The sequence below is a fragment of the Aotus nancymaae genome, unplaced genomic scaffold (genome assembly GCF_030222135.1).
Source record: "Aotus nancymaae isolate 86718 unplaced genomic scaffold, 86718_ANA_hifiasm-v0.15.2.pri h1tg000131l, whole genome shotgun sequence".
Taxonomy (NCBI): domain Eukaryota; kingdom Metazoa; phylum Chordata; class Mammalia; order Primates; family Aotidae; genus Aotus; species Aotus nancymaae.
Window position 1 is genome coordinate 5,822,328 of NW_026988546.1, and position 72,089 is coordinate 5,894,416.

Genomic DNA, 72,089 nt, shown 5'->3' on the forward strand with positions numbered 1-72,089 from the left:
GAGCGAGACTCCATCTCAAAAACAAACAAACAAACAAAAACGGCTAGCAATCAGAGGTCACTTTGTATAGGGCAAATACTTCTCTATGCCTCATTGGCTCTTGCTTTTTTTTTTTTTTTTTTTTTGAGCTAGGGTCTTCCTCTCTAGCCCAGGCTGGAGTGCAGAGGTGCAAATTAGGGCTCACTGCAGCCTCAACCTCCTAGACTCAAGAGCTCCTCCTGCTTCAGCTTCCTGAGTAGCTGGGACCACAGATGCACACCACCATGCCCAGCTAATTATTTTTTGTAGAAAGAGGGTCTCCTTACATTGCCCAGGCTGATTTCAAATACTTAGCCTGGAACCATCCTCCCACCTTGGCCTCCCAAGCACTGGGATTATAGGTGTAAGCCACTATGCCCAGCCTGCTCTTGCTATTTCTATTGTATTAGAGCATAATATAGTTATAATAACAAAATTAAATTCTTCTATACACTTGGTCTAAACGGAACAAAATTAAATTGCTCTATACACTCGGTCTAAACACTCAAATGTGATCCATTTGAGAAACAATTGCCGTGGGATGTTTTGATTATGTGGTATACTCAGTGACCAGGATGAGCTGATTCTCCAGCAGTTTCCAAGAGGCCACCATGCTCCTCTGAGCATTATCAGGGCAGGACCTGATTTCTTTAGTTCACTGACTTTCAGCAAAAACAAATTCTGTTTTGCGAACCTATTTTGTGCCATAGGTGCTCAAAACAGAATCTGTTTTTGTTTTTTGTTGTTGTTGTTTTGAGATGGAGTCTTGCTCTGTCGCCCAGGCTGGAGTGCAGTGGCACAATCTCGGCTCACCGCAATCTCCACCTCCCAGGTTCAAGCAATTCTCCTGCCTCAGGCTCCCGAGTAGCTGGGATTACAGGCATGTGCCACCACACCCAGCTAATTTTTGTATTTTTAGTACAGGCTGGTCTCGAACTCTGACCTCAAGTGATCCACCTGCCTTGGCCTCGCATATTTTTTTTTTCAGATAAAATATACTTTTCAAATATTTTTGAAACATCTTAGAAAAAACCCACACAGTATTAGTACATTAATCCTGGCAACTGGTATTATTACATTAATACTACATTAATAACTGGCAATTGGTATAATTAGTACTATTAAACAGTATTAGCGCTGCAGGAAAATTACTATAACAAATAGACCCATAGACCACCCAATGTAAAATGGCTTGCACAAAATGAAGTTTATTATAATAAAAAATATAATTTTTTTTTTTTTGCAATAGTCTCCCTCTGTTGCCCAGGCTGAGGTACAGAGGTGTGATCTCGGCTCACTGCAACCTCCGCCTCCCAGGTTCAAGCCATTCTTCTGCCTCATCCTCCCAAGTAGCTACCATGCCCAACTAAGTTTTCTATTTTTAGTAGAGATGGGCTTTCACCATGGCCAGGCTGGTCTTGAACGCCTAGCCTCAAAAGCCTGCCTGCCTCAGCCTCCCAAAGTGCTGGGATTACGGGTGTGAGCCACCGTGCCCAGCTCCTATAATAACAAATTAATGAGATTATTTTCGAGCTAATTTGAATCAGTTTCCCAAGTTACCACATTATATCTGCTGCTGTTAGGAACGTTAATTGGCAGGATCTTTCTAAAAGTTCAATTTAGCAGTAAATTGAAGAAGTCTTTATTTATTTATTTTAATTAATTAATTAATTTTTTTGAGACAGAGTCTTGCTCTGTCACCAGTCTGGAGTGCAGTGGTGCGATCTCGGCTCACTGCAACCTCCACCTCCCCGGTTCAAGCGATTCTCTTGCCTCAGCCTCCCGAGTAGCCGGGACTACAGGTGCACACCACCACGCCCAGCTAATTTTTGTATTTTTAGTAGAGATGGGGTTTCACTCTGTTGGCTAGGATGGTCTTGATCTCTTGACCTCATGACACTCTCACCTCGGCCTCCAGAAGTGCCGGGATTACAGGCGTGAGCCGCTGCGCGTAGCCATAGAGGCCTTTAAAATTCAGTAGACATCACATCTGTTGACCTGGCAATTTCTCTTTTTTAAATTTTTCTTGAGAATTCAGGTGGCAAACCAAATATTACACTTCTCACCTATAAGTGGGAGCTAAGTTATGAGGATACAAAGACTACAAAGACATAAGAATGTTATAATGGACTTTGAGGACACAGGGGCAGGAGCAGGGGAAATGTGGGGGCAGGGGTGAGGGATAAAAGACTACAATTGGGTACAAAGTACACTGCTCTAGTAATGGGCGCACCAAACTCAGAAGTTACCACTAAGAACTTATCCATGTAGGCTGCTCTGCCTATGGAGTAGTCATTTATTTATCCTTTATCTTCTTAATTAAAAACAAACAAAAACTTATCCATGTAAACAAAAACCACCTGTACCCCCCAAACTATTGAAATGTTTTAAAAAGATGCAAAAATTTTTAAAAAATATATATTTCTCCCCCAAAATAAATAAAATAAAAATACCTTTTAAAAAAGAATTGAGGTGGCACTTAACTAGATAATTCTTGAGTGCTGACATGGTTCAGCGCGGACTGGAATCGATGGTGGTAATCACTGGCGAAATACATGCACATTTCTGTTGGTTTAGGGACCGGGCATGTCTGGGAAATGCCACCTGATGGTTCTCAGCCCAGACTGCACATGAGACTCACCTGAAGAGGTGGGGTTTATTAATATCTTAATTATCATCTCTGGGGGTGGGACCAGGAATTTGTAACCTCTACCCGTGGGTTTCTAATGCACAGCTAGTGCCCAGGATAAGCGCCCTAGGGCAGTCTAAGTAAGACGTGGCACAGAAAACGATTTTGTAAATGAATATTAATTGGAGACATGTTCTCGAAATCGTGTTAAGAGAAAAAACCAAATACAAAAAAGCTCATAGTGCAGTATGATTCCATTTCTGCAAAAAAAAAGAGCATAAGACTAGAAATTAACTGTGGTTATGAGAAATGTGTGTCATTTACTATATTAAAAAAAAAAATGTTTCTGAGACAAGAGTCTCGCCTGTCGCCCGAGCTGGAGTACAGTGGTGATCACAGCTCACTGCAACCTCGGACTCTCCGAGGCTCTACCAACCCTCCCACCTCGGACTCTGAAGAGTGCTGGGATTACAGGCACGCGCCACCGCGCCGGACCTAGATTTACATATTTTTACGACGAATAGTTACGGATATTATATTAAGAAAATATTAGCATCTTAGGTGCATTTTTCCAAATAATAACGTAGAGAGCATTTACTGGGACCGTGTGGCACCAGTTCCTGCCCTGGGGACCGCCAAACGGCGGCTTTCCCTCGCAGCTGCGCAGAAGCCCGCGGGCCTCGGGCAGTCCCTCCGCGGGACCTCAGCCAGGTCAGCCCTGAACACTGCCCGCCGGACCTCGCCCCGCCCCTCCACTCCTCTCCACGCCTCTCCACTCCCAGGCCCCGCCCCCGCCCCCACTCCCGCCCCCGCTTCCGGCCAATTCGCCCCGCCTACCCCGCGTCTCCACAAGCTGTCCCTGGCTTCGCTCCATCAGCCTCGCTTTAGCAGGGCGCTGGCCCTCTCCGCGGCGGTCTGGTTTCCCCGACGTGTTTTGTTTGCGACGCTGTCGTGTAACAGCGCGCTTTACGGCCGCGGGGACGGAGCCAACCGGCGCCAGGGCCCCTCGGGCCGGGAAGCGGGGAAGGAGAGCAAGGTTGATGCCCGGCGGAGGGGCGAGCACGGCGTCTGGCCGGCTTCTCACCGCCGCCGAGCAGAGAGGGTCCCAGGAAGCGGCAGGGTCGGCGTCCAGGAGCAGCTTCGGGGGCTCCAGCGGCGGCAGAGGCGGAGCAAGCGGCCCCGGGTCCGGGAGGGGAAGCCCTGGGGGCCCCGCGGGCAGGATGAGCTTGACCCCGAAGGAGCTCTCGAGTCTGCTGAGCATCATCTCGGAGGAGGCGGGCGGCGGCAGCACCTTTGAGGGCCTGTCCACCGCCTTCCACCACTACTTCAGCAAGGCCGACCACTTCCGCCTGGGCTCGGTGCTCGTCATGCTGCTCCAGCAGCCCGACCTGCTGCCCAGCGCGGCGCAGCGCCTCACGGCGCTCTACCTGCTCTGGGAGATGTACCGCACCGAGCCGCTGGCCGCCAACCCCTTCGCCGCCAGCTTCGCGCACCTTCTCAACCCCTCGCCGCCAGCTCGCGGCGGCCAGGAGCCGGACCGCCCTCCGCTCTCAGGTACCTCCTGAAGCCAGCTGTGCCGTGTGGATAGCGTTAGATTCCGCAGCTTTCCACCTGCGTTGCTGGGAACTCACCTGCAAGAGAAATTAACTCTCCCCTTTTTCCGTCTCCCTCAGCGTCCCCACGCTCCTCATTCCCTCCGGCCACACCGGCCTTAACTCTAAAGAATGGAGAGGTGGTAGCTTAATTGCAGGTTCGTGACACCGAAAATGATTTCTTTGTACTCGCCATCACATCATACAGCTCAGTGTAGGTCTTGACATGTTTAGTGTCCCAAATACGATTCGTTCTTGAAAGCCCATCTGTGGTGTGTGAAGTTAAAACCCAATGATAAGACTGCATCTATCCCCGGTTTTCAGTCTCAAAGGAGAACGTAGAAGTCAGTATTAAGAAGCTGAAGAAGTTGTTGGGCGGAAATGTACATGAAACCCCATAAAAGACTTAGCAGCCGCCGTCCTTAGCCTGTTAGTGTTGGGGGCAGAGGATAGAAAGCCTCAAATTGATGGTCTTGCGGTTAAAAAGCACATGATTTACTGGACATTATGTAAAGTGCATACATGGTGTACATTACATAAAATGTATTTACCATTGTGTGGCGTTGGTGAGACCAAACTAGTAGGTTAGCTACAAGGCTGCATTTTGTTGTTGTTTTTAAGCTCAAGCTGGGGATCCTTTATGTGGATTTGCTTTGGGAGAAGACTTGCAGTCAGAAAACAAGAAAAATGGCTTGGTGACAAGGGGACCTGAAGGATTTAGGGACCAGTGTAGTGGAGGAAACGGATAGAGATTAGGAAACAGCTTGATCTTACATTCCATAACCAGTATTAGGTAGGGCCTGCTATTCAGCGAGTCAAGGTTAAGGCAGCAGATTTTGAGGTAATACCAGGAGTTTGTTTTTATAGTACAGAAGGCTTCTGCATTTCTAGTTAGTGTTCCTGCCTGGCACCACATCACAATCTTCTGATTAGTGTCCAGTAGTGCCCATATCTAAGAAGGGCAACCCTTTGTATTGGCCTGAGATGCCCTTAGGGTACAGGTACTTAACCTGCTTTTAAGAAGCTTGTGACTGCCCAGAAAAGTGAATGTGACACAAGTTTGTGGCCAAAACTCGCCACCCAGGCCTGGCAAGGTGGCTCACGCCTGTAATCCCAACACTTTTGGAGTCCGAGGTGGTGAGGGATGAGGGTGGGAATTGCTTGAGGCCAGGAGTTTGAAACCATCTTGGGCAACATAGCAAGATCATGTCTTTACAAAAAATTAAAAAAAAATTTGCTGGGCATGGGGTGGCTCACACTTGTAGTCTCAGCTGCTCAGGAGGTTGAAGCAGGAAGATCACTTGAGCCTAGTAGTTTAAGACTGCAGTGAGTTAGGATCACACCACTGGGTAACAGCGAGACCCTGCCTCTAAACATGCACACAGAGACAACCACCACCCTGGGGTGCTTGTATTAGAGGATTGGGGCACTGTGGGATTTAGGTCAGAGGGTCCTTTGAATTCTGAAGAACAGGTGAGGCAAACGAGCCGTGACTTACATAATGTCATTCTCATATGCAGTGAATCTAAACCCACACCTAGTTCATAGACTGCATTGTAGATACAGATTTGCCATGGGTGGGATGGCAGTTGCCAGAGAAAGAATCCATGGATGGACTATATTTAACTCTTTTGTGCCGCAGATTCCTCATCTGTAAAACGCAAATAGTAACAATTCTCAGCTGGTAGAGTTATTACAAAGAATACAGTTACATGTGAGTGTTACCCACTATGATCACTGCCATTATTAAAGTAGATAGGGATGCTGTATAGATAACACAGAAGAGAAAATATCAGTGTCAACACTCCACTCCCAGAGCTGCTGCTGCTGATGTATGTTTAGGGTAAGACATTTAGTGGGTATGTCTTCAGAATGCTTTTCCGATGATTCTGAACAGAGGCAGGGCTGCGACTGTGTAATGTACAGAGGAAGGAATGACCACCTATGGAGCCAGATAAATTCTCAAAAGGAGTGACATTTTTGCTGGATATTGATTAGGGATGTGGGTGGGAGGGCAGGAGTGGCTCTGCCACGTATTACTAAAGAATTGGGTGTAAGGCCTGGTGCGGTGGCTCATGCCTGCAATCCCAGCACTTGTACTTTGGGAGGCCGAGGTGGGCAAATCATTTGAGGCCAGGAGTTTGAGACCAGCCTGGCCAACATGACGAAACTCCGTCTCTACCAGAAATACAAAAATTAGCCCAGTGTGATGGTGCACTCCTGTAATCCCAGCTACTCAGAAGTCTGAGGCAGGAGAATTGCTTGAACTTGGAGGGCGGAGACTGCAGTGAGCTGAGATCTCACCACTGCACTTCAGCCTGGGGAACAGAGTGAGACTCTGCCTCAGAAACAACAACAACAACAACAAAATACTGAATGTAGAAGTTGAGGAATTTTGTGCAACTAGGGTGTAGGGTACGTGGATGGGAGAGATGGTCAAGAAGTGAGATTAGGAAGGTGCGTTGGGACCAGATTATGAAGGGTCTTCTAATGATACAGAAATTTGGGTTTAATTCTATGTGAAAAGGTTAAGTAATGTGATCAGATTTGTACTCTAGAGATATAACTAAATGGTGAGAGGTAGTGTGGCCTGTGGGTGGTGGGTGGGCAGGGGTCACAACTGGGAGCTGGGGAAGTCAGTAGAGGGGGCAAAAGTAGTCCAGACAAGAGAGGCGTGGGGACTGGAGCTGAGGGAATGCAGCCTGGTGACACTGCTGCAGTGGGAGAGATGAGGCTTGATGAGCAATTGAATATGGACTAAAGGGAAGGAACATTCAGCTTTGCAGGAATGTGTAGCTGCACTGTGTGTTGAATCAGGTATGTGAAGTGTATTTGCATTGCTGCTGGTTGCTCTTCTATTTATTCAACTTCTGCACAGTGGAAACAGAGAAGAAAGGAAAGCATTTCCAAGCACTATAGTGTTATCTATTTTTGCTTGCATATATAAGCTTTAGCCTTTACAGGAATTGAGCCACTTTAGAAAATGAAGTTATTAATGTAAGAATTAAAGAGGAAAGAAACACGAAACAGAGGCAGATTTTCTTGAATTAAAACATTAACCAAGAGCCCCTCTCAGGTTTTAACTAAAGAAAACCTATCTTTGTCTGCCAAGCTGCATTTTATGTTTCTTTTCTCTTTCTTTAACTCTTACAATTAACAGGTACAAAAACCTTAAGTTTCGGCCAGGTGCAGCGGCTCATGCCTGTAATCCCAGCACTTTGGGAGGCTGAGGCAGATGGATCATGAGGTCAGGAAATTGAGACCATCCTGGCTAACACAGTGAAATCCTGTCTCTATTAAAAACACAAAAAATGAGCTGGGCGTGGTGGTGTGCACCTGTAGTTCCAGCTACTTGGGAGGCTCAAGCAAGAGAATAGCTTGAACCTAGGTGAGCCAAGATTTTGCCACTGCACTCTAGTCTGGGTGACAGAAGGAGACTCTGTCTCAAAAAAAAAACAACAAAAACACACAAAACCAAAACAAAAAACCCTTTAAGTTTCATTGGTAGGGACACAGATCATAGAATTTCAAATGACATATTTAATTACATAGTTCATAAATGTATATATTTGGTTAACTGAAACCTAATTATAATTTAGCTCTTAAAAATATATGGCTTAAAGTGGCAAGTAGCAAGTACTGATTTTACCAGATTCAAGTTGATTTTTAAAAGTAACCATTGGAGAAACTGTTATACATTTTTGTTTGCAGGATTTTTACCTCCTATAACTCCACCAGAAAAGTTTTTTCTTTCCCAGCTGATGCTGGCACCCCCACGGGAACTCTTCAAAAAGACACCTCGCCAGATTGCGCTGATGGATGTTGGAAACATGGGCCAGTCTGTGGACATTAGTGGGCTTCAGTTAGCCTTGGCCGGTAAGGAGGAATCAGTGGTTTGGGCATTCCTGTGTGACAATATTTAGGCCTCTTTTGTTTAGGACTCTACTTAAAATTATGGTTTTTATAACTGCTAAAAGGTTAGTATTGTCCATTTCAAAAAGTAGTTTTAATACTGGATTTTTTTTTTTTATTGCATTTTAGGTTTTGGGGTACATGTGAAGAACATGCAAGATTGTTGCATAGCTGCATACGTGGCAGTGTGATTTGCTACCTTCCTCCCCTTCACCTATATGTGATATTTCTCCCCATGCTATCTTTCCCCAACTCCCCTAATACTGGATCTTAAATGGAAGTCTTGGCTGGGCACTGTGCCTCACACCTGTACTCCCAGAACTTTGGGAGGCCAAGGCAGGGAGATTGTTTGAGGTCAGGAGTTCGAGACTAGCCTGGCCAGCATGGTGAAACCCTGTCTCTACTAAAAATACAAAAATTAGCCGGGCATGGGTGGTGCACACCTGTAATCCCAGCTACTCGGGATGCTGAGGTAGGAGAATCGCTTGAACTTGGGAGGCGAAGGTTGCAGTGAGCTGAGAATACACCACTGTACTCCAGCCTGGGCTACAGTGAGACTCCATTTCAAAAATAAATAAGTGGAAGTTTTATTTTTGGGTGCTAATAGCATGTAAATTCATTTGGGGTTTTCACTTGAATTGATTGCTCTTCCTGTTTTAGAAGAAAGCTGGATAAAATTTAGTGTTTTTTTTTAAAGTTCTCATTGGAAGACTTAATATTTTTTAATAGGTCAATACTACCCAAAACAATAAACAGATTTGCTGCAATTCCTGTCAAAATTCCAAGTGTTTTTTGCAGAAATAGAAAAATCCTGCTGGTCACAGTGGCTCATATCTGTAATTGGGAGGCTGAGGCACGAGAATCACTTGATCCGGGAGGCAGAGGTTGCAATGAGCCGAGATTGCGCCACTGCACTTCAGCCTGGGCGACAGAGCGAGGCTTTGTCTTAAACAACAGAAAAATCCATCTTTAAATTGAAGAAAGGTTGACATAGTAGCTCATACCTGCAATCTTTGGGAGAGGCCAAAGTGGAAAGATTGTTTGAGGGCAGGAGTTCAAGACTAGCCTGGGCAACACAGGGAGACTTTGTCTCCACATATAATTAAAAACTTAGCTGGGCGTGGTGGTGCATGCTTGTGGTCTCAACTACTTGTGAGGCCTAAGTGGGAGGATCACTTGATCTTGGGAGATGCAGGCTGCAATGAGCTGTGATTGTGCCACTGCACTCCAGCCTGCACGATAGCTTGAGACCTGTCTCAAGGGACCCTGAATAGCCAAAACAATGTTCTCTTGGCATCTTTGTTGAAAATCATTTGCCCATATATGCAAGGGTTTATTTCTGGGCTTTCTATTCCATTCGTCTGTGTCTGTCTTTCGGCTAGTACCACACTGTTTTAATTACTGTAGCTTTGTACCAAGTTTTGAAATCGGGGGGTATGAGACTTTCAGGTTTCTTCTTGTTCAGGATTGTTCTGGTACATTCTGTGTTAAACATGTAAGCAAATTAATGAGTGCTCTTGAAGTAAACAGTGTGTTCTGACAGAAAGTAATAGAAGGAGAACTGGTGGTCAGAGAGAGGCTCTCTGAGTTCCGAAGGAGTAGAGGAGGCACTTTGGGCTTGCCTGCTATAAGCATTCATCTTCTCACTTGAGAGCAACTCAGTAGGGAAACTAATGTGTAGCTGGGTTTGTGAACCCTTAACTTTGTAATTAAGTAAGCTCAAGTATTAATTTTGACAGTGCCCCATCCTTCTTAGATGTCATACAACTGTGACATTTGGCTTTGCTATAAGTTGACATGATGCGATAAACAGCTTTTCCTAAACAAAACAAAAACAGAAAAAAGAAACCACAGCTTTTCCTTTGGAACATTGTGAACCTTTAAAGTATTGTGTATTAACAGTATAACCATGGGGCCAGGCACCATGGCACATTCTTGTAATCCCAGCAGTCTGGGAGGCCGAGGCATGAGAATCACTTGGGCCCGGGAGTTTACAGCCAGCCTGGGCAACATAGGGAGACCCTGTCTCTACAAAAGTAACTTAAAAAAATTAGTTTGGTGTGAGCAGGTGTGGTCCCAGCTACTCAGGAGGCTGACATAAGAGGATCGCTTGATCTTGGGAGGTCAAGGCCACAATGAGCCGTGATTGCACCACTGCACTCTAGCCTGGGCAACAGAGTAAGACCCTGTCACAAAAGCAGAACAAGAGCAATGTAACAGTGGTTATTTTCTGAAACTAAAAGAAATCTTTTTAAGACTTTTAAGGTTGTACTAATAAGAACAAAAGTACTTATTGCCCAAGAGTGCCAGATATAATTTAATAGAAATGAAATGATTACTTTTATTTATTCCTGACAAACACCAAAGATACTTTGAAAACTGGATACAGAAGTGATGTATTCTGATGGTTCTAGCTTAGTATTTATAATATTTATTTATAGTATTTAAATAGTATTTATTTATAATAATGAAGTAAGAATCACGTCTGACCCTCCTTTCAACTTGGTATGCCTTGAGTCAGCTGTGAGAAAGTTGTGAAATATATTAACGTGCAGGAAGGATCACATGCCTAGAGTAAGGGCTGAGAAATGTGGCCAAATGGCTAAGCTTGCTGCTTGCTGTCCTCTACCCAGATTGCAGATGTCCGAATCCATTCCTCTTCACAAGTGTAAAGAAAAAGCAAGCACGCCTCTCCACTCTGGAGCTAGCCACCCAGATCTCTCTGGAGGCCTAAAATTCAAATGTCTTACAGTGGCATCTGTGGACCAAAGGTGTATTTTTGGATGATGCAGTTGGTGTTTTCTTAACTTGAAAAGAACAAGCAGACAAGTTAAACACAGATAGATGACAAGGGGTGGAGTTTTACCTTAACAGTGACAGTGTTCATTTCAGAGGTTTTGTTTTCCTTTATGATTTATTCCTGACAAACACCTACCACTTACTAGTTTACTAGTAAGGCAACTGGCCAATTTAACTCTTTTTTTTTCTTTCTACATTTTGGTTGATTGTATGTTATCTAACTCTTTGTACTTCAACAATCTGAGATTTTTAAAAATGGCATTATAGGATAATTTTAGTGAGCATTTCTGTTAAGTGAATGAGAAAAGATGCTGTGTGTCTAAGGCATCTGTCTCTGGCCATTTTTCCATTGGATTGATTGTCTTTTATTGATTTGTATAGTTCTTTAGTCAGGAATTTAGTCCCCTGTGTTTTTAAAATTACACAATCTGAAAGAAAACATGCATTCACTTTTTAAAGGAATTATAATTAAGGGAACCTGGAGCAACTTGCCATCCAAGTTAAGAAAAAGAATCTTTTCATGGCCTAGAGGCTACCTATGTGTTTCTCCCAATAGCTGCCTCATCACTAACCAGATTTTTGTGCCAATGATCCTAATTGCTTCCCTCCTGTGCCTGCCTATAGTTTCACTTTGCATGCCCTTGAACTTTATGTGGAATTGTGCTGCATTCTTTTGTGCTTTCCTTCTATTGGGGGTTATTTGAGAGATGAGTCCATGCTGATGGCATGTAACTGTGGTGGCCGCCCTTCATTGCTGCTGTGGTACCTTCACACTGTGGAGTACCAAGTCCTGTATCCATTCTGCCATTGATGGACATAATACTGCTGTGAACATTCTTGCACATTATTCTGGGGCACGTGTGAAAAGTGTGCCTCCTAGATGGAAAGAAAGGCACATATAAAACTTGATAAGGAAACGTCAAATTGTTTGCCAAACTTGCTGTGCCAGTTTTCATTCCTATAGCAGTGTGCAAGTTACTTTACATCCTCTTCAGCATTTGATAATGTCAAGTTTATACATTTTTGCCAGTCTAGTGGGTATGTTACAGTATCTTGTGTTTTTTTTTTTTTTTGAGACGGAGTTTCGCTCTTGTTACCCAGGCTGGAGTGCAGTGGCGCGATCTTGGCTCACCACAACCTCTGCCTCCTGGGTTCAAGCAATTCTCCTGCCTCAGCCTCCCGAGTAGCTGGGACTACAGGCGTGCGCCACCATGCCCAGCTAATTTTTGTATTTTTAGTAGAGACGGGGTTTCACCATGTTGACCAGGATGGTCTCGATCTCTTGACCTCGTGATCCACCCGTCTTGGCCTCCCAAAGTGCTGGGATTATAGGCGTGAGCCACCGCGCCCGGCCTTGTATCTTGTGTTTTAACTCGATTTACCCTAGTTCCTAATGGGATTAATCATCTTTTCAGATTTTTTTGGCCATTCAAGATTTTTAAATAAAATCCTTATTAAAGTTATTAGTCCATTTTTTTGTGTTGGGTTCTTTATTTTTTTTTAATTGATTTAAAAATATATGTACAGTAAGTCCTCACTTAACATCACTGATAGGTTTTTGGAAACTGCAGATTTAAGTGAAGTGATGTATAGCAGGTCCTCAAATAACACTTTCATTAATATTGTTTTATTATAACATTGATGAAAAAAATTGTTTTGTTATATGTCGTTTAATTTAGTGGCAGTTTTCAAGAACCTTTCAATGACATTAAGTGAGGACCTGCTGTACGTACAGACACACACACATTTTCTGTCTCTGTGAATCTGGCCCTTTGTTTTTCTGCGTTACAGATAGCTTATCTCAGTTGGTAGCTTGTCTTTTCACTCTCCTCATGGTGTCAATAATTTTAAAATGTCTCCTATTTTAACCTTTTCCAGAACGCCAGTCCGAATTGCCAACACAAAGCAAAGCGAGCTTCCCCAGCATTCTCAGTGACCCAGACCCAGATTCTTCTAATTCTGGATTTGACAGCTCAGTTGCCTCTCAGATCACAGAAGCTTTAGTCAGCGGACCAAAGCCACCTATTGAAAGTAGGTTAATTTATACTCTTGGTTTTAGTCTGTCAGCATCCTCTAGGACTTTTCGGTTTTTTGAGACATCATCTTATTTTTGTTATGACTTAAATTGTAATTTAGTGTGAACCTTTCTAGTGTAGTGAGTGTCTAGAACATAGTAGAGATGTTCAGTGGCAATTAGTTTCTTCTTTAAGAAAAGTGCACACCAAGTTGTTTGTTGTATGTCCATCTTACGCATACCTTAAGATACAGGCGGGGCGCAGTGGCTCACACCTGTAATCCCAGCATTTTGGGAGGCCAAGGCAGGTGGATCACTTGAGGTCAGGAGTTTGAGACTAGCCTGGCCAACATGGTGAAACCCCGTCTCTACTAAAAAAACAAAAATTAGCTGGGTGTAGTGGCACACGCCTGTAGTCCCAGCTGCTCGGGAGGCTGAGGCAGGAGAATTGCTGGAAACTGGGAGGCAGAGGTTGCAATGAGCTGAGATCGCGCCACTGCACTCCAGCCTGGGTGGAGTGAAATTCTGTCTCAAAAAGGAAAATAAAAAAAGATTCAGATTCTGATTTTACTGAAATGAGTCTGTTTTTGTAGCAGCTCATTATCTTTTTGTTTTATACCTCTTAAGGAATCTTATCGCTATCATTGCCTTTTCCATTTTAAAGATTTTCTTGTAGCGCCTAATTTACTTTATTTCAAAGAAAATGCTTGTAGAATTTGAAATAATATTGCTGCATTTCTGGGGGATTTCTTTGTTTAAGGGATGGAGTCTTGCTATGATACCCAGGCTGGACTCAAACCCCTGAGGCTTAGGGGATTCTTCCACCTCAGACTCCTGCATAGTTGAAATTACAGGCATGTAGCACTCTGCCTGGCATCTATTTTATGGGCTTCTGTATGCTTTGAATTATGTAGGGAAGTTTTCTGCTTTGGGATAAGAACATGTTTACCAGATTATAGTATATATAGTATCACCATGAATTTGAAATTCACACAGTGACTTTTGTACCATTTGGTTTACAGTAGATCTTTGGCATACATAGGTTTAATATTTGAAGTTTCCGCTAGTCACAGGTGTGACTGAAACGTTCATGCCATGTAATAGCTTCTATTTAATATTTGCTCGGGCACAACTCTAAATTGCATAGGTCACCAGGAAGAGATGTGAAAAGCAGATCACTTATAAGTGGGTTTAGCCAAACACCAGGTGTCCCCACCTCGCTGGAACTCACTCTTTATCACATAAGTAGTATTTCTCATGAAGTCTTAAAAACTTTATTTTTGGGCCGGTAGCTCACACCTGTAATACAAGCACTTTGGAGGCCAAGGCGGGCGGATCACCTGAGGTCGGGAGTTCAAGACCAGCCTGACCAACATGGTGAAACCCTGCCTTTAAAAAAAAGAAAAAACAAAACAAAAAAAACTTTATTTTTATAAGTGGTTGAAGGGAGATTCAGATGCTAGTCCTGGTGATATGTAAGTGAAGAGACTGGAGATGTTTAAAATAAAGTGATGATTTTTAACCAGAAAATAGATGTTTTCTATAAAGTCAACAGTAGACTCTCAAATTTGTTAGGGGCTAGGATCCATGATAGGAATAAGCCGCTCCTGCCCTATGTGGAAACCTTGTGAGATGCAAAATTGGTTCAGCAGAAGTCCTAGCCAGCATTTACTTCAGTGGGTTTATACCTAAGGGATGAATCTTGTTTTATAAAATAATTGAGTTGAGCCACTTCATTTTCCTTTTGTACTTGTATTGTTTTATGAATGTGAATATGGTATTTGTGAATTTCAGGATTCGTGATGGTCTCCAGATTCATGTTGAAATATTAAAAGGCAACCATACTTTTCCTTCTGCTGTTTCATCGCCATGTAATTTGTTACTCTAGTTATTAAGATGCAAAGATAAAACTAGTACAAATCATAGTGGCAGCTGAACAAATAGTGGTAACTAAGAATAGGATGTGTGAGCACACAGTATTTCATTTTTTCATCAAAAGGCTGAGCCCTTTTAGCAGTCGTGCCCTTTTGCTGTTGAGTGCTCATGCTCAAGTGCAGTGTGGGTGGATCACGGCTAGGCTTTCCTCACTGCTCCAAAAATGGCATAATGCTGATACAGTGTTCTTTCATTGTCTTGTTTGCATTCTGACTGAAACCCTGACTTCCTGTGTCACTCCTGCTTCTGATTTTGAAGTATGAGAGTTTTGTCACATCATCTTTATTAAGAGATTACTTTGCATACTTTATTAAGTGAAATGTGTGACATGTGTAGAGATGTTAGCTTCCTGATAGGAGCCACCATCACTGCTCTCATTACAGGCCATTTTCGACCAGAGTTTATTCGTCCACCGCCTCCACTCCACATTTGTGAGGATGAACTGGCTTGGCTAAACCCCACAGAGCCTGACCATGCAATCCAGTGGGATAAATCGATGTGTGTTAAGAATAGCACTGGTGTGGAGATCAAGCGAATAATGGCCAAAGCCTTCAAAAGCCCTTTATCCTCTCCCCAACAAACACAGGTGTGTATTGATTGTAAGGATTTTCTTTTTTAAAATTTATTTTTAATTTAAAAAAATTTTTTTTTTTTTTGGAGATGGAGTTTCGCTCTTGTTACCCAGGCTGGATAGCACGATCTCGGCTCACCACAACCTCCACCTCCTGGGTTCAGGCAATTCTCCTGCATCAGCCTCCTGAGTAGCTGGGATTACAGGCACGTGCCACCATGCCCAGCTAATTTTTTGTATTTTTAGTAGAGACGGGGTTTCACCATGTTGACCAGGATGGTCTTGATCTCTTGACCTCATGATCCACCCGCCTCGGCCTCCCAAAGTGCTGGGATTACAGGCGTGAGCCACCATGCCCAGCCTAAAAAAATTTGTTTTTAAGACAGAGTCTCACTAGGTTGCCCAGGGTGGAGTCTGATGGTGCGATCTCAGCTCATTACAACCTCTGCCTCCTGGGTTTAAGTGATTCTCGTGACTCAGTCTCCCCAGCAGCTGGGACTACAGGCGTGTGCCACCATGCCTAGCTAATTTTTGTATTTTTAGTAGAGATGGGGTTTTGCTATTTTGGCCAGGCTGGTCTGGCCTCAAGTGATCTGCAGGCCTCCCAAAGTGCTGGGATTACAGGCGTGAGCCACCACGCCTGGCCATTGTGAGCATTTTCTTATCTTTAATCTAACAAGAGTTTATTTTTGCTTTTTGGAAAGTGATAAACAAGCAGTAAACTAATCCTGTCACCATGAGGCAGCAGTAGGAAGTTGCAGAGGTTTTTAGGTCTCTGAAGCTTTGTTCTGCTCTTTGGTAATTTTACTGTGGTGGGCAAGAAGTCTGCTGACTAAAAGTGTTCTAACTTTGTGATCAGTTTGTCTCTGGGAGAGGTGGGGAAGGAGCGGTGTCACTGCTGTGTATACAGTGGGACACTTTACACAATGGTTATGTCTGAGCTGATGGTTATGCTTCTGAGGAAAAGTGGAGTTACTGACAGGCTGTAGGGAGGAAACCAAGGCTCAGGGAAGGGGAACCAGCCCCCATTGCACAGGTGATCTTGGTGGATTTGAGATTAATATAGCCCCCACTGCCCAAGTGCAAGACTGGATGACTCCCCTCAGGAAAGGCAAGGCCTTCTGCTGGTTGGTGAATTTTATCCAGTTTGCACACTTTTGAGTTAGAACTTTTCAGGAGATAATTGACCTCTCCAATGAAGTTTGCCACCAAAAGTATCATTTTCAAAGTGAAATAATGAATAGGAATGTTTATAGTTCACTTTCCTCACGAGACCATCCCACTGTGGAACATACAAGTAGACAGGGAAAAAAAAGCATAGGACATTTAAAAGAGGAAGTGCCTATTTGGTGGAAAAAATGTTTTGAGGATACCTGTTTAAATTACAAAGTATGGGTGTGATGAACTGTAAAGTTCTGTAGACTGATGCCTTGCAGCAGGTCAGCTGTCCCCCTTCCCACCCCACCCTTCCCACCCCACCCCCTTCTCAGGTATTTCTGGTCTCCACCTAGGTGGGGTGAGGCAGGACTGTTGCTTGGGAGAACTAGATGGTCATTAAGATTATTTTTTATTTCAACAGATGACAGGAAAAAAAAATCTGCAAATGACTTGTCATTGTTACAACCAGACAGTACTGTATCTGACCACAGTATGGAGTCTGGTTTGATGTCCAGGAAGAGGAATCACTAGCATATTTATAAACTGTCTTGGATGTGTTTGCACTTTAGTATCTTCAAAATTAAAATGTAAATTTAGAAACGTCAAGACCTGGGTTTGAGGGAAGAAATTTATGAAGATGGTTCAATGCAGATAGTTTTGTAGGTTTTTTAAATAAAATGCTGATTTCATATACATGAAAAAAAAAATGGACTCAAGACCTTCTTTCTCTCTCCCTCTCTCTTTAAAAATCTGGTGTATTTAGCTCCTTGGTGAGTTGGAAAAAGACCCCAAACTTGTCTACCATATTGGCCTCACTCCAGCCAAACTTCCTGACCTTGTGGAAAACAACCCTTTAGTCGCTATAGAAATGTTGCTGAAATTAATGCAGTCAAGCCAGATCACTGAGTATTTCTCCGTCCTGGTCAATATGGACATGTCTTTACATTCAATGGAAGTTGTAAATCGGTAAGTTTCTAGATTTGATCAAATATGTGGGGATAGATATAGATGGCCAGGAAAGAAAACTAACAGATTTTTGTCTTGATATTATTGGCGTAAGATTTACCCATTAAAGAAATAATCTGAGCCTTAGCATTCACTACGTGTGAATTTAGCATGTGTTAGTAAGAACTGAGGGTAGGATTTCAAACCTATTTAGTGTTAGTAGAATTGTACATAAAACTTAATTGCTGAAATTTATTTTTTTGAGAGGGAGTCTCGCGCTGTCGCCCAGGTTAGAGTGCAGTGACGATCTTGGCTCACTGCAACCTCCGCCCCCTGGGTTCAAGCAGTTCTCCTGCCTCGGCCTCACTAGTAGCTGGGATTACAGGTGTGTGCTGCCACACTTGGCTAATTTTGTATTTTTAGTAGAGACGAGGTTTCGCCATATTGGTCAGGCTGGTCTCGAGCTCCTAACCTCAAGTGATCCGTTGGCCTCAGCCTCCCAAAGTGCAGAGATTACAGATGTGAGCCACCGTGCCAGCCAATTGCTGAAATTTATTTCCCTATACATAGTCCTATCTTCTTTATTATCCCTATACAGATATATTTTTTCTTAGTCACTAACAGCTGTAAGTGTATAAAAATATGGGCCTAAAGAGTTGAGAATCCTAGGAATGCTGTCCTAACTTTCTAGTGCTCTTTCCCCAGCCTTTCTGACCCCTGATCTCCTGAGCCTGCCATCCTTGACTGTCAGGAAAGCAGGACGTCTTCCCTTCTTGATGTGTTCTGTACAGTGTTTGCATTTTATAATATTTTCCTTACAAATATCTTTTAGGTAAACTGTGGATTAGGTGGGCTGGAGGGGTTAAGGTGTTTATGTGCACAGGTGGCCAGAAGTCCAGGTGTGCCTGAGAGTCCTAGTGGAGGCTTTGCATTCTCAGCTGCCTTTCACGTGGTGTCCTGTTTTGGATGATAAATTATATGGTCCTCCTATATGAGGAAATCCATTCTGAGTGCCAGGTGACTAAACTTCAGTGAGAGCACAGTTTTTGAACACTCATTTGTAAGTTGGAGATTTTTGAAAAATCCATGTGAAATTGAACTACAGGATGTGTCCTTTTTTCATCAACTATTGGGGGGTGGGGGGAAGCCCAGCTGGAAGCCTAGGGAGTGCAAGTATGTGCATAGGAGGAGAGAGGGTTCTTTTAGGGTTAGGAGAGGGAGGAAGTGTGAGGTTTCCAAATTAATTTTTAACAACTGGCTAGCTGCTTGTTGAAAACATGCTGCTGCATCTCTCCCTCCTTGTTCCAGTCTTTCCCCTACTGAGTGAAGACTCTTGTTTAAGTAACCCAGTTCTGTGCAAGTCCTTTGGATTGACCACGCTGAGTGTTCACTTCCCCTTCACCATATTCTTGTAGCAGTTCTTGTCTCTACAGACATTTGGCCCTGAGTCCAAGATGTAGAATAACTACATACTTTTATCAATGTGATTCTGTCTGCTCAGAATCTTGGAATTCAGGGACAAAGTCCTGCGTGTTTTTCCCCAACACCTATCAATAGTGCATCATCCTGAGGCATGAAACACGTTTGTTGGCAACACACAGATCTCAAGTGACTGCAGGAGCTCATGGCAGTGTCCTTGGAGCACTCCCTCCTCATACCTTATTGAAAATACTTTTGAGGTCTGATAAGTTTAGAAAAGGCAGCATATTTTGGAAATTCATACTTTGAGCATGGAATTCCTGTTGCCACCCCACTCATTTCTCTTTCCTTAAAACATTCCATGTAAGCCTTTGGAAAATACTGGCTTTAGCTTTTACTATGACTTGAAATTCCAATTCTGGGCCACCACACATGCGTTTGGTTTTCTCCCAGCCAGGTCTTTCCCACTGCTCCTGAATATGCCATGCTGATGCCGGATTCCACACCTTTATGCACATTACTCAGTTATCGGGAATCCTTCTTTTCTCAGGTTTAGGTGACTTGCCCTTTTAAGGCTTTTCCCGGATCATCTCATGTTAGTATTTGGTTATATATTGTACTGTTTACATAGCAAACATACACCTTCCTGTCAGAAACACTGCCCTCTCATAGCACTTACCTGTAACATCTTGGAGCTTGGCAGATAACAGACCCTGACTTATGATTTAACTAAGAATACTCAGGGGCAGGGTTCAAAAAAATAATTGCGATATGTAATGGTAAGTAGAGACATTTAAAAAAGTGTTATTTATGAATAAGTAGGTGTGGCTCTTAGATTTACTTGCCCAAGTGTATTTAAAACTAGGGAATTGGACATGTCAGAGAATTCTACCACTTGACCAAAGCAACTTCTGTATTTTATGGTTAACAGTGTTTTTCAATGTTAGCAAATTAAATTAATGGCCCAAATTTTCTTTTATGAAACAGACTAACTACAGCTGTTGATCTACCTCCTGAGTTTATTCACCTTTACATATCAAATTGCATCTCTACTTGTGAACAAATTAAGGATAAATATATGCAGGTAATAGAAATGTTTGTAAATTTTATAAATACCTGCCAGGTAAATGAGAACACTAACATATTCTTTTTCCTTTTTCAGAATCGGTTGGTGCGTCTTGTGTGTGTGTTTCTCCAATCCTTGATCCGTAACAAAATTATTAACGTACAGGATTTGTTTATAGAAGTGCAGGCATTCTGTATTGAATTCAGTAGGATACGAGAAGCTGCTGGTCTTTTCCGGTTGTTGAAGACACTGGATACCGGGGAAACACCTTCTGAGACCAAAATGTCAAAATAACACATCAGAACCATCCCATTTGTTCACTGTTCAGCTGTACTGTGATTTAGTTTTTACACCGTTAAAACCCTGAATGAATTGCTTGGTCTAATGCATAGAAACAATACTTTATCTACTTAAAGTTTTGCTTTTTTGGATGACTTTTTCTGGGAGATTAATTTTTGATAAGCCTGGAGAAAACGTGTCTTTTAGGTTCTTGCTGATAACAATCCATAGGAGGAATGTCTATCCCAAAAAAAGTTGCTGCAAAAAAGTAGTTTTTTTTAAGCACTAAAGAACAAAATGCATTTTTCATTAATACAGGCTTCTCATGAACCAGGAATCCAGTTTTCGTAAAGTTCCAATGTTGAAAATACTTGAGAGTAAATTCTTAAGCATTTGTGATACTGTCCTTGAGGTGAAAGCAGCTGAATGTTCCTGAACCATCAAGAGGCAAACAGCAGTTTGGTTCTTGAACCTGCTTATGGACACAGCTCTTAACTCCTCATGAGGCACAGTATGAACGAAGGATTTACTTAAAACTTTCTCTTTGTCATGGAGGCTTAATACACAACAGAATAAATGCATTTCTTGGGCCTCTTATAAACTTGGGAGCTCGTAGAAAGCTGCTTCTGTTAATAGGCTGTAATAGCTGGTATGGTTTTTTTTTTTTTTTCTCTTAGGATGTTCTTAGTTTGAGATGACCTTTTTTTTTTTTAAGGAAAAACATCAGTCAGTGTTCTGGGAGGTAATTTCCTGTGGGGTCTGCACCCTTCTGTCTGGGTGGTAGATGTGGGTTTGAGAAGTACAGCAGGGTGGTACAGTGTGGGATCTTACCCCTTACATAATTTTGGACAACAGTGCCTTCCATTAAAGTTCTTTTTATCAATTCTGTTATCTGATATATTTTTTTACTTTAAGAAATCATGAGAGCCGGGCATGGTGGCTCAAGCCTGTAATCCCAGCACTTTGGGAGGCTGAGGTGGGTGGATCACGAGGTCAAGAGATCGAGACCATCCTCGTCAACATGGTGAAACCCTGTCTCTACTAAAAATACAAAAATTAGCTGGGCATAGTGGCGCGTGCCTGTAATCCCAGCTACTCAGGAGGCTGAGGCAGGAGAATTGCCTGAACCCAGGAGGCAGAGGTTGCGGTGAGCCGAGATCGCGCCATTGCACTCCAGCCTGGGTAACGAGCAAAACTCCGTCTCAAAAAAAAAAAAAAAAAAAGAAATCATGAGAAATTCCTTTTTCTGAGACACTTCCAAAGCATATTTACAGGGAGATAACCTGTTCAACAGGAATTACTAACACTTTGAAACAGTTAAAGGAAACCAAGCCTAGTGATTTTAAGATGTAAAGTAAAAGCTCTAATCTTAAAACACTGAAGAGCAGTACTAAAGATTTGTAACAAATTCTTAGTTTTTCTTAGAAATATTTAAGAATGTTTGCTTAGAGAAAATAATAAGCCCATCTATCAGAAGAATGCCTTCAGACAAAATGATGGCAACAAATGATTTCTTTCTATGCTTAAAGGCAAGCATCTGCATTTTATATGTTAGCATTGGGAAAAAGAATAGCTTATTGAAGTACTTTTAGAGTGGCAGTTTCAACAACCCAGCCTTAGGTTCCAGGACCTCCTGATTCTCTGGCATCATAAAACATTGAACTAACAGCCAACAGCACCATCACTGAATGAAGTTGATGTAACAACCAGACACTTAGTCCATGAGGCATATCAGAACCTTGCCCTTAAAACAACAGGCAATACTTTGCTACACCTGGGGGCCATTTTAAATAGTGAAATCGCCAACAAAAGGTGCAAAAATGCAAAGAATTCGGTACTTAAGAGATTAAGAAAGGATGCTTGTAGTAGGAGAGGAAACAAGGCAGAGCATCCCCTCTCATCCTCGGTAAGGAACATGCGTGTCAGGCAACTTGGCTCATTCACTGCTCTGTGCATGTCTGAAAATGACTGCATGTGATTATTTTGTTTGTTTGGAGTTACAAATTTTAGTGAGTAGGCAAGTTCTCAAATATGGACTTCGTAAGTGACGATCAAAATCACAATACTGGTGTTTATTTGAAAGACTTTAAATAGCTTACAAAGAATAGTGGTTATATTTATAGAACATTTTATAAAACAGTCGAGATTTACACTTGTAACACCAACAAAAGCTTCTTCAAATAAAAGTTTACCTAAAGTAAAAAAAAATTGGTGGCTGGGTTTAGTGAATCACACCTGTAATCCCCAGCACTTTGGGAGGCCAAGGTGGGAGGATTACTTGAGTTCAAGACCAGCCTGCAGGACATAGTGAGACCTCGTTTATATTGAAAACAAAACAAAAAAATTAACGGCGTGGCATGCACCTATAATCCCAGCTACTCTGGAGGCTGAGGTGGGAGGATTTCTTGAGCCTGGGAGATTGAGGCTGCAGTGAGTTACAATGGCACCACTGCACTCAAAAAAAAAAAATTGAGATTCAATAACTGCAATAAACTTTTAAGTGTAATCAAATGAGTTCAACTGTCACGTTAAGACACCTTGAATTCTTGGGATTTTCTAGTTCCAATTTCTGGCTTCAAAATCTTCAAATCACCTGTTAAAAAGAAGACAGCAATAAGTAACAGGGTAGAAAGCAGTTATTTCAAAAATAGTTTGGGATTCTAAAATGTAACTATTATAATTAAGTGTTTCTTCATTTAGAAAGCTTTAAAGAAATACCAGTTTTTATTCTTCTAATGTACATATACATTTACACCTAATTTTAAGTAGCACTCTAAATGAGTCACATTTTCTTGATGATGGTCACGTCTCTTAAACAGTATTTTGAATGATATTCCTTAAACATTTTAAGGGTATCTGGAAAATTAATGTATAGGAAGAACTTTTTACACATTTGTTAAAATTCCAGCACCCTCTGTCTACTAAGATATTTTACTGATTTCACTTTACATCTTGTCTGTTGTTTTTATGCAATCGCTACTGTTCTTATCAGGAAAATCCCCAAGACACTTCCAAGAATACCTGTATAATCCTGGATCTGATATCTGCAATCAGTCCACACAAAATCCTGGTGTTCCCAGGCTTCTCACTAGCCTATAATACAACCCTACAACTCAGCAAAAAAAAGCATGAGTTGGCTTTTTTCCCTAATATTTAAATGAATGTAGTGCAAACACTTTTCTTTACAACTTCGCTGTAGAAAGAGGGCAAGTGTTCAGCTGCATGGCTGATTATAACACCGTAGAAATTTCACTTTTATAACTAGTAATCCAAATATTAGTATTTTTGAAAATATGGTGACAAGTGTTCGTGTTTTTTTTTGAGACGGAGTCTCACTGTATTGCCAGGCTGGAGTGCAGTGGTGTGATCCCGGCTCACTGCAACTTCCGTTTTCCAGTTTCAAGCAATTCTCCTGTCTCAGCCTCCCAAGTAGCTGGGAGTACAGGCATGCATCACCACATCCAGTTAATTTTTTTGTGTTTTTAGTAGAGACAGGGTCTCACACCATGCTGGCCAGGATGGTCTCGATCTCTTGACCTCGTGATCCACCTGCCTCGGCCTTCCGAAGTGCTGGGATTACAGGCGTGAGCACTGCCCCGGCCGACAAGTGTTTTTAAAAAAAACTTTAAAAACTAAATTAGCTGGGAATGTCGTAGGTGGCTTTTCTAATTGACTATTAAGTCACAGAAGCATAACATATATTAATTTGAAAACTAGTTTTGGTTTGAGTCAACATCCTGTGCTTTAGTAAATCACAAAGTAGGATTTATACCAAGCCCACAAAAACTGCTTTTGACTAACATATAATTACCTCAAGTTCTAGTTAGTAATACATATATACTGACTTATAATTTCAGCCTTCATTGAGCAAATAAACTTTAACATGCTCAAAGGAAGAGACTATTGCCAAATTAAGCTATCTTACTGGGGAATTTGGTTACATTGGGTATTTCATCCCCGCTATATGGGGACAATCACCTATTCCTGAAGGTCTATTATGATTTTTAAATTGCTCAGTTCTCTTTGGGATGCCTTTCTTGACCACTCCCATGGCACAAAGCTTCCAGTCCTGTTACTGAGGTCAGACTATTGGTTCGCTTCAGGATATTTTGTCATTGTGTGCCCAGAGAGCAAACTGCTGATAGAGACACTGCAATTCGGCCTTTTCTTGTCATCATTCCTCAGGAGCTGGAGGGAGCAGTCTTTTAGGAAAGGCTGTGTGTTCAAGATCCCTAAAAAGACAGCATGTGCGGAAATTATTACCTGCCGAGAGGTGTGTTAGAGACACTGCAATTCGGCCTTTTCTTGTCATCATTCCTCAGCAGCTGGAGGGAGCAGTCTTTTGGGAAAGGCTGTGTGTTCAAATCCCTAAAAAGACAGCAGGTGGGGAAATTATTACCTGCCGAGTGGTGTGTGTTTTTAGACCTCTCTGGCCCTTTGGTTTTCTGCTGGGAAACCCAGAATGCCAGTCCGGACACCGAGGAGTGGAAGAAGCAGGACAGCAGGCAGGGGGCTGCGGAGAGTGGCACAGTCACGGACACTGCCTCCTTTGCCACGCCACCCATGGTTTCCACAGTGAAATACTGGTCTACAGTACATGTGAACAAATGGCTCTTATGACAACTGTTAGGAGGAAAGTGATTCGTGTGGTAAATAATATAACTAAATGAAATCTGATTTACTATACTCTACATTCCCCCAATTCTGTGCATCTTATCAACTTAAAAGTTTTAGTAGAAACTCTCGTAATAGTTGGCCCTTCCTTTTTTTTTTTTTTTAACAGGGTCTCACTCTTGCCCAGGCTGGAGTATAGCAGTGTGATCACAGCTCACTGCAGCCTCGACCTCTTGGGCTCAAGCGATCCTCCCACCTCAGCTTCCTAAGTAGCTGTGACTATAGGTGGGTGCTACCATGTCCAGCTAAATTTTTAAATTTTTAGTAGCGATGGAGTTTTGCCGTGTTGTTCAGGCTAGTCTTGAATTCCTGGGCTCAAGGGATCCTTCCATCTTGGCCTCCCACTGTTGGTGTTAAAAGCATGCACCACCACATCTGGCCTGTCACTTCTTTATCATGTTAATTTCCATCTAAGAAAACTTCTATCAATGAAAACTATTTCCTTCCAAAGTTCTGAAGAGTTTTCTTCTCTTGCAAATTTCTTTTTTGCTACTAAAGACTTGTTTCACTTTGGGAGGCCGAGGCGGGTGGATCACGAGGTCGAGAGATCGAGACCATCCTGGTCAACATTGTGAAACCCCGTCTCTATTAATACAAAAAAATTAGCTGGGCACGGTGGCGTGTGCCTGTAATCCCAGCTACTCAGGAGGCTGAGGCAGGAGAATTGCCTGAACCCAGGAGGCGGAGGTTGCGGTGAGCCGAGATCGCGCCATTGCACTCCAGCCTGGGTAACAAGAGCGAGACTCCGTCTCAAAAAAAAAAAAAAAAAAAAGACTTGTTTCTAGAGATATGACTGTAATTATTCCAACTGCTTCAATTTATAATTTAGTGTTCAAGCTTTTAAATTAAGGAACACTGTTGACAGCTGCTGATTATGAAATCACACTTCTGTAATTATCAAAAACAATTTACCTTGGTCTGTCACAGTATTTTTTTTTTTTAAGATAAACACAAGTCAAATTAATTAGTTGTTCATAATCAGCAATGTGATGATCTCGCTGATTGCTGATCTTGCCATTCCTGGACCTAAAGTGCTCCATGGCCTCCACAATATTCATGCTATCTTTCACCTTGCCAAAGACCACATGCTTGCCATCCAACCACTCAGTCTTGGAGTCTTGGCAGTACAGATAAAAAACTGGGAAGTGTTCATGCTGGGTCCAGCATTTGCCATGGACAAGAAGCCAGGACCTGTATGCTTAGGATGAAGTTCCTGTCATCAAATTTCTCCCTGCAGATGGATTCGCCACCAATGATGTTATGGCATGTGAAGTCACCACTCTGACATAGAAACCCTGGAATAATTCTGTGAAAGCAGGAACCCTTATAACCAAATCTTTTTTCCCCAATGCTCAGAGCACGGAAGTTTTCTGCTGTCTTTGGAACCTTGTCTGCAAACAGCTCCAATCTGTTAACATAGTTTCGTGGATTAGATGAGCAGTCACTTCTTGGTTTCCAGGCCCCTTACCTCGAAGGAGACACAGCCCAAGTGCTCACCATCCACAGCAACGTCGAAGAACATGGTGGGATTGACCATGGCTGGAAGCAGGGGACTCCAGGCAGCAACAGCAGCATCTGCAAAGCTCACAGCCTTCTTTTTAAAAGTCAGCTTCATTAGCTACTGGGAAGAATGACTAGTTGAAACATTTTCGCCTAGTTTTTCTTGAAAGACAAAGAGCAAACAATTTACTTGCTACAGAATCAGGATATTTTCCTATTTATATTAAACTACAGAAGATAGATTTCAAAGGTAATGGCTGTTATAGAAACCTACTTGAGGCTGTCTGCTAAAACAAACTTTTTGTGCAAAGCAAAATACATTTTCTACTTTACTAGCTCCTCATACTGCATCTATCTATAGAGTTTATTTCAGTAAAACTGTTTACTATTTCACAATGGGTAGCTAGAATGAAAGCATTAAGTAGCTTGAGAAAATAATCTATATAAATCCTTATATCCTACAGATGGCTGTAAGAATAAATTTACAATTTTAAAACTTTTTTCAATAAACATTTTTACCTATAATGTAAAGATATACAGAGCAACAAAAGACAATTCCACATTCTAAAAAGTAACTGCCTCATACTCCTTGACTTCTACCTCCAAGAAGTGAGAAAAGAGCAGGGTGTGTGTGTTTAATCACTTTCTAATACTTAGCAGTTTCCAAAAGTTTTGCATTAGCCTTCTCCCTTGACCTAGAAGAACAGCACCACGTAAAAAAGAAGAAATGGTTAAGGAAGGTCATGGTATGAAATGTGCTTAAACACGAATCAAGAAAACTGGTTATTTCTTGTCAACACAAAATTACAATTCTACATCTATCGCCCTTTTAATTTTAAAGATTAAATTGTAACTCAAACCAATATAACAGATTTTCAGTCTGCCTACTCATTTTCCTTAACAAGGCAATGAAGAACGTAATGCTCACGTGCAATATAGAATCTTAGCTTTTTATTTGTAGGAAAAAATAAACAGATTTCCCTCCCCATCAAGGCATCACAAGAAGTGAGACAATAAAGGGAAAAATGCAAATCCTAAAGTCATCTAGTGCTTTTCTCGTAATTCTAAACAACAAAGAAAAAGTGCTCTCAGGTTTTGAAATCTTCACATACAATACAGATGGGCAAGAAAGCTGCAGACATCTCAGTTACAAGTTTCAAGTTCTTAAAAAAAAAAACTTTCCTCCAGGGAAAGCCCATGTGATCAATTACTGAATTGAATTATACAATTCCACTTCAACTAGTCTAAAATTGTTGTGCTTAGCCAAAAAATAGAATTAACCTTTTTATACAGTACCATAGCAGCCAGTCTATTATTCAGAAACACCTGTCCTTTACATTACAGTACCTGCCCCAGTTGGCTTTGTAATAGTCTGAAACAACACACTGTTCACAAACACTATATTTTAGTAGATAAATATATGAAGACTAATCAAAGTCTCTTTAAGAATAAAATATCTTAGCCCTTTGTATATTAAATCAGAACCTAATGGGTAAAATAATGTACATTATTTTCAAATATACAAATTATGTGCTAAAGTAAAAAAAATAAAATGTCCTTTAGTTCAAGCCAAACTTCTGTCGGTGCTACTTCAGTGGGCACGTGCGCTAGGAGACAGGTCCTCCATGCCGAGAGTCACTCCTGCCGGCTTCTGCAAAAGAGCAACACAAGCTACTCCATCAGGAGAAGAGGGCAGCATATTCTGAGCTTCAATTACACAAACACAGTTACTCACTTGGAGATAATTCAAGATGGTAAACAGAAAATTTTAAATAAAACATATATGCAAAACTGATAATCCATTCCACTGATAGCCAACAAGAAAAATCGGTAAACATCTTCCACATACAAGGATTTTTCTAGCATTAGCCTAGCTAACATTAATCTCATCAGCAGATCTGTTTTTAAAGACAGAGATGGTGGCACCAGATGTTCCCAAAAGTTGGAACAAGTAGCTAAGGTGATGGTGATACTGCCGCCAATAAAAACAATAGCCAGTATTTACCAGGCGCTATATATTATCCCTAAGAGGTAGAGATTAACATGTCACCACCCCCAGTTTATAAATGGCAAGGAAGAGGAGGAGCTGGTACTGAAATCCAGATAGTCGGTATTACTAGGTACACAAAAGGCTCTTAGAATAGAATATGCCCTTAAAGATAGCAGCAGAACCCACTACTTTTTAGTTTGCCAATTTAAAGTTTCTTTTTCTTTTTTTCTTTTTTGAGACAGGGTCTCACTCTGCCATAGTGATAGTGAAAGGCTGGAGTGCAGTAACATGATCATGACCACAGCCCACTGCATCCTCGATCTCCTGGTTCAAGTGATCCTCCCACCTCAGCTTCCCAGATAGCTGGGACTACAGGCACATGCCACCACGCCCAGCTAATATTTTGTAGAGATAGGGTTTCTGCATGTTACCCAGGCTGGTCTCATACGATGCAATCTGCTCACCAACACCCCACCTCCAAAAGTGCTAGAATTACAAATGTGAGCCACCATGTCCAGCCTAAAGTTTCTGTTAAATGGTGAAATAACATAAGTAATCTCATAAAACACTTCCTCTTGTTTTATAAATATAAGTATATATTTATAAATATAAAATTTGTATTACTGTTTAAATTGATAAAAACTACGTATTTATGGTGTACAACATGATGTTCTGAAACATGTATACATTGTGGAATGGCTAAATCACACTAATTAATGTGCATTACCTGACATATTTGTAGTCAGAACACTTAAAATCTACTCTTTTGGCATCTTTCAATATCATACATTATTATGAACTGCAGTCACCATGCTATGCAAAAGGAGCTCTTGAACTTACTCCTGTTTAACTGAAACTTTGTACCTTTTGACCAATCTCTCTCCAATACCCGCCAACACTCATCCAAATATTTTGCATTCCCCTTCAAGGAGGTGAAGTAGGTGGAGAGTGAAGTAACTGGACAGTGGAACAGTGGAAGGTGCACTCCGCAGGGAAACACCTTCTCCAGGGTCTACCATTAGTAACTTCCACACTCATTTTCTAGTTGCTCCCAAGAGTCTAGTAAATGTTTTCTCAATTAAAAGTGAAACTACATTTTTTTCTGGAAGTATTAATGCCTGATTTTTTCTAATTTAATGTTTTTCAATTTATATTGTTACTGAAGGCTGAAAGAACATTAACAGATAAAGTTAATGTACTGATGCATAATACTTGGGAATTAAAAAAAAAAAGACAGAGAGAATGTGAGCCCCACAAGGGTTGGGGTGGGGACATGGGGGAATCTGGCTGCTTCAGAATGTATCTGACATTCTGCTGCTTTGTAAACCTAGCTGCTGCTTCTACCTTCATTTCTACACATGATTTCAAATCAAATTATACTATCTTAGTTCTAAGAGGGCATTTCAGGACAGAAAATGGTCAACTGTAATATACTGCAAGTTAATAAGGTAGCAAGAATGCAGAAAAATCTGGAGGCTGCTTTTGAAGGACATTTAGCAGAATAAGAGTCTTAGTATCTCAAGGGTGCTCCTGTACTAGAGAAGGCAAAGTTAGTTTTCTTTCTGGAGTTGGAAGGCAATGGCAAAAATCACACTGGTATATACGCACTCTGGCTCTACATCAAGAGATTCTTAAAATAAGAGCCATTTACCAACAGAACATGTTGCTTTGAAGGGTGACAATTTCTATCTGGAAAATACAGTGAAAAGTCAAAGGATACAGAAATGGGGGGAGAAATACACAAAATATATGACAGACCTTAGTATTTTCAGTGTATACAAAACTCTAAGGATCAATATGAAAAATTACTGTCTCCATAAAAAAGTAAGCTAGGGATAAAATAAGCAATTAATCAAAGAACAAAGATGACTAACAATGTGAAAAGAGGGTAACCTCATCAGTAATTTAAAAAAAATGCAATTAGTCTAGACAACATGGTGAGACTTCATTTCTACAAAAAAATTTAAAAAGCTAGCTGGGACCAGGCGCAGTGGCTCACACCTGTAATCCCAGCACTTTGGGAAGCTTAGGTGACAGATCACAAGGTCAAGAGATCGAGACCATCCTGGCCAACATGGTGAAACCCCGTATCTACTAAAAATACAAAAATAAGCTGGGTGTGGTGGCATGCACCAATAGTACCAGCTACTCGAGAAGCTGAGGCGGAAGAATCACTTGAACCTGGGAGGCAAGGTTGCAGTGAGCCGAGATTGTGCCACTGCCCTCCAGCCTGGTGACAGAGCAAGACTCCATCTCAACAACAACAAAAAAGCTAGCTGGATATGGTGGCATGGGCCTGTGGTCCCAGCTACTTGGGAGGCAGAGGTGGCAGGACTGCTTGAGCCTGGGAGTTTGAGGCTACAATGAGCTGTGTTCTCACTACTACACTCCAGCCGGGGCAACAGAGCAAGACCCTGTCTCAAAAAAACAAAACACACACACACACACACACACACACACACACACACACAAAATGCAGTTCACTATATTTTACCTGTTAAGAGTGACAGAAAACAATTAGACAAGGGGTAAGTTTTATATATATAATGATTTCAAAGTGCTACTGATAATAAACAACCATTAATAGTTTCAAGAAATTACAGAAAATCCAAAATGTAATACTATGTAGCTGTAAAAAATTATCTATTTATCAACACAGAAAGAATGCCATACATTAGGTAAAAAGTAGGTTGCCTAATACCCCATAAGTGATACTCCCCTGCCCTTAAACACCCTTCGATTTCCAGAAAAACAATTTATCAAAGTGTTAAAATGGTATCTCTAGGTGTGGGATGATTGTTTTCATTTGTTTCCTTTATGCTTTTCTACATTTTATGTATTTTTAAATTTTCTTTCACAGCTACTAATTCCCTTTTTTTTTTTTTTTTAAAGAGACAGGGTCTTGCTCTGTCACCCAGGTTCAGGCTGGTGTACAGCGACAGGATCATAGCTCACTGCAGCCTGGAGCCCTTGGTCTCAAGCTACTCTCCTGCCTCAGCCTTCTCAGTAGCTGGGGCTACAGGAACATGCCACCATACCTGGCTAATTTATAAATTTTTTTGTAGGGATGGGTTCTCACTATGTTACCCAGACTGGTCTCAAGTTCTTGGTTTATTCTTTGATAGCTCAAACTCAAGCAATTGTCTCACCTTAACTTCCCAAAGCACTGGGATTACAGGTATGAGCAAGCCACCACACCTGGCCACGTTCCATTGTTTTATAATCTGCACACCGCTCACCTAGCAACGCCGTACTTTCTCCTGCATCTCCTTTAAAGCTGGTGTCGCACTGTGGCTCAGATTCAGATGGGGAGGCTGATGGTGGACTGCTCTCATCACTTCCATCATCATCAGTTAGACTCAAATTTGCAGTCAGATCCCTTCCAGGAGGAGATTCTGGAGCAGGCATCTCCTGCACATCCCCAGGCTCTCCCTTGAGAATCAGAACAGAAGAAAAAACATGATCAAATCTTATCTAACATCTGGCTCATAATTCACACATGATATTATATACTTCTATATAATGAATCTGGCAAAAAGCACATCAATGTCTCCCTTATCTAGTATCATGAGAAAATGAATTCCTTCTTGAAAATGAACCTCCTAAGGCCTACATGTTTTTTATTCTAAAAAACATTTCCTCTCCTTGATACAAGCAATGCTACCTTTCAAACTATTGACAGAAAGTGAAGCTTTCTTCCACTTTCTTGCCTTCTTGGACAGAGGATATGAGGCCATAGCCATGAACTCTGATTACCGCCCTGTGCTGGTTTACAGTGAGGCACTAGGGTTTCAGAGATAAACAAGGTTTTTGAACAACAGATGCCTTCAGACTGTATTATTTTCTTAAAAAAAAAAAAGTCACTCTGACTCCTTTTGTACGGACAGGGTGTTGATCAGCTGTGGTTTGGCTCTACCTTCCCTCCCTCTTCCATTTGCTGCTTTAAAGAAAGGAAGACAGTGAAAGTGGGGGACCAGAGACACTAACAGCATCACTACATTATGTCTCGACATTTGGGGGACAGTTAGAAACCTCATTTGATTAATAAGAGAGTCAAAGCTGTGTTGTAAGTAGATGGAACTCCTGGTAAAGTGACTTATTAAATGAGGGGTTACTGCAGGTTGACTATGACCACCTGGCTCAGCATCTCACCATTGCTTCAGGTAAAAACCCCCTCACAGACATTCCACCTCCCTCCACTGGGCTGTGCCCCCAACAGCCCTGCTCCACCTGTGTTCTAGAACCTGCCTCTCCTGCCTCACCAGTAATGTTAACACCATCCTATTCCTGCTCCTGACACAGCAAGCAACAAATCCTGTGGCTGTAACATCACCACAATACCCAAACGATGCTCAGCCTAGTCCCAACCTTTTTACCTAAATATCTGCCAACTTAACTACCTGCCAGCCTCCAACCCTGTCTGTTCATTCCACAGACACAGCATCAACCTCAACACCTTGGTTTGTCTGATGGATAATGCAACACCCAGCTCAGCGGCCCTCTCAAATGCACTTGCTCCACCTTCCAACTTCTACCTGGCAGCAGGGCACATGACCCCTCCTCTGTGCTCCAACAGGCAACACTTCAAACAGGCCTTTTTGGCCATGTCATATCTGTGTGCGTGCCCTGAACCCCAACAGTCCAGAAAGTAAAATCCTCAAGAGCCCATGAAGGGAGGGGCTGTGTCTTACTCATCTTTGTCTCCCCAGAGCCAACTTCAGATCTAGCACCTTAGGTGGCATTTCTTTGACCCATCCTTGCCAAATCAATAAAAACAAGTGATAAGGACACACTGAAGTGGTTATAGCTGTAAACCTTTAAAGCCTGTGTGGCAGACTGACAGTGACTCTCACTACAGTTACAGAGAAATAGAGAACTAGTTACTACAAGAGGGAGCAGCATGGCTAACTAAAGCATCCACTGCAGGAGGGGTCAACAGGTCCACAGAAAGGGTGTACTGTCTAAAGATTCAAAAGCCAAAGGCAAGACAGGTAAGTTTCTAAGGTTTAAAGTTACTACAGGTTCTGTTCTTCAAAAAACAAATTAGGCATTCTGAAGACATATAGTCTAGCATTCTGAAATTAACATTCTAAGAAAGCAACTCAACCTTATATAAGATGAAGAATCTTAATTTTTAATATATGAAATAAATATGTAGCTTATCTCCAAAAACAAAACTCATGAGGATTAAAGTCCCTGTGCTATGGTCAGTGAAATTCCTTTCATATAAACATCCAGAAATGAAGAGCATGTTTAAAACTACTGACTAATGAAGAAAACAACTGAGAATACACTTTAGAGTGTATCTAATAAAGGAAAAGAATTCTAAAACCTTGCCAAGAAAGAAATTCATTGTATTCTATTATTTGAAATGCTGTCTCATAAAGGCTCATCCTCTCATCTAAGCTACAGTTTCTGGAGTAAAGAGGTGATGAGCCAGGTTCATTAAAAAGGCATATTATGGCCAGGTGCAGTGGTTCATGCCTGTAATCCTAGCACTTTGGGAGGCCGAGGCGGGCAGATCATGAGGTCAAGAGAGGGAGATCATCCTGGCCAACATGGTGAAACCCCATCTCTACTAAAAAATACAAAAATTAGCTGGGTGTGGTGGCGCATGCCTGTAGTCCCAGCTATTCAGCAGGCTGAGGGAGGAGAATTGCTCGAACCCACGAGGTGGAGGTTGCAGTGAGCCGAGATTGCACCACTGTACTCCAGCCTGGTGCCTTGTGACAGAGCAAGACTCTGTCTCAAAAAGAAAAACAAAAAGAAAGCATGTTATGCCATGATAAACACAGATACAATTATCGAAAACCATGAATACATGAAGAAATTCTAGAAGATAGACAACTTTTCTAGACATCAAAACACTCTGTTTCTAGTAAGACAATTCTTGAACACTGACCTCCACCTTCCTGTGAGCACACAGTGAAGGTGTTCCGGAACTCACACTTAAAAAACATAATTCAGTGGCCAGGTGCAACAGCTCACACCTGTAATCTCAGCACTTTGGGAGGCTGAATTGGGTAGGTCACTCAAGGCCAGGAGTTTTGAGACCAGCCTGGCCAACATGGTAAAACCCTGTCTCTACAAAAAAAAACAAAAAATTAGCTGGGTATAGTGGCATTTACCTATAATTTCAGCTACTCAGGAGGCTGAGGCAGGAGAATCACTTGAACCCAGAAGGGAGAGGTTGCAGTGAGCCGAGATTGCACCACTGCACTCCAGCCTGGGTGACAAAGTGAGGCTGTCTCAATAAAAAACAGACCATAATTCATAGAGAATGACAGTAGTTATTAAGGAAGCAGTCTCTTAAGCTAGAAGATGAGGGGGCATTTTTAAGCAGACTGCAGTTTGGGAAATAAGTCTGTTTCATGGGTCAATTCTTTAGTAATGCCACTACAGCTTACATGACCATATGGCTTAAAGCTGCATAAAATGATCATCAGAAAAAGAAAACCCAAACTGTAGTTTCTAATTTTACAATAAACTTATCTATGAAAAACTCTAAAAATATGTTTACAACAAGACTATATTTGATATTATTTTCCCCCAAAGATCTTTATTTAAAACCTGTTTTATTTATTTATTTACTTATGACAGGGTTTCATTCTCATTGCCCGGGCTGGAGTGCAGTGGCACACTCTTGGTTCAGCACAGCATCTGCCTCCTGGGCCCAAGCAATTCTCCTGCCTTGGTCTCCCAAGTAACTCAGACTACAGAAGCGTGTGCCACCATACTTGGCTATTTTTTTTTTGTATTTTTAGTAGAGACAGGGTTTTCGTCAGGTTGGCCAGGCTGGTCTTGAACTCCTGACCTCAAGTGATTCTTCCGCCTTGGCCTCCCTAAGTGCTGAAATTACAGGTGTGAGCCACTGTGCCCAGCCTAAAACTGTTTATCATTTAAATGAGAATATGTTGAGACATTAATAGATTTTTATGAAAATTCTAAAAAGAAAAAAAATAACAACCTAAACAAATACATATTTTCCCTCTATGTTCCCCCCTTTGGGTAGGGTATTAGTTAAGTGCTTAGACCCTAGAATTAAGCAAACTTTATGTGAAAGATGATTCCCCATTAACTAACTGTATGACCTCAGGTGAGTTATTTAGCTTCTCTAAGCTCAAGTTTCTAATTAGATGGGAATAGTGACAGTACTTATATAGCAGCTGTGAGGATTAGACATAATAAGGTATGGAAGGCATTTGTTCAGCACATGGCTAGCTACTACTATGATTTCCTTTTCATTTTGCCCCATGTCTTCTGTGGAAGGCCCTATGACCATCAGTGATGAAACAAATTCACTACAGGACAAACTGCCCCCAAACTATTTGATTTTGAAACCTAGGAATAGGGAGAACTGATGTTAAGAAGTGTTGGCTTTGGTTTCTTCACACATAAAATATGCACTTAAAGCCAGCAAACCATGAGGCTCCTTCCTTTTCAAATATTTTATGATTCTTATACAAAACTAACTAGCATATATACATTCTGTGGTGCAGCATACCAAAACATATTGTTCTAAGTAATTACAAACTCTTTGGGAAACATCCGAGCATATTATTCTATCATCATAAATTTATTTCACTGATTTTTTTGGACTGCCTTAAAAATTCATTTTTAATAATGAGGAAATTTTCTTCAGAGAACCATAAGGATATTAGAAGGAGCATTTTGCTCATTCCTCTTGCTTATAGTCAATAATGAAACTGAATCACTCAGGAAGAACTGGGGTAGAGATTAAATATAAACAAAAATGTAACAAACCCAATATCCCAGGGCTTTGATGACATCAAGTTTACACATTGGACATGTTCGGTGATCCAAAAGCCATGGGTCAATGCATATTCTATGAAAAATATGCCTAAAAAAATTAAGTATGTGTTAATGTTTTTAAAAACAATGTTTATACAACTTAAAAAGGAAATAAGGCATTCTACCAACTTATCTTCTCATTACAAGTTAGCTGACGTCAAATCAACGTTCTAGTCTACTTACTTATCGTAAGTCATTATTTTCTCTTTCATGTGAAAAAGATTCTGGCACTTCTAGGGAAATTTTCCCTTCACTCTACAAAAACCACGGCTTATTTATGCCCTCACACTAGGCTGTATATTTTTATGTGCCTTTGTAAGTTATTAAAGCTTTTTAGGAAAAAAATGTGGCATAAATCAACTAGTAGTAATAAGTAAAGTAATACTAAACTGGCAGTATCTTATATAAGTCCATAAAATGACTCAAATGGAAATACAACAAAAATATTAACAAATCATCTTGGGGTGGTAGGCTTAAGCAACACTTAAGTTTCTCTCTTATACATTTTTGTATACACACCATTTTTCTATAATGAGCACCTATCACTTTCAGAATAAAAAAAGAAAAAAGGTATATATATTTTACTCTTTTGCTGATTTGTCTCAGTTGGCTAACTTTTCCTCCTATATGATAAATCTATTTTCTGCAAGTGATGAAGAAAAGGAGTTAAGAGTATAGTATGGGTTTTGGAGCCAGACAGGCTGGGCTCAGACATGAGCTGGCTGGGACTCTGAACTAGGTTCTTATGCTCTCTGCCTCACACCAGGGGCTGAGGGGCACATACAATGTGCATACAACTGCGCCAGGCACAGAGCATACTTAGTAATTGTTTAGTATTATTGCTGTTGTTTGAAGACCTTGTTCTACAAATAGAAATCTGCTAGTAGAGCTAAAAATAACAGTACTTGGCTGGGTGTAGTGGCTCATGCCTGTAATCCCAACACTTTGAGAGGCCGAGGTGGGTGGATCACCTGAGGTTGGTAGTTTGAAACCAGCCGGACCAACATGGAGAAACCCTGTCTCTACTAAAAATACAAAATTAGCCAGGCGTGGTGGCGGATGCCTGTAATCCCAGCTAATCAGGAGGCTGAGGCAGGAGAACCACTTGAACCTGGGAGGCGGAGGTTGTGGTGAGCCAATATCATGTCATTGCACTCCAGCCTGGGCAACAAGAGTGAAACTCCATCTCAAAAAAAAAGTAACTACCTGCAGCCAGGCACGGTGGCTCATGCCTGTAATCCAAGCACTCTGGGAGGCCAAGGTGGGTGGATCACCTGAGATAAGGAGTTCGAGACCAGCATGGCCAACATGGTGAAACCTGGTCTCTACTAAAAACACAAAAATTAGCCGGACTTGTTGGTGGAAACCTCTAATCCTAGCTACTCAAGAGGCTGAGGCAGGAGAATTCCTTGAATCCAGGAGGCAGAGGTTGTAGTGAGCCAAGATCACACCATCGTGCTTTGGCCTGGGCAACAAGAGCAAAATGTCTTCTCAAAAAATACCAGTACTTAAGAAATAATTTTTACAAAACATAAAAGGAACATGTTGGCTTTATTGGGAAATTGATTACATAAATAAAGCACAGGAGAAAATAGGAGAAAGTCAAAAGCCCAATAAGGAAACCAGGAAATGTGCATATGAACCTGTGTTTGAGGGTCAGGTCCAAACTCCAGCTCAGCCACTAGCATGACCTAATGCTGCTCATCTGTGCAGCTTCCCAGGCATCAGTTTTAAGTCAGAAAGACGAAACCAGCCTGAAGTAAAATTCTTTTCTCTACTTTAGTAACTTTCTACAGGACATGATCAACTTATACTGATCCAACCCAATTCATTCAGTACCCACTATACCAATCACATATAAATGTTTGTAGGTTTAAGCCAGCTACCTTTATTCAGGAAACTTTCGTTTTGTTACCCTGATACTCATGCCTTCATTTCCTGCACAGAATTATCAATATATTATAAAATACTTGAATATACACTAAAGTACTTTGCAAACAAAGCAAAATGTAATTATATACTGACTTGTGACTTGCTTCTAATAGGTGTGAATTAAAATTCATCAGACTTAAAACATGCAATTTCTGTACACAAAATGAACCCTTTAACAAAGCAATTCTTTTTAAAAAGTTATCAATTAAAGTATCCCATTACTTTTTTTATGGAGACAGTGTCTTGCTGGAGTCCAGTGGCACAATCTCTGCTCACTGCAAGGTCCACCTCCCAGATTCAAGCAATTCTCATGCCTCAGTCTCCTAAGTAGCTGGAATTATAGGCAGGCACCACCACACCTGGCTAATTTTTGTATTTTTGTTGTAATAGAGACAGGGTTTCACCATGTTGGCCAGGTTAGTTTCAAACTCCTGGCCTTAAGTGATCTCCCTGCCTTGTTGTCCCAAAATGCTGGGATTACAGGCGTGAGCCACCACACCCAGCCTTTTTTTTTTTTAAGAGATGGGGTTTCACCATGTTGGTCAGGCTAGTCTCGAACTCCTGATCTCAGGTGATCCACCCGCCTCGGCCTCCCAAAGGGCTAGGATTACAGGCATGAGCTACCACACCCAGCCTTTTTTTTTTAAGTAACTTCCTGCTACTAAAACAAAACCCTCAGTGCAACCCGAATAAAAAAAGAATTTTTTGTTTTAGATGGAGTTTCACTCTGTCACCCAGGCTGGAGTGCAGTGGCGTGATCTCGGCTCACTGCAACCTCCGCCTCCCAGATTCAAGCAATTCTCCTGCCTCAACCACCCAAGCAGCTGGGATTACAGGTGTGCACCACCATGCCTGGCTAATTTTTGTTATTTTCAGTAGAGATGGGGTTTCACCATACTGACCAGGCTGGTCTTGAATACCTGCATCAGCATCCCAAAGTGCTAGGATTACAGGTGTGAGCCACCATGTCTGGTTAGGCATATTGATTTTAAACAACCTTAGAAGGAACAAAAGCCCAGGGTGCAAATAACAGCAAACTACTGCCCCAGGGTGCAAATAACAGCAAACTACTGCCCTCCCCAACCCACTTCCTTTAGGCTGTTTCAGGTCCTTTTCCCTGGTCTCTCATTTTTCTTGCTCCCAACACAGCTTACTTTTTGCACTGCTAAATGTATAATGGAATTCCTAGGATTCTGATAAAGCCTTGCTTAGAAGACTAAAAGCCAATCTATGACAAAGATACTTAGCGATCTTAATGTCACCTAAGAATCTCCTAGCCAAAGCAATCTTAAAGAGCCGTGAAGATACTACATTTAAAGTCCAAGCTGCTTTTCTAAAAAGAGGAGATGATCACAGATAACGAGATCTTCATATCTTAAAACACAAATAACTATTTTGTCAGACACCTAAAACTTGTCAAGCAATTTTTAACATTTCAGTAGGTAAAAATAACATACTTGCATGGCAGAATTCTAATAATATCCTTTACTTTAAAATTTTCAATACACACTGCACAATTTTCAGCATCAACATCAATTCCCTGTAAAAAGAGAAGAAAAGTGTTATTATATCCTTGGTACATAGTATATCCCTTGGTAAACTCACTATATCATGACTAAAACAATGATGAATTTCCTTGTGGTACAACTGGTGAAACTAAAACACAAATAACTGTACTTGGCATTTACCACTATTAGAGGATTATCTAAATAATATGATTGAAAAGGAAAAAGTTTCATTGTCTGGCTAATCAGAAATGAACAGTGTTTAAATACTAATACACTATTCTTATGTGATTACTGTATTTAGAAAGATAGTTAGCCATGTGTATCCCCTGTCAATATGGAAGCAGTAAACATTTTATTTATTATTATTATTATTGTTTTATTTATTTATTTATTTATTTTAAGAGACAGGTTTCACCATGTTGCCCAGGCTGGTCTTGAACTCCTGGACTCAAGCAATCCTCCTGCCTCATCCTCCCAAACTGCTGGGATTACAGGCGTGAGCCACTGCGCCAGACCACATTAGATTTTATATGTAGACACTGTTTTCAAAGACTATATTAAAATGAACATTTAACAACATTTAAAATTATATGTTTCAATGAAAGTATATATTATCATTTATCATATGCAGGGCAAGAATGATGAGATAATTTTTAAAGTCTCTAATAATGGTTTGCAAGTTTATACATTACTGTGAATGAATCTATAAGAAAATAAAAATTAGACAACACTAGACTCTCTAGAATGGAATACGATATAGACTGAAGAAAACACAAATGTAAAATTGCAAGACAAGCTGTGTACAGTTGCTCTTCAGCTTACCATAGGCACATCCTACTGAACCCATTGTAAGCTGAAAATATCGTTAGGTTTAACATGCATTTAATGTACCTAACTTACTTAACCTCATGGCTTAGCCTGCCTACCATAAACATGGTCAGAACACTTACAGTAGCCTACACTTGGGCAGAATCATCTAACACAAAGCCTGTTTTATAATAGGGTGTTGACTATCTCATATAATTTACTGCATACCATACTGAAAGTGAAAAACACAACACCTGAAGTATGGTTTCTACTGGATGTATATTGCTTTTACACTGTCAGAAAGTTGAAAAACTGTTAAGTCAAACCACTGGAAGTTGGGGACCATCTGTATATACCTCACAAATCATTTAGGAATCCTCTTAAAAAATATATACCATAAGACTGTTTTGCAAGGTATCCTCTGTTTTTTAACCATTGTTTTGACAACTTTCAAGAAACAGTCCCTGTAAGGATATTTTCAAAACTGTTCTATATGAGAAGAGGATAATATCAATTTACTTGTGTTCTCAAAGATTCAATTCAGTAAATTAAACATATACATCTGTCTTCTCATACTTAAGAGCTGCGATTTCTTGCTAAGGAGGCTAAGAAGGCATGTTCCAAAAGGAACATAAACCACATGCTTGTCCAGTAACTGACTATGCCGAATGCATGCAGAGTTTGCCACAGGCATTAACTGGAAACTCTATCCCCAAGGACCTTCTGAGTGATCTGCAAATCAGACACTAATATTAAGCCATGAGATGTAATCTTTTTTTTTTACTTTTTCTGTTCAATAAATTTGTATGAAAAGAAAATAATACCTTGCACAAACTATTAAAATTGAACTGTACTACAAAAGCAATCAGCAAAGGAATGGTAGCCAGCAATACAATTCTCAAAGCCCCATTAGTATCAATTCCAAATTAAAAAAAAAAAAAAAAAAATCAAAGGTCTGTAAGTTAATGTGTTATTTTTGCTTTAATCCTTTAAGGTCAAAGAATATATACCTAAGTGCTAGTACTCTTTCTTTCTGAAGAGGAGTAGAAATTGGAGGGTGAAACAGATTTTTTATTTACGGAGATAACATGAAAATCAAAATAGTTGAACCAAGTCATAGCGGCAAGTCAACACAATTATCAACATTTCACAGAACTATGAAAAGAATAAACACTATGCATTAGCAACAGTTTTCCTTTTAAGGCACCTATCCTCCAAGAATCTGAGCTTCTAGAGTCAGGATTTGTCCTATTTCAAAAATGTTTTAAAATTCTGGTGTGATTTTGAAACTTTTAAGTCTCAGATTGGCCATGTCAAAATGTTTGTTTTTCCAAAAGTAGTTTTAAAAACACCTTTTCTCTCCTTCTCCACAAATGGCAACATTCTCTCCCTGTAACTAAAGGACTCCAGGGAGTGGACACATAGTCTCAGATTTAACAGAAATGAACTGAAGCTATTAGCTATCTGGCTCTGACCAGTACCACTTTCTTCGCTGCTGGGAATGTCCAAGCTGTTCAGTAGGGCAGCAACCAACCACTGTGGCTCCTAAAGTACTTGAAGTGTCACCAGTGAGGAGCTCAATTTTAAATTAAATTTAATTCATTTAAGTGCAAATTGCCATGGTGACTAGTGGCTACCATGTTAGACAGTGCAGGACTAGAAGGCTCTTCTCAATGGCAAAATATTTCTGCCAATCCTTCTTTAAAATAAACATGTACAGCATATTCTCTAAACCATAAAACAAAAGAAAAACCATGAAAATATTACCTTTTCTCCATGCTTTATAGTATGAAGTAGAAGCTGGCCAATAACTTTCTTAGTTTCTTTTCTATGGCTCTTGGGTAGGAAAATATTGATATAGTTGTTATTGAAAAATTTAAATCACGATTTTTCTTAAAAGTCACAAACATAATACACATAAGCATACAGAAAAAATTTTTCATTTAAAAGGCAAAGTCAAATGACTACACTGAAAATAACATTTTAAGGCAAAAAACCACAATTACTTTTGCACCAACTTAATAAAAAAGCCTCAAAACAAAAGCCACTTAAGTCTTAATAAGCAGAATAGCCATATGTAACATTAAGAGGTGCTTGATCAAGAGCACTGATTTTAATTCCATGTCTGAAGAAGAAACCACTTCTTATGTTTAAATATTGGCAAGAAAGTAAGGAGCTGAGGATGGGGTACCATATGCTCATCTATTCAAGTACCTAAAAGGAAAAGGCCTCTTCCTTACCCTCAAGACAAAACAGTCAACTTTCCACAATGACAGAAATACGTGGGACATTCAAAAGGCCTGCTTTGGGAAGCTGCTGGCTCTTCGATGGCCCTCCTCTTCACTGTCACTGAGAGAAATTAATGGCTTTACTGTGGCTCCATGATAGAGACAGAGACGCCCCCCACTTCCTCTCTGCTCCTCACCTCGTCAGAGAATGAGGGCTACCTAAGGGCAGGTGCACCCTTAACTCAGGCCTTTTCTTTCTTTCTCTCTTTTTTTTTTTTGAGACGGAATCTTGCTCTGTCTCCCAGGCTGGAGAGCAATGGTGTGGTCTCGGCTCACGGCAACCTCTGCCTCCCAGGTTCAAGCGATTTTCCTGCCTCAGTCTCCAGAGTAGCTGGGATTATAGGTGCCTGCCACCATGCCTGGCTAACTTTTTTTTGTAATTTTATTAGAGACAGGGTTTCACCATGTTGGTCAGGATGGTCTCGAACTCCTGACCTTGTGATCCACCCGCCTTGGCCTCCCAAAGTGCTGGGATTACAGGTGTTAGCCACCACACCTGGCCAATTCAGGCCTTTTCATCACTCCTTTATGTCTGACAAAGGACTAAGAGGGTTCCTGCAGGAACCAAATGTGCAAAAAGTAACCTATATTTAAAACTATCTAATTTCCCACAAAACAAAAAATTTAACATCGTCCAATTAAAAAGTTATATTTAAAAAGTCATGTGAATACTTAAATAACGTAAGTAAAAATAAAGAATATGGTCAAATGTAACTTCTAACAATATACATGGGGCATATTTATGAATTATCTTTTAAAAAGCAAAATTCAGGGTTCTCCATCATTACCTGACTTCCAATCTGAGAGCCAGTATATAGGAAACGCTGTATATAGTAAAATATTAGCCAGGCTAATGAGATAATCATCATGGTGATGAAGGCAATGGCCACAAACACCACAGACTGACTGCTGATGAACTCCTGTACATGCCGGGTGCCAACTCCTATGGTCATTGTTACTGGAATTCCTTTTTGCACCAGCTCCAGAAGTTCTCTTCCTTTTGGATAGCTAATCATAATGACCACTATATTTCCTGTTCCTGTAGGAAAGAACAAAGAAATCAAAAGTGAAGAACACAAAATACAATACGAAGAACATTATAATAAATATAAGGGTACTATGTTCATCTACATACGTAAATACATTAGAAAAATTCCAGGGAAAATGTAAGTTACCAATCCTGGTTCCAAAAGAAACTGATTATATTAGAAGTAGTAGAATAAATCACTAAGAACTATTTCCCCCCTCCAAAGCTAGAGCACCGTTCAGTTTTACAGGTGAAGTCTACCACCAAATCTTTAAGGAACAAGTAATACCAATGATGTTTAAGTTGTTCCATGGCAGATTAAAAAAAAAAGTTTAAAAATTACTTCTAAGATAATAAAACCAAATATGGTAATAAACAACCAACAAAAAAACCATACAAGCCAGGCGTGGTAGCTCACACCTGTAATCCCAGCACTTTGAGAGGCTGAGATGAGAAGATCAATTGAGGCCAGGAACTGGAGTCCAGCCTGTATAAGTGAGACCTTGTCTCTATAAATAATTGAAAGAAAAAATGAGTCAGGAGGCTGAGGCAGAAGAACTGTTTGAGCCCAGGTGGCTGAGGCTGCAGTGAGCTGGGATTATGCTACTGCACTCTAGCTCGGGTGACAGAGTGAGACTGCGTCTCAACAAAAAACAAACAAAACACTATACAGACCATTCTACTTATGAGTACTAATATATAATGCTTAAAGCATGTTCACTAAAATCAGGGAGACAATATGAGAATTTCTACTGTGATCACTATTATTTAGCATTGCTCTGAAGACATAAGCAGACATAAGACAAAAATTAAGAGATACAGAAAAGGGTGAAAATAAAAAATTTTACATGAATTTGGCTACAAATTAATGCAATAATCATAAAATATTGATAGAATTCAGAAAGAACTAAAAATATTGCTTCTAAAGTTTACTTAAAAGGAAAATAAGATGATCAGAACGTTTTCAACAGTGAAAGCTCGACTGGTCTTTATAGATAAAGTAATGAAAACACTGTGGCTGTAGCATATGGAGACATCCACAGAATAATAAGACAGAATGAAAGTCCAGAAATAGGCCCAAATACACGAAAGAATTTAGTGCATGATAAAAGCAGTATTCCAAATGCAGGAGGCAAAATGAGTTATTTAAAAAATCACATGGGCAACTGGGTATCATTGGTGGGGTGGGGAGGAAACTGCATCCATTTCTCACAACTTACGCCAAAATAAATTACAACTAAATCAAATATCTTAATGTGTGTGTGTGTGTGTTTATATATATATATAAAAAGAGGAAACATACAATGGCCAGAAGAAACATGGGAATTAAAAAATACACATTGAAGAAAAACTTCTCCAAGTATATAAAAGCCACCTCAGAGGTTCTTAAAAAAATTTTTTTTAAACTATATAAAAATGAAAATTTTCTCCATGAGTAAAAGCAAAACCAAGGTCAAAAGAGCAAATGGTTGGCCAGGTGCAGTGGCTCACGCCTGTAATCCAGCACTTTGGGAGGCCGAGGCAGGCAGATCACCTGAGGTCAGGAGTTCGAGATCAGCCTGGTCAACGTGGTGAAACCCTGTTTCTAACAAAAGCAAAAAATTAGCCAGGTGTGGTGGCAGGCGCCTGTAATCCCAGCTACTCAGGAGGCTGAGGCAGGAGAATCACTTAAACCTGGGAGGCAGAGGCAGTGACCCAAGATGGCACCACTGCACTCCAGGGACACAGCGAGACTCCATCTCAACAAACAAACAAACAAACAAATAGAGCAAATGGTCAACTTGGAAAAAATAAATGTAACATAACAAAGACAAAAAACTAATATCCTATAAAAATAACAGAAAAACAGAGAAAATGAAATTAATTTGCATAAAAGAAAAAAAGGGCTTTTTGTTTTTATTTTTAAAGAGATGGGGTCTTGCTCTGTTACCCAGGCTGGAGTACAGTGGTAGGATCCTAGCTCACTGAAGCCTCAAACTCCTTGTCTCAAGTGATCCTTCCACCTTAGCCTCCTGAGTAGCTGGGACCACAGGCACACACCACTAAACCCGGCTAATTTTTTTCATTTTTTGTAGAGATGGGGTCTCACTACATTGCCTGAGCTAGCCTTGAACTCCTGGCCTCAAGCAACCCTCCCACCTCAACCTCTCACAGTATTGGGATTCTGGCATGAGCCACTCTATGCCTGGCCAAATGGCTATTTTAAATAGCAGCTTTAGGCTGGGTATGGTAGCTCACACCTGTAATCCCAGTACTTTCAGAGGCTAAGGCAGGTGGATCCCCTGAGGTCAGAAGTTTGAGACCAACCTGACCAGTTTGAGACCAACCTGACCAACATGGTGAAACCCCATCTCTACTAAAAATACAAAAATTAGCCAGATGTGCTGGTGGGTGCCTGTAATCCCAACTACTCAGGAGGCTGAGGCAAGAGAATTGCTTGAACCCAGGAGGCAGAGGCTGCAGTGAGCTGAGATTGCACCACTGCACTCCAGCCTGGGTGACAGAGCGAGACTCTGCCTTAAAATAAAATAAAATAAAATAGCAGATTGAGATATAATCCACCTACCACAAAATTCACCCTTTTAAAGTGTACAAATCAGTGGTTTTTAGCAGATCCATAAGGCTGCACAACCATCAACACTATCTAATTCCATGTTTTCATTACCCTAAAAAGAAACCCTGTGTCCACAGGCAGTCACTCCCTGCAAAAGGGATTTTAAACACATGAAAAGTCTTCCTTGGTAACAAATTAAAACACTTCCTGTAAGATTGGTAAAGATCAAAAAGTCTGATACACTATATTGGCAAAAGCAGGCACAAATCAGCACTCTCGCATACCGCTGAGAGAGTGAATAAATTACTACACTCTTCTATGAAAGTCAATGGCACTGGAAAAATTCTAAATGCCCATGTCTCTCTGACCCAGCAATTCTATGTCCAGGAACTTAATTGTACAGATGTACCCAATGAGGTATCTATAACGCTTTATTGTTGGCTGGGCACAGTGGCTCACGCCTGTAAAGGCTGTAAACTTTGGGAAGCCAAGGCGGGCAGATCAGGAGTTCGAGACCAGTCTGGCCAACATGGCAAAACTCCGTCTCTACTTAAAAGAAACACAAAATTAGCTGGGTGTGGTGGCACATGCCTGTAGTCCCAGCTACTTGGGAGGCTGAGGCAGGAGGATCACCTGAGCCTAGGAGGCAGAGGCTGCAGTGAGCTGAGATTGCGCCACTGCACTCCAGCCTGGGCAACAGAGTAAGATCTCTGTCTCAAAAATAATAATAATAAAATTAAATAAATATATAAAAAAGATTTATTGCCAATATTTTTCCCTAAGTTTTTGCTATCACAATCTAAATGTCCACCAAAAGGAAAACAGCTATATAAATTACAGTATGTGTATGAAGGTTGAAGTAGCAGCTCTGTAAGTACTGATAGTACTCAAGACAGAAAACACATATCATATAAAACTGTGTGAATAGCATGCTGTCCAAAAAAAAAGAGAAAGAAAACCCAAAGAGCTATATGTTCCTATCAACACATACTACCCTCTGGAAGGCTACCCCAGAGACTGGAGACCATGACTATTTCTGGGGAGAGGCGCTAGGGGATGCAGGATGGAGGCGGGGGGCGGGGGGAGAGCAAGTGTTATTTACACAGTGAGAATTCTGTACCATGTGCACATATTAGCTATTCAAAAAATAACCTGTAGGTGAGATGGCTCACAACTATAATCCCAGCACTTTGGGAGGCCAAGGTAGGAGGATCACTTGAGATTAGGAGTGCAAGACCAGTCTGGCAAACATGCTGAAACCCTGTCTCTACTAAAATTACACACACGTCTCTACTAAAATTAGCTGGGCATGGTAGCTCACGCCTGTAATCCTGGCTACTCAGGAAGCTGAGGCAGAAGAATCGCTTGAACCCAGGAGGCGGAGGTTGCAGTGACCTGAGATCATGCCACTGCACTCCAGCCTGGGCAACAGCAAGACTCTGTCTCAAAACAAAACAAAAAATAACTTTAAAGGGTATATAAAGAATGTTCCCTGACATTACACTAAAACCACATTTAACACTATTTTCTTGTGAAGAGAAATTTAATCTGTAGCAAATCCACTGTGGATCTCAAGCTTTGGGACTTAGTTACTGAAACACCAGAAGGGCACCCTTCTAAGGTAGTCCCTGTGTAGAAGCTGATCCTATGATCTGATGAGCTGTCCTGTCTAAAAGTGTCCCTCAGCAAGAACTGTAGTTTCTGCATCACCCACATAACCAACCATGTCATCAACAGGGGACACAACGAGGAGGAAGGTATTTTCTGCAGTCAGGAAAATAAACATCTAGTAGTTAAGAAGGATGTGTATAGAAACAATTACGATGGTTATACCTGATATAATTATATGGCACTTTGCAAACTGGAAGTCTTTTCTGTAAACCTGCTTTTATGGAAAATTTCAAGCACATACAAAGTAGAAAGAATAGTACAAAGAAATCTCATGTTCCCATCTCAGTTAAAAGCTTTTATACAGAAAAACTAAACTATGCTATGATGACAGCTGAATCAATTTCTGGCAGTGATACCACGTTCTTTGTGTGATAACAAGGAAGAACACGTTCACACTTATATCTCACCTGAAGCAGGAAAAGACCACACTATCATTCTACAGCTGAGTGTTCAGAAATCTTAGGGAGTTGCTCAATGTCACGTACCACCTGAAAAAGCCAGTTCTAAAGTCTGAAGACTCGGGTCCAAGGTAGCGTCCCTTCCCCGCCCCCATTCATAGGATCATAGGCTTTGCATCCAGACAGACCTGGGTGCAAATGTCCCTGTTATCCACTGCCAGGGGGCTGGACAAATCCATGCTTGCTGAGAATGCTTCTGCAGCTACAAAATGGGGATGAGAATGCCTCTATTTCGGACCATCACTTTTTCAATAAGCAAGTAGAGTAACAAAGAGCTACAGTACAGAAGGGGACAATTTTGTTTGGAGTGGAGGTAAATCTCCCCAGGAGGCACACTGGAGCCACATCTCAACGGAGACAAAACGTTTACAAAACAAAGGAAAGGAAGGTTTCTAGACTGCAGACCAGAATAAAATATATTTGGGATGGTAACCAGCCCAGTTTGTCTGGTGACTAAGATATATGCAAAGGTATCTTGTTGAAGAAGTGAACGGATGAGTGGGAGACAGAAGATTAACTGAGATTAAAAAGGTTCTTCAACACCTACACTCTCAAGGCTGGGGGTGGGGGAAGGGATACTGCCACAAGTATCAGGACACTGCGTGGAAAACACTTGCAGTATCAATCTGAAATTTCTCACCTAGGAAATTAATTTTAGTTCACTGAGTTAAAAGAAATTATTATTTTTAAAAAACTTCCTAGCATTGGCTGGGTGCAGTGGCTCATGCCTGTAAACCCAGCACTTTGGGAGGCCAAAGTGAGTGGATCGCTTGACCCTAGGAGTTTGAGACCAGCCTGGGCAACATGGCAAAACACTGTCTCTATTAAAGCAAACAAAAAAATAACCTGCCTAGCATGAAGGCTAAACAGTTTACTACATTATAATCAGAGCAGCAAGACTGCTTCTGGGAATTATTTTAAATTAACAAAACCTGGAATGAAGACCCTGGGATTTGCTTTTCCAGAACATTTCTGGGGACAAACTGGAGGCTGGGCAGTTGGGTAAAAACATTAGGTCAGGGGTCAGTATGTGCACAACCCCAAGGGGTGCCAGGCACATGGACCTTGTGGGCCCTACTCTCGCCTCTGGATGCATCACTGCCTCTCTGGCCAATACTAAAGAGCTAAGCTGCTCAAGTTATTGTGCACAACCCCGTCTTAATTGGCACATGAGACCAAATCACAGCTTATTTCCAAAATAAATGGCTGCATTTCTTCACAGAAACTCAAAGACTTGGGATGACAGAGAAAAAGCCCTTAAAGGTAATCATTTCCTTCCTCAGGCCTTAACGTTGTTACCAGTATTGCTTGACTAAAAAAAAGTCACCTGCACAATCCCTCTTCCCCAAAAGAACTTATACACCTCAGCATTAGACAGGAAAATTTCTTGAACGCAATTCCTGTTTTATTTTTGTTTTACATTTAGCACAGTATCTTTGCACATAGTACATAATCATAAATCTACTCGTTGAACAACAATAAATACCAAATATAGTTTTTTGGATTTTTTTTTGAGACAGGGTCTCACTCTGTTGCCCAGGTTGGAGTACAACTGCACAGTTACAGCTCACTGCAGCCTTGACCTCCCAGGCTCAGGCGATCCTCCCATCTCAGCTTCTCTAGTAGCTGGGACCGCACCACCACAGCCAGCTAATTTTTACTTTTGTATTTTTTGTAGAGATGGGGGTTTCACCATGTTGCCGAGGGTGGTCTCAAGCAATCCGCCTGCCTCAGACTCCCAAAGTGCTGAGATTACAGGTATGATGTACCACGACGTCCCACTTCAAAGATAGTATTTTTTTTTTTTTTGAGACGGAGTTTCGCTCTTGTTACCCAGGCTGGAGTGCAATGGCGCGATCTCGGCTCACGGCAACCTCCGCCTCCTGGGTTCAGGCAATTCTCCTGCCTCAGCCTCCTGAGTAGCTGGGATTACAGGCATGCACCACTGTGCCCAGCTAATTTTTTGTATTTTTAGTAGAGACGGGGTTTCACCATGTTGACCAGGATGGTCTCGATCTCTTGACCTCGTGATTCACCCGCCTCAGCCTCCCAAAGTGCTGGGATTACAGGCTTGAGCCACCACGCCCGGCCAAAGATAGTATTTTTAACAAACCAAATTACCCGTAACATAATTTAACATTCTTCTGTGCAAAAAAGTAAAGCTGTGTTACTTCTGTTTCTTTTCAAATTTCTGTGTTCCTCTTATCACTCTGTCAAAATAATAATAATAAAAAAAAGGAAAAAAGTTATGACTTGGTCAACAGCTTTAAAATTCTTCTGGATGACATGAGTCTAGTGTACTATTTCTCCTCCCAAGAAAACTATTTAAAGTAGATTTCAACATTCTCTCGAAGGAGATGGGAGCTACTGAAACATTTAAAGTAATGGATTAGATTTCTGTTCTAGAAAACTAATTCAGGCAGCAAGAAATCACATTTTAAAGTTCCAGAAAGAGAATACCATAAACTTTCAGGTTTTCTTTTTCCCAGTAACTTAACTGCAACACTCTACTTTTTTCCCCTCCTCTCAGAAGAATTTCTGGCCAAATCTTTAAGGTTCAGCATAAGCTCAACTTAAGGCTTTTCAGCACCATCTGCCTCTGAGATACCTCTTTTTGCACATCTACTATAATTTATTTATAGGTCTCCCTCACTAGACAAGTACTACTTGTTCTTTATTAGTTTTTGTAGCCCTAGCATCAAGCAGTGATGGCTCATAAAAAGGCTTCTACATAAATGAGTCAATCTGAAAAACTGGCTCATCTTCTAGTGCTATTATAGTTAAAATGACCCAATAAGGAGAATTCCCAATAAGGAGATTCCCTAGCAGGTCAATTTGGTGAATTCATCAATATAAATATAATATCATGGAAATCTGAAGCCATAACGCAAAACAAACGTTTTTATGGTTGGTTAGGGTGAGTTAGGAGGACCCCAACATAAGTGAAATTCTCTTTTTGGCACAGAATTTTAAATTATGTTTTAGACAATTTGGCTTGCTCAAAAATATTTTGTATTTTTGAATATAATACTAGAATACTCGACAATGTTAAGAACTCTTATGTAGCGTTCCCAAATGCTTTGCTTTATCTCAGACCTTCAGCCTTTTGCAATACTGCAAAGTTCTGCCACCTATAATGTCCTCTAGCCCACTCACCTCTACCACATACAACATACCTTCCCCATCGAGTTTAACTTGTCCTTCAAAACTCAACCTTGGCCAGGTGTGGTGGCTTATGCCTGTAATCCCAGCACTTTGGGAAGCTGAGGTGGAAGGATAGCTTGGGTCCAGGAGTTTGGAAGCAGCTGGGCAACACGGGGAGACCCCATCTCTACAAAACATTTGAAAAAAATTAGGTGTGGCATCATGCACCTGTAGTCCCAGCTATGCAGAAGGCTAAGGTGGGAGGATTGCTTGACTCTCGGAGGGCAAAGCTACAGTGAGCTATGATCGTGCCACTGCACTCGAGCCTGGGCAACAGACTGAGACCCTGTCTCTAAAACAAAACCAAAACCCAAAAACTAATCAAATGAAAAAAACTCAACCTTTCTGGGAAGTGTCCTAGTTAATCTCATCCTCTATGAGGCTATGAGGTGCCACTTCTGTTTTCCTATAGCACCAAAATACATTTTTTTTTTTGAGATGGAGTCACGCTCTGTCACCCAGGCTGGAGTACTGTGGTACAATCTCAGATCACTGCAACCCCCACCTCCCAGTTTCAGCTATTCTCATGCCTCAGCCTCCCGAGTAGCTGGGACCACAGGCACGTACCTCGACACCTGGGTAATATTTATTTTTATTTTTATTTTTTTAGTAGAGATGGGGTTTTTGCCATGTTGACCAGGCTGGTCTTGAACTCCTGATCTCAGGTGATCCACCTGCCTCGGCCTACCAAAGTGCTGGAATTAGCCAGGCGCGGTGGCTCACGCCTGTAATCCCAGCACTTTGGGAGGCTGAGGCGGGCGGATCACCTGAGGTCAGAAGTTCGAGACCAGCCTGACCGATATGGTGAAAACCAGCTTTTTTTTTTTTAAAAAAAAAAGAAAATTAAAAATTAAAAAAAAAAAAAGTGCTGGGATTATAGGCATGAGCCATCAAATACTTTTTTAATTCAAAATACATTTTTAATTCAAATTTAAATTTTTAGATCATTTGTGACAGTGTAGCATTACAGGCAATCAAGAATTCATTATCCATTCATAAAAGACTATTTACCCTGCTCTGCAAATACAAAATGCACACCTCTCAATATGCGAACTCTCTAAAGGTCACGGATTTTTTTTTTTAATTTTATTTTTATACCTTTAATCAATGGGATGGATTTCTTACACATCTTTGTAACCTCCTTGCCACCCACTCCAACTCTGGCAGATTCCCAAATGTAGCTCCAAGCCTTGCCAGTACTTGGCACTCAGTAAATAATTATTAAAAATGAAAGTGCATTCTTTTTTTTTTTTTTCCGAGACGGAGTTTCGCTCTTGTTACCCAGGCTGGAGTGCAATGGCGCGATCTCGGCTCACCGCAACCTCCACCTCCTGGGTTCAGGCAATTCTCCTGCCTCAGCCTCCTGAGTAGCTGGGATTACAGGCACGCGCCACCATGCCCAGCTAATTTTTTGTGTTAGTAGAGACGGGGTTTCACCATGTTGACCAGGATGGTCTCGATCCCTTGACCTCGTGATCCACCCGCCTCGGCCTCCCAAAGTGCTGGGATTATAGGCTTGAGCCACCGCGCCCGGCCGAAAATGCATTCTTAAAAGACCACGCCAAGATTTCAGCTAAAGGATCAGACTATTTGTTTTTTTTGAGATAGAGTCTTGCTCTGTTGCCCAGGCTAGAGTACAGTGGTGCCATCTCGGCTCACTGCAACCTCCACCTCTCAGGTTCTCCTACCTCAACCTCCTGAGTAGCCGAGATTACAGATTCGCGCCACCATGCCAGGCTAACTTTTGTATTTTTAGTAGAGACAGGGTTTCATTATGTTGGTCTTGAACTTCTGACCTCATGATCTGCCCACCTCGGCCCCTCAAAGTGCTGGGATTACAGGCATGAGCCACTGCGCCCAGCTAAGATCAGCCTATTGGTTAACAATATGTTAATTTAAGGCCAATATTCTGTAAAAGTTTTTGTTGTAATGCTTTGACATTTATTAATTTCGACCTACCTTGGTCAAGCTAACTTTGATACCTTTGCAATATCTGCATTAAACCCCTTTCCTTAGCCACGTGGGGTGGCTTACACTCCCAGCAGTGTGAGAGGCCAAGGCAGGCAGATTGCTTGAGTTCAGGAGTTCAAGACCAGCCTGACCAACATGGCAAAACCCCATCTCTACAAAAAGTACAAAAACTAACCAGGCATGGGGACGTATGCTTGTAGTCCCAGCTACTTGGGAGGCTGAGGTGAGAGGATCGCTTGAGCACAGGATGCAGAGGTTTCAATGAGCTGAGATGATGCCACTGCACTCCAGCCTGGGTGACAGAACAAGAACTTGCTTCAAAAAAACAACAACGAAAAGCGTTTCCATCATGCTTCCTAAGCACCTGTGCATACTAGAATCATATAAGGTCCAAACCATATTGTCTGGAAAGTTCTGTGTATCACTCCAACTAGACCATACACCTCTCAAGGGCAGGCCTGTGTCTCAGGCATTTCTATACCTGAGCAGGTACAATACTTAGCACCCAAAGTGGCTGCTAAAGTAAACAGAACTGACTGCAGACAGAAATGTCTGCTAAAGTAAACAGAACTGACTTTTGGCATTAGTAATAGTCCTTACAGTTGTTCTGACAGAAAATTAAAGTCACAACTTTTTTAGAGCCACAATAAAATACTGATTTAAATCCAAAAAGCATCTTGTACTGGATTGTAGTAGAGCCAAGTGATAGATTTCAGAAAAACTGGAAAAATTCTCCTGAGACTTGAGAACAGACTACCAGTATTAAATTTTATAGGCAGGCCACCTCTACCTGTTTCATAGAAAACCAACATTACATAGAACAGTGAGAACCACTGAATCAGTGGTCTTTCTGGGCTCTAGTCACACTTGACTAAATACAGAAACCTAAGTCTGAGCTGTCTTCAAGGCTGTCTGTACACAGTCACCCTGTGACTTAATTCCATTCTCAAAAAGTCACAATACATTGTACCATTATACTCAATGGAGCCACATTATGTTAAGAGTCTTTTCATTTCTGCAGTCACCACTCAGTACTTGCCCTTAAGTTCTACTTAGACTAACCCCGCAGTCTAAGTGGATTGCGTTTCCAGCTTTTGCTCTGTTTAATCGATCTGTCACACTAATAACCAAACTAATTTCCCTTTAAGGCCAGTGCTTCAAAATGTTGGATGATTTTGTCGGCCCCTCCCCGACTCTTTAAACATCTGGCAGTATCTGGAGACACCTTTGATTGTCAGGACTGGAATCTAGTGGGTGGAGGCCAAGGATGCAGCTAAGATATCCTACAATGACAACCACCTACAAGACAACCCACAGAGATACACATGGGGTGGGGAGGTGGGGACGGAGAGGAAGAAGAAGGGGAGAGAGAGAGAGAACAAAGAATGATCTGGCCGTAGATGACTGTGTTGTCTCTGGCTAGTCATTTAAACTCCTTGAGTGTCAGTTTTCTCATCTGTATGTACTATATGGTCAAATGCCTACCTTAAAGACCGTTGGGAAGAGTGAGTCACTCTATGCAGAACACTAAGCTGTGTGAGCTGTGTCTGCAGACTGGATACTTCACGTATCTTTAAGTTGCTTTGTTGGTCTTTTCTCTCAAACAGAATTATTCTCTCACTAAAAAGACTAGAATGGACACCAATAATGGGAACAAAAGCCCCCAAGAAGTGGAGTTCACATGAACATCAGAGGTGTTTTTCTGGGCCTGGATAAATTACATGTCAATAATATAAGCTGAACAAGTGCTATTAGCCTGAAAAGGTATCTCTTAATGCTATTATAAAAAAATGCTGTAAGTAGATTTGGAAAACTGTAGGCTGATGAACCTGCCATTTGGAAAAAAAAAGTCTACATTAAGATGGGTGTATAAGGACCCAGCATTGGAGAATCATGGCAAACTAACCTCTTTTCAGAAGAAGAAGTACTAAAGTGGGGAACACTACTGACAGGATGTATCTGGAGCGCTATGTCAAATCTGACAAGATCTTTCATGACACTCTTGTGGAAACGCAGCCTGGGTACCATGACAATTAAATAGATCTGTAATCATTGGAATAACCGCACCAAAGGTGGTGCCTAGCCCAGTGCCACCACATGGACATCTACCCTCATTCCCACATCCTCCTTTCTGCTGCAACTGAGGAACTGTCCTTGGACCACCTGTGGCCAAGTCTCCAGTGTTCTGGATCCAGCCTTCTTGCCTTCTGGAAGACTCTAGCAGATCACTCCCACCCAATTTCAAACACACCCTACCAACTCGGTCCCACCCTCCCGTACTCTCACAGTTTCTGCACATTCCTCTGCATCTCCCTCAATTGTCTTGAAAGAGTTGTCCTAACAGTCCTTAATTCTTCAGTCTCTCAACTATCTTTCCCATCATGTCACAAAATAGGCAATTTCGAGGTTATTTTTCTGTCCTCACTTTACTGTTAGGTCCTGAATTTGCATTCAGGAAGCCAAAACAGAACAAAAAACAGAAAGTATAGGAAAAATGATGCCTGACTTAGCAGCAGTGGAAACTTAAAAAAAAAAATTAACCACATAAAGCTGAGAATGAGTCAACTAGTTGTGTGTGATGCATAAAGTTATGTTATCTTACATAACAGAATATGTTAACTCTCTGTGTACCGGTCGTTATCTTACCTGGAACTTAGTTTCAAGGATATTTTGCAAAATAAGACTTAAACTATGATTACTACCTGAAGATACAACCTGCTGCCCTGGGGAATGGTATGTGTAGGAAGGGTCACCTGGCAAATAGTAAAGTCTTTTTTTTTTTTCTTGAAGTCTTGCTCTGTTGCCCAGGCTGGAGTGCAGTGGGACAATCACGGCTCACTACAGTCTCAACCTCCTGGGCCCAAGTGTTTCTTCCATCTCGGCCTCCTTAGTACCTGGGACTACAGGTGGGCGCCACCACACCCACGCGATGTTTTAAAATTTTTGTAGAGATGTGGGTCTCACTATGTTGGCCAGGCTGGTCTCACACTCCTGGCCTCAAGCGATCCTTCTGCCTCGGCCTCCCAAAATGCTAGGATTACAGGCGTGGGCCACTGTGCCCAGCAGCACGGTCTTTCCTTGAATGAATACAGTAATTTTAAAAAGTTGATCATAACTCAAGACTCAGTGAATCTGACTGGCAGTAGAGCCAGTGTTATAACCCTAAATTCAGCTAGTCACTAGAAAGCATAGGTCAAAGTTTACTGACTCAATCAGATCCAGATTTTCTGACTCAGAGTGTAGAATATTAAGACATGATTCAAGAAAGTGAAGAAATCAGAGTGCCAACGAGCCATCACTTTATGTTGGTGAAAGAACAACCCGATCCCGAGGCGCGCTGGGGGAAGAGCTTGGATTCCTACCCACCCCTCCAACTTTGGGAAATGGTGAATGGAAAGGGGCCCATGATTAGGAATCATGAGATTCCCCACCTGTTAGAACCACAAGCCTCCTTCTGTGGATTCTAACGTCTTTAGTACTCCCTTCACCCCATCGACCAAAGGCTAAGATCACTTCTTGTCTACAAACTTGCCTCCCTCCCAACAGCACTAGGGGAGCCGCACAGAGCAAACGAGGGCTTCCCTGAAAGTTCCAACAGCCAGAGGCCTGAGAGTAGAGCCAGGCCCGCTTCGAGGCCTGCGATTAAGGGCCAAGGCTGAAGACCCCGCCATTCGGCTGCCGCGCAGAAGTCCCCCTCCTGTCTCCGCGCTCTGGCCCGCTCACCCGCGTGGGACATGGGCACGGTGAGGTTTCCGTAGTGCTCCTCGTTGTAGAGGACCACGGCCGAGGCGTTCCTCCGCGCAGCCACCAGTACCTTCTCCTTGAAGGTGCAGCCCCCGCGAGCCACCAGGGCGACCCAGGGCGCAGACCCTCGGCCGCCGGGCGCGGGCACGAAGAAGTGCGTGTCGGGCTCGCAACCCTCAGGGTCTCCGCCAGGCGCCCACGGGACGCCCACCAGGCCCTGAGCGCCCTCCTTGGGCGAGCTGTCGCCGAAGCGGCCGCTCTCCGAGACGCTCCACACCGTCATGTTGGTCTGCTGGTCCATGTACTCGGTGCTCACCACGGCCGAGAACCACTCGAGAGCCCGGCCCCGGGCCCCGGGCGGGCACAGGGCCAGGACGAGCAACGCCAAAGCCAGCGCGCCGCGGGCCCCTACGCCGGCCTCGGGCCCCCGCCACGCCATGGCAGCGCCGCAGAGCTGACTAGGAGGAATCGAGCTCACGCACTAGTGCGGTGTAGCAGAGAAAAGCAGACAAGCGGATGCAAACTGCCGCCCAGGAAAACTGAGGCGGGGGGCGGGGCCGCTGCGCACGCGCATCTAGCGGAGCGACCGAAGGGCGTGGCCGGACCTGGCACCGCCTCCGCCCGACCGGCTGCGTTGTGCGCAGGCGTAAGCGCCGCGGAGCCTCCGACCGCTAGCGGTCAGGAAGTCTGGCGCACGTGGGCCGAGGCAGGCTGCGCAGCCTACACCACAGCTTGCGCCACAGCGGACCCATTGGGGCCAGGTGCCGAGTTTGCGCAATAGGACGTCTAGCGTCCCCGAAGTGAGGTGAAGTAACTCCAGAGAAACGGGAAGCTTCCCCAAAAGCAGGTGTGGGACCGTGGTTCTGTAAAATCTCTGAAACAGATTTTTATGGAGAGTTTACTGTGCAAGGCACATGGCAGAAGCCTTGTCTAAATAGTTTAAAAGTTAATTAGCCAAGCCTGGTGGCGCCCGCCTATAGTTCCCACTCCGAAGACTGAGATGGGGTGATCACCTGAGCCCCGGAAGTCGAGGCTGCAGTGAGCCAGCCTGGGCGTCTGAGTGAGACCCTGTCAATTAAAAAAAAAATCCAAATACATTTTATATTTAAAAAAGTCCAAAGCTACGCACACATTATCCAATTGCTTTTTGCTACCAATATTATGATGCTAATTGATTCCTTATAGCTTCTCTTAAGTATATTTACAACAACAATTTTTGTTACAGTATTATAAAATCTGTAATTTTGAAATAAACAGAGGCAAAGAACATAAGTGCTTATTTAGGTAGTCTGATGCCTACTACTATGGCATACATCGTAAGTGCTCATTTAGGCATTAGACTACCTAAATGAGCACTTAGGTTTTATGTCAACAAAAAAGGGAAAAGGATTTGTTGTTTGGACAAGAAGAGCCAGTGATACAGAATCCATGTAAAACTGCTTTGAGTACAAAGCCTACTGGTGTCAGGCAGTTCAGAACACTGATTTCTAATTGACTAATCTTCCTGCATTAAGGGTCTATAATTGTAGGAAGTAGGTTGTTACTGCCGCACCGCGTGTTTATTTCGTTGTTTTTTTTTTTTTTTTAGATGGAGTCTCACTCTGTCACCCAGCCTCTAGTGCAGTGGCATGATCTCTCCTCACTGCAACTTCTGCCTCCCAGATTGAAGTGATTCCTCTGCCTCAGGCTCCCAAGTAGCTGGGATTACAGGCGCTCACCACCATGCCCAGCTAATATTTGTATTTTTAGCAGAGACAGGGTTTCACCATGTTGGCCAGGCTGGTCTTGAACTCCTGACCACGGCCTCCCAAAGTGCTGGGATTACAGGCCTCAACCAGTGCACCCGGCCTGCACCACATGTTTTTATTGGGCCTTAAACCCTCTCCATTTCCTCTTTGTTACTCTCTTTCTTGGAGTGCCTCTGTGCTCCAAAATGCAGCCTGACCCACAACCCATAAGTTTTCCCTGAAGTTGGATCTCCTCTCCTTTCCCATCAGGAAACTGAATTTTAAAAGGCCCAAAAGGCCCCAGGCTTAAATTATCGTGGTGTATGCAGGCTGAAACAGGTGTTAGGAACCCCTCCATCATCACCCTTTATGCTCCAGCAAAACAAATACTGTAGTTCCCAAAAAACGTGTGTTTGCAGTTTCATGTTAGGTCTTGCAAATTCGTTTACTTCCTCCAGTGACCTCCTGCTCCTGGCTCTTGTCCCAGCAAACACTAAGTTAGTTTTCACGTGTTGACTCAAAAGCTATTTTTTCAGTGAAACCTGCCTTGGGTAACTACAGGCAAACTTGGGTGCTCCTCTAGTTTTCCATGTTGCTTGTGTATGTTATGTTTGTACATTCATGCTGTACCAGCAATACTGCTTTCCAATGTTTTGGCCTTGTTTTAATGTTGTGACTTCACGAGGGCTAGGATTGTGTCCTCGCTCTTTTCGTGAGCCTACCTGACCTAGCACAGTGTTGTGTGTGGAATTGATTATTTCTGAAATAAGCAGAATAGCTTTTTTTTTTTGAGACGGAGTTTCACTCTGTCGCCCAGGCTGGAGTGCAATGGCACCATCTCAGCCCACTGCAACGTCCGCCTCTCGGGTTCAAGCGATTCTCCTGCCTCAGCTTCTTGAGTAGCTGGGACTACAGGAGCGTGCCACCATACCTAGCTAATTTTTGTATTTTTTTTTAGTAGAGACAGGGTTTCACCATGTTGGCAAGGATGGTCTAGATCTCTTGACCTCGTGATCCGCCCGCCTCAGCCTTCCAAAGTGCTGGGATTACAGGCGTGAGCCACCATGCCCAGCCTTTTTTTTCTTTTCTTCCAACTATTCCAGAGTTGGTTCAGTCCTCAGGATTGGTTACAGGCTTGCTGAGCAAAGTCCAGCAGGCTAATAGGAACAGACCTTGCAGCTGTTGAGGTCTTAGGTCTAGCACAGTTTCTTGGTCTTTATTTTTTATTACCAGCTCCAGGCCTCAGTATTCCCCTGATCCAAACTTACCATCACTACCTCAAACCTTCAGGACCTTCTTTCCCTACACTGGCTGCCAGGGGCCACCCAGTTTTGTCAATTCCTCTTCCGCACTGTCCCAGAAGAATAATAAGCCTTCTCTCTAACTCTTTGGTGTGGGGAGGGAGAGAAAGGGGCAAGAGGTGTCATTATCTTTTCTTTTAATCATTTTATTGTGGAAAGTTTCAGATATTTCCAAAAGCAGAGAGACTGGTATAATGAAACTTTATGCACTTGTAACTTAGATTCAGCAATGATCCATAACCATAATAGGTCTATTGCCTGAAGCACATGGTGAGTCAATACACTGATACACCAGGTTGCAGCAGAGAGAGGTTAAATTGTAGGGCTGCTGGACGAGGATATGGGAGAAACCTCAAATCCATCTCCCAGAGGAGTTTGGGCCTAGGGTTCTTAAGAGTTTTGGAGTGAGCTAAAGTGTGGAAGTCATTGTTTGGTTAAAGAGTACACAGTAAAATCATGGGATTGGGAGCTGAAGAAATTGTGTTCTCACGGTGATTCTGTTCCTCTGTGGGGGTCTTCAAATTGGTTCTCGTCAGCAGTTTCACTGGAATTAGGGATCTGAAAAACATCATACACAATTCTTAAACAAAAAGCCTTCTGACTCTAACGTTAGAAGCCCTATCAGTAGAAACAACAGAGCTACAAATGGTCAGTGTCTACTGCCACATGACTTGTAGGTCAAAGTGCAGCCTGATTAATGCTTACCTATAACCATATTTCTATCCAGAATTCTTGTTAACCCTATGAAGGTGGCTTCAGATCAACTCATGGCTAATTTGATTTGAAGTATATACCTGGCCACTTCCTGTCTGTTCCAATGGATTATTTGGAAGGTATGAAATTAAATAATTCAAACTTAAATTTGTTGGAACTTGAAAGTATTCTGAGCCTTGAGAGGAATGTGGCTGTGCAACCTGAGTCACATGACATGGGAGCTGCAACTTCTGCCCTTTTTCCTGTAAGTAATTGAAAAGGCCAAGCAGCACCAGAGGTAAGACCCCCCCCCCCACTGCAGATTTTTGCCCTTCACAGACTAGTAAAGTAAATTAATAAATAAATCCTCCTTGGAATGTAGCAATCTGTAACCAAAGGACTATATCATATGCACTGGTCTGATATGTGCATAGAAAATACTGTAATCCTGCTAAAACTTCCCTGTCTCTACCTAAACAAGTAAAACCTTAACTTTTCTACTTTGGAACACTGACCCTGCTCATTTGGACTCTGTTTCTGGATGACCATCCTCAAGCTTTGCACTTGAATAAATTCTATAAACTATATGTTCTGAATCTCATGATTTAAGGTTGACAAAGGAAATCCCAGATATTATATCACTTTATTTGTAAACATTTTAATATGTACCTTTAAAGCATAGGGACTCTGTAAAAACATAAAAACACAATATTATTGTCACATTAAAAAAAATGACCACAGTTCTTTTTTTTTTTTTTTTTTTTTTTTTTTTTTTTTTTGAGACAGAGTTTCGCTCTCGTTACCCAGGCTGGAGTGCAATGGCGCGATCTCGGCTCACCGCAACCTCCGCCTCCTGGGTTCAGGCAATTCTCCTGCCTCAGCTTCCTGAGTAGCTGGGATTACAGGCACGCGCCACCATGCCCAGCTAATTTTTTTTTGTATTAGTAGAGACGGGGTTTCACAATGTTGACCAGGATGGTCTCGATCTCTTGACCTCGTGATCCACCCGCCTCGGCCTCCCAAAGTGCTGGGATTACAGGCTTGAGCCACCGCGCCCGGCCCAACCACAGTTCTTTAATATCATTGAATATCCAGTCAGCACACAAATTTCCTCTGATTGACTCCTGAATGTTATTCTACATTTAGTTTGTTTGGATCAAGATTCACACATTGCACCTGGTTGAAATGTCCCTCGTTTCCTTTATTTATAGGTTTTTTTCTTTTCGGTTTTTTAAGAAATTGGATGCTTTGTCCTGTATAATTTCCCACATTTTGTATTTGGCTCCTTACATCCTCATGCTGAACACAGTATTACCTATGAGTGTGGACAAAGGTTTCTTTCATAATATGCAAAAACAGCATCCAGTAAAGAAGTGCTTTAGGAGGTGAGGCTGATACAGAACAGAACGTGTCATTCACAACCTCCAAATGAAGAATTTTGTATTCAACAAAATAGTTTGTTGTCTCATTTATTAACCTTGTAATACATGTGGGGAGGAAGATTCTCAGTTTACAGTCTCAGCCGTACAAGAATGCTCCAGTTCCTTATTCTTTTGGGAGGTGGTATATTTTGTTGTTGTTTCCACTATGTTGCCCAAGCTGGACTGCAGTGGCTATTTACAGGTGCAGTCATAGTGCACTGCAACCTCAAGCTCCAGGGCTCAAGCAATCCTCTTGCCCCTGCTTCCTAAGTAGCTGGGACTACAGCTTGCCCACCTTGTTTTTAATAAAAATAAATTGAGGCCAGGCACGGTGGCTCACACCTAAAATCCCAGCACTTTGGGAGGCCGAGGCAGGTGGATCACAAGGTCAGGAGTTTGAGACCAGCTTGACCAACATGGTGAAAACTACAAAAATTAGCTAGGCACGGTGGTGTGTGCCTGTAATCCCAGCTACTTGGCAGGCTGAGGCATGGGAATCACTTGAACCCGGGAGGCGGAGGTTGCAGTGAGCCGAGATCGCGCCACTGCACTGGAGCCTGGGCAACAGAGCGAGACTGTCTCAAAGAAAAAAAAAATTGAACTGTGGGATCCATCCTATGCTGGGTGTCTCAGTCAGTATAGGGGTCCCTCAAAAGGTGATAGGCCCCCATGGGGTCCAGAGGCCAGGGCTGGGGGTTTTGGCAGGGGCTTCTGATCAGCAGCCCCAGTGGACACATTGCCAGTCCCACTGTCCATGCACTGCTTCCTGGCCTGTTTTCAGCGGCATGTGGCAGACAAAGACTTTGCTGGGCTGGGGTCCTGAGTGCCACCTCACCTGAGATTGTAACACCCCCTCAGGTGCAGACCTGGAGCCTCATGTGTCCAGGGGGATTACTCCCTCTCTTCTTTCTTCGCCCTAAAGGTGAGCTCACCCCTCCACCTCTGGAATCCTTCCTCTAACCTGATGGTTTTCACACTTTAATGTGCATACTCATGGCCTGAAGAACTTGTTAAAAAAGGTTCCTCAACCTCACTCACAGAGATTCTGATTCCAGAGGTCTGGGAGGCCCGTTTGTTCCCACTGCTAATGAGTTCGCAACCCTGTTAGAGGGTCTTCCTTTCTATAACACTGTCTGTGCCTTCTTCAGAGGCTGGAACAGCCTTAGAACGGCTCCTGCTGACCACTATGTGCACCTTTCCTGGGTCGGGGGACCATCAAACCTGGCACCTACTTGAACTGGCTGTGGGATGATATGGGCATAGAGGGGAGAACAAGCAAATTAGTATTTCAAAATAAATATCCCCAATTGGAAATTAGGTTCTACTAATAAAACATCACTTATCTGATTTATATGTACACTGTATACATACTGGTATTTTGTTAAAACTGGGAAGAAAAGTTTCTAAAAAGGCTTAAAACCCATTTTCCTAGACTGGGGGCCCTCATGATGACAGGGATTGTGGCTTTTGGATTTGTCTACTCAGATAAGCATAGGGTTGAATGAATGATAACTTATTAAAATATTAAAACACACACATTCACCTTTGTTGAGAAACATTAAGTTTACCCTGACCCCATGGCTCCCATGGGGAGAATACCTTTTAGTTTGCAGTTAGTGGGAAGCGGGTAACAGCTGCCTACTTGGACTATTCTTGAGTTACGAGTAAATACAGAAAACCTGTTTCTTAATAATTATCACCTGTTAAGAGAGCATAACTATGTGGCTTAGAATCTGCTCGGGGCCTTCAGCCTGGAAAGCTGTCACCCCCTGAGGCTGTCAGCTCAGTAGGCTGCTGGCTTTCCCCCACACCCCCATAGACCCACTTTGTTGTTCTATCTGGGTGTCTGCCTCTCATTTCCCTTCAGCGCCACCTGGGTGAGGTCTCCAGCTGAGCAGGTACTCAGTACACCTTCACAGAACTCACCTGTGTATGAAAAAAGACTCAGTATCACATAATTGCTAATAGTGGTCATTTTGGGTGTTGATATTGGTCTGAGTGAAAATTTTTCTGAATTTAGTTTTATTTTATTATAAATTAAAAAAATTGGCCAGACGTAGTGGCTTATGCGTGGAATTCCAACACTTTAGGAGGCCGAGGTAGGAGACTCACATGAAGTCAGGAGTTTGAGACCAGTCTGGGCAACACAAGGAGACCCCATCGCTACAAAAAAATTGTAAAAAATTAGCCAGGTGTTGTGGTGTATGCCTGTAGCCCCAGTTACTCAGGAGGTGAGGCAGGACGATCGTTTGAGCCCAGGAGTTGGAGGCTGCAGTGAGCTGTGGTCACGCTGCTGTTACTCCAGTCTGAGTGACAGAGCGAGACCCTCCCTTTAAAAAAAATTAAAATAAAATACAAATTATTTTCTCTATTTCAGACATTTTCTTTAATGGACTTAAATGATTTTATTGCTAATAAAATAAATATTACAATTCTGGCCAGGCACAATGGCTCACACCTGTAATCCCAGCACTTTGGTAGGCCGAGGCATGTTGATCATTTGAGGTCCGGAGTTTGAGACCAGCCTGGCCAACATGGTGAAACCCCATCTCTACTAAATATACAAAAATTAGCTGGGTATGGTGGCACACACCTGTAATCCCAGCTGCTTGGGAGGCTGAGGCAGGAGAAACGCTTGAACCTGGCCGGCAGAGGTTGTAGTGAGCCAAGATCATGCCACTGTACTGTAGCCTGGGGGACAGGGTGACATTCCGTCTCAAAAAAAAAAAAAATTACAATCCTAAGGAAAACCTGGAAAGGTCTACACAATTTTTGTTCTGTTTGGGGTAGTAGGTACATATTGGGGGAAGAATATAGGGTGAGGGACACTTGGAGGTACAAAATGGATCTTTTCTAGGCTATTTTGTCGAGTGCGTGAAAGGCACCAGGCATGTGACCTCTCAGATGGATCGGCAGAGAGGCCCCAAAGTGGACTTCTATTGGCTTATATTCAAACCAGAAAATCTAGGGTAGCTCCTGAGAAGCAGGAGTCTCCCCAGGCTCATCTAGGTCTCCAGTGGCCTAGATGAGTATGGACCAGGTTCTAATATGGGTCAGGAGTGGCTGCAGGCCTCTCAACTTTTTAATCTCTGTTTGAAATGAGTACTAATGGAAGAGCCTGTAAATATGGCACCAAAGCATCTAAGGGGGTAATTTGATAATGCTGGTCATTAGGCCATAAGCTGGAACATTATCAAACATCCTTTACAGGGGTGAAATCAAACTATAATCAGACCCAGGCCTGTACACCCTTTTACATAGTAGCCTGTTTTTTATTTGTTTGTTTTTACTTCCTAACTTTCTGAACACTGCCAGCATTTAAAAAATGATGAAGAATTGCATTCCACAAGTTCTCGATGATGAATTTTCAGGAAGAAAACGTCTGCAGCCATACCTGGGGGTCCCTGCAAGTCTGTGATGCCAATTCCAGCATCTTCCAGAGGATGCGTCAAGTAGTCTATTATAGATAAGACTAGGTCTTTGCAGTCCAAAATACCTGCAAGATAAGCCACGTATATAATTTGGAATGTTTGAGTAGCCACATTAAAAAAGTTAAAAAAAAAAACAGAGGAAATTAATGTTAATGTATTTTATTCATCCAGATTTATGCAAAAATAGTTCAACATGTAAGGAATATAAAAAATTTGAGATCATTTACAAGGTTTTTGTTTCCTTTTTCTTTTTTTCTTTTCTTTCTTTCTTTCTTCCTTTTATTTTGAGACAGAGCCTGTCTCTGTTGTCCAGGCTAGAGTATCTCAGCTCACTGCAACCCCCATCTCCCCACTTCTGGGTTCAAGCTATTCTCGTGCCTCAGCCTCCTGAGTGGCTGGGACTACAGGCATGCACCACTATACCCCACTAATTTTTGTATTTTTAGTAGAGATGGGGTTTCACCATGTTGGCCAGACTGGTCTTGAACTCCTGGCCTCAAGTGATCCACCCACCTCAGCCTCTGAAAGTGCTGGGATTATAGGTGTGAGCCACTGCACCCGGCCCTACAGGTTTTTGTACTAAGTCTTTGGAATTCCATGTGTGTCACACCTACAGCACATCTCCATTTGGATTAGCAACATTTCAGGTCCTTAACAGCCACATGTGGCTTATTAAACAATGCAGGGCCAGGTAAATGCAAGTGGATTTCCTGAGATGTTGCTATTGTATTTAGCAAGAACATATTATTTGTTAATGAATTCAAAATATGACTGGGCTTTCATGTTACACTCAGTCTTCAAAGATCTTTTCTGACATTTGGTGAAGAATCAAGCATCTTTTTCAAGCACCAAAGATCTTAATTCCCAGGACTTTAATGTACCTAGAATTTTCTGTGTTTAAAATGTGACTGTCTCACAAATACTGCAAAATGGATCAAAGAAAAATTAGCCTTACTACCATTTGAAAATTTAGCTTCAGTATATGAAAAAAAAATTACCAGATGATGAAAAATTATGAGGTTACATGTTAACCAAAACATTTGTATTAACCCTTTCTTATCCTTGTGGAAAAAGCAAGCTATGAAATCCTGCAAACCCCATAAATACACAGATCTGTAAATGGTTGTGGAAGCCCATAAACAGGGGCTAAGGTATTACCTGCAGGTGCAGGCTGCAGTTTATAAGTTCTTTAGTACATTCCTAGTACCAGGTCATGAAGTGATTGTAGCTTGTCTTGGCAGATCCTATAACATAATGACAGCCCACCACAGTGAGAAGTTCTTCCATTTCCTCAAGTTTGTGGACTGCACTGCTCTTCTGAAAACATGTAACATATTCCTTTATACTTATATAATTAGCCACTCTCCTGAGGTTGTTTAAAAGAAAAGCCAAAATTCTTCAACTGTACTTCATTTATCTTGTATAATCAGTTGTAGCCGCAAAGTTCTACAAGAAAAATTAAAAAAAGAACAAGACATGTGACACATTCATCTGCCGATATTAAAAATGCAGCTATCTCCTATAGTTTTCATTTAATCTTTGGAAATATGTGTTTATGAACAGGTAAATAAATATAGCTCTCTAGTGTAGGTAACTGTGTTATATTTGTCTTTCTAAGAATTTGTTTCATCTAGGTTATCTAATATATTAGCATATAATTACTCATAATATTAACTTATAATCCTTTTTATTTTTATAAGGTCAGTAGTGATGTGCCTCTTTTTTTTTTTTTTTGAGATTGAGTCTCATTCTGTCATCCAGGCTAGAGTGCAGTGGCGCGATCTCAGCTCACTGCACCTTCTGCCTCCCAGGTTCAAGTGATTCTCCTGCTTCTGCCTCCTGAGTAGCTGGGTTACAGGCATCCACCACTATGCCCGGCTAATTTTTGTAGTTTTAGTAGAGACGGGGTTTCACCATGTTGGTCAGGCTGGTCTCAAACTCCTGACTTTGTGATCCACCTGCCTTGGCCTCCCAAAATGCTGGGATTACAGGCGCAACCCCCTGCGCCTGGCCTTTTTTTTTTTTTTTTTTTTTTTTGAAACAGTTTCATTCTTGTTCCCTAGGCTGGAATGCAATGGCACAATCTCGGCTCACTGCAACCTGCACCTCCTGAGTTCAAGCGATTTTCCTACCTCAGTCTCCCAAGTAGCTGGGATTACAGGCATGCACCACCATGCTCAGCTAATTTTGTATTTTTAGTAGAGACGGGGTTTCACCATGTTGGTCAGGCTGGTCTTGAACTTCTGACCTCAGGTAATTCACCCCTGTTGGCATCCCAAAGTACTGGGATTACAAGCATGAGCCGCTGCACCTGGCCAGTGTCCCTCTTTCATTCCTGATTTAATAAACTGAGCTATCTTTCTTCTTGGACAGTCTACTAAAGGTCTGTCAATTTTGTTCATCTTTTCAAAGAGCCAACTTTTGCTTAATTTATTTGCTTTAGAGAGAGATCCAAGATGGCTGATCACTAGCAGCTCCGGCTCGTACCTCCCAGTGAAAGCACAGAGAACGAAAGGACGCTACACTTTCAGACGAATATTTGTTGCTCACGGACCAAGAGAGTCCCAGCGGAGGAGCCCCACGGGTTGCCAGGGAGACTCTTGTTGCCGGCGCAGCGGTTTTGCTGGCGCCTTAGTGCGGTAGTTCTTGGTGCAGAGTCCGGAGATTCCCGGGCAGAAAAACACCATCAATCTTAACACTGCTGTTTTGGCTGGCACAGTGGATTGCTCAGATTTCGGCGCTGGGAATCAACAAGTTGGACGTCTTCTCAGAGACCTAGTTAGAAAGTCGGTAATTACAAAGACGACAGAGAATTAAATATATAATGAAGGGAAGAAACCAGCCCAAAAAGGCAGAGAATACTCAAAATCAGAATGCCTCTCCCTCTACAGGGGAATCGCAGTTCCTCATCAGTAACGGAACAAGGCTTAATGGAGAACAAGTGTGTTCCAATAACAGAAGCAGATTTCAAAAGGTGGGTGATAAGAAACTTCTGTGAATTAAAAGAACTTCTAACCCAATGCAAAGAAACTAAGAACCTTGAAAAAGGTTTGACAAAACGTTAATGAGAATGGACAATTTGGAGAGGAATATAAGTGAATTGATGGAGCTGAAAAACACAACACAAGAACTTCGTGAAGTATGCACAAGTTTAAACAGTCGAATTGATTAAGTAGAAGAAAGGATATCAGAAGTCGAGGACCAGCTCAGTGAAATGAAACGAGAAGACAAGATTGGAGAAAAAAGGATAAAAAGGAATGAGCAAAGTCTCCAGGAAATATGGGACTATGTGAAAAGACCTAATTTACATTTGATAGGTGTACCTGAATGTGACGAAGAGAATGAATCCAAGTTGGAAAATACTCTTCAGGATATCATTCAGGAAAACTTTCCCAACCTAGCAAGGCAGGGTAATATTCAACTCCAGGTAATACAGAGAACACCACAAAGATACTCTTCAAGAAGACCAACCCCAAGGCACATAATTGCCAGATTTATTAGGGTTGAAATGGAGGAGAAAATACTAAGGACAGCCAGAGAGAAAGGTCAGGTTACCCATAAAGGGAAACCTATCAGACTTACAGCAGATCTCTCAGCAGAAACCCTACAAGCTAGAAAAGAGTGGGGACCAATATTTAACATCCTTAAAGAAAAGAACTTTCAACCCAGAATTTCATATCCAGCCAAACTAAGCTTTATAAGCGAAGGAAAAATTAAATCTTTTGCGAACAAACAAGTACTTAGAGACTTCACCACCACCAGGCCTGCTTTACAAGAGCTTCTGAAAGAAGCACTATACATATAAAGGAACAACCAATATCAGCCTTTCCAAAAATATATCAAAAAGCAAAGAGCATAACACAATGAAAAATTTACACCAACTAATGGGCAAAACAGCCAGCTAGCATCAAATGCAAGTATTAAACATATATATTCTAATTGGATAAAAAGCCAAAACCCATCGGTGTGCTGCATCCAGACCCATCTCACATGCAACGATACACAAAGACTCAAAGAGAAGGAGGAGAATTACCAACCAAACAGAGAGTAAAAATAAACAAATAAACAAAAAGCAGGAGATGCAATTCTCGTGTCTGATAAAGTAGACTTTAAAGCAACAAAGATCAAAAGAGGCAAAGAAGGACATTACATAATGGCAAAAGGATCAATGTAACAAGAAGAGCTAACGATTCTATAGATCAAGGAGACAGAAAATTAACAAGGACATCCAGGGTTTGAACTCAGACCCGGAACAAGTAAACTTAATAAACATTTATAGAACTCTCCACTTTAAATACACAAAACACACATTACCACCTCACACCTATTCCAAAAGTGACTACATAATTGGAAGTAAATCACTCCTCAGTAATTGCATAGCATTTCATAGGTTTAAATGAAATATTGGTTGGCTGCTTGTTTGTTATTTTCTTCCCTTATTCCTTCCTGTCTACATCATTAAGTATAATTATTGGTATAAAAGAGGTTTTCAATACCCATTACTAAACTGCATTCTAGCCTGGGTAAGAAAGCAATACTTCCATTCTCTCTCTCTTTCTCTTCCTTTTTCTTCCTCTTGTTCATTCTTTTTCTCCTTTAAAAAAAAGTGGGGGAGGGGGAAAGCTAAACTCATCTAAATGTCTAAAGACAGGTCTAAAGTCACCCTGCAGTAAGAGACAGAGCTTGACCTTGAACCTCTCTGTCTGCCCCTGGGAAAAAAAAAAAAAAATTATTTGCTTTATTGTTTTTTCCTATTCTCTATTTCGTTTATTTCTGGTGTAGGTTTTGTTGTGGTCTTCCTTCTGCTTGCTCTGTGTTTGGTTTGCTTTTTTTTTTTTAGTTTTTTAAGGTGGTGAAAGGTTAAATTATTGATTTGAGATATTCTTTTTGATAAAGGTGTTACCAGTATAAATTTCTCTTTAAGTACTGCTTTAGCTGTATCCCATAAGTTTTGGTATTTTTTCATTTTAATTTATCTCAAAGTATTGTCTAATTTTCCTTGTTTTTTATCCTTTGATGTGTTGGTTATTTAGGAATGAGTTTTTAAAATGTTCACATATTTGTGAATTTCCCAAACTACTTTCTGTTGTATTTCTTTTTTTTTAAAAGACTTTTTTTTTATTATGGCAAAATTTACATAATATAAAATTTACTATAGTAACCATTTTTAGGTGTACAGTTCAATGGCATTAAGTACATTCATATTGTTATGCAACCATCACCACCATGCATCTCCAGAACTTTTTCGTTTTCCCAAACTGAAATTGTAACTTTTAAGCAATTTCTGTTGTGGATTTCTAATTTAATTTTGTTGTGTTGTTGTTTTGTTTTTTGAGATGGAGTCTTGCTGTTTCCTGGGCTGGAGTCCAGTGGCACGATCTTGGCTCACTGCAATCTCTGCCTCCCACGTTCAAGTGATTCTCATGCCTCAGCCTCCCAAGTAGCTGGGATTACAGGTACACACCACCACACCTGGCTAATTTTTTTGGTGTGTTTTTTTAGTAGAGATAGGGTTTCACCATGTTGGCCAGGCTGGTCTCAAACTCCTGACCTCAAGTGATCCAGCTGCCTCGGCCTCCCAAGGTGCTGGGATTTCAAATGTGAGCCACTACTTCTGGCCCTAATTTAATTTCATTGTGGTTGGAGAACATACTTTATGTAATTTTTTTTTTTTAAGAGACTGGGTTTCTCCAGATTGGTCAGGCTGGTCTCAAACTCCCAACCTCAGGTGATCCGCCTGCCTCAGCCTCCCAAAGTGCTGGGATTACAGGCATGAGCCACCACGCCCGGCCAGTAATTTTAATACTTTTAAATGTGTTCAATTTAAAAATTCAATCGTTTTATGAGCTAACATACAATCTATTCTGGGAACATTATATGTGCACTTGAGAAGAATGTGTACTCTGCTGTTGTTGGGTGGAGTCTTCTATAGATATCTGTTAGATCTACTTGGTTTACAGTGTTATTCAAGTCTTCTGTTAAGTTGCTTTTTTCATTATTTAAAGTGGGGTATTGAAGTCTTCAGTTATTACTGTTATT

At 41.7% G+C, this 72,089-nt stretch overlaps 2 protein-coding genes and 1 non-coding gene across 3 annotated transcripts; 1 reads left to right on the forward strand and 2 right to left on the reverse strand.

Annotated features, from left to right (window-relative positions):
• The first annotated feature begins 3,608 nt into the window (after positions 1–3,608).
• Positions 3,609–21,220, forward strand: CNOT11 (CCR4-NOT transcription complex subunit 11). Its single transcript, XM_012433836.2, has 7 exons — positions 3,609–4,201; positions 7,951–8,115; positions 12,829–12,981; positions 15,283–15,485; positions 17,392–17,594; positions 19,980–20,076; positions 20,155–21,220. Exons 1-7 carry the CDS (start codon positions 3,688–3,690, stop codon positions 20,350–20,352), a joined length of 1,533 nt encoding a protein of 510 aa, XP_012289259.1. The 5' UTR covers positions 3,609–3,687; the 3' UTR covers positions 20,353–21,220.
• Positions 21,221–22,382: 1,162 nt separating this feature from the next.
• Positions 22,383–57,916, reverse strand: RNF149 (ring finger protein 149). The gene is made up of 7 exons (XM_064371332.1): positions 57,457–57,916; positions 43,637–43,887; positions 42,328–42,396; positions 39,703–39,785; positions 36,266–36,362; positions 31,741–31,933; positions 22,383–28,162 (listed from the first exon to the last, which is right to left on the reverse strand). The coding sequence occupies exons 1-7, from the start codon at positions 57,914–57,916 to the stop codon at positions 28,119–28,121; spliced, it is 1,197 nt and encodes a 398-aa protein (XP_064227402.1). The 3' UTR covers positions 22,383–28,118.
• Positions 24,412–24,523, reverse strand: LOC135272827 (small nucleolar RNA SNORD89). The gene has a single exon (XR_010340786.1). It is a non-coding gene; the product is annotated as a small nucleolar RNA SNORD89 (small nucleolar RNA).
• Positions 57,917–72,089: the final 14,173 nt, after the last annotated feature.

Coding starts and splice junctions, on each gene's coding strand:
- CNOT11 (XM_012433836.2), top strand. CDS start 3,688: ATGCCCGGCGGAGGGGCGAGCACGGCGTCTGGCCGGCTTCTCACCGCC. Junction 4,202..7,950: donor GGACCGCCCTCCGCTCTCAG/GTACCTCCTGAA, acceptor TTTTGTTTGCAG/GATTTTTACCTCCTATAACT. Junction 8,116..12,828: donor GCTTCAGTTAGCCTTGGCCG/GTAAGGAGGAAT, acceptor AACCTTTTCCAG/AACGCCAGTCCGAATTGCCA.
- RNF149 (XM_064371332.1), bottom strand. CDS start 57,916: ATGGCGTGGCGGGGGCCCGAGGCCGGCGTAGGGGCCCGCGGCGCGCTG. Junction 43,888..57,456: donor CGTGCCCATGTCCCACGCGG/GTGAGCGGGCCA, acceptor TCTTTCCTACAG/GAACAGGAAATATAGTGGTC. Junction 28,163..31,740: donor AGAAAGTACGGCGTTGCTAG/GTGAGCGGTGTG, acceptor GCTCTTTTGCAG/AAGCCGGCAGGAGTGACTCT.